The sequence below is a fragment of the Nelumbo nucifera genome, chromosome 3 (assembly GCF_055504915.1).
Source record: "Nelumbo nucifera cultivar China Antique chromosome 3, China Antique-T2T, whole genome shotgun sequence".
NCBI classification, from domain to species: domain Eukaryota; kingdom Viridiplantae; phylum Streptophyta; class Magnoliopsida; order Proteales; family Nelumbonaceae; genus Nelumbo; species Nelumbo nucifera.
In genome coordinates, this window is record NC_142651.1 from 22117380 (window position 1) to 22189468 (window position 72089).

General features: G+C 36.9%; 4 protein-coding genes and 2 long non-coding RNA genes across 15 annotated transcripts in view; 2 read left to right on the forward strand and 4 right to left on the reverse strand.

Moving 5' to 3' along the window:
* Positions 1 to 726: 726 nt before the first annotated feature.
* On the reverse strand, positions 727 to 6180 carry LOC104601539 (14-3-3-like protein). Of its 2 annotated transcripts, none has more exons than XM_010264910.3 (5): positions 6022 to 6180; positions 4910 to 5423; positions 4703 to 4825; positions 1766 to 1882; positions 727 to 1154 (listed from the first exon to the last, which is right to left on the reverse strand). In XM_010264910.3, the coding sequence occupies exons 2-5, from the start codon at positions 5393 to 5395 to the stop codon at positions 1092 to 1094; spliced, it is 789 nt and encodes a 262-aa protein (XP_010263212.1). In that variant the 5' UTR covers positions 5396 to 5423; positions 6022 to 6180; the 3' UTR covers positions 727 to 1091. The 2 variants fall into 2 exon arrangements, with proteins under 2 accessions (XP_010263212.1, XP_010263205.1); XM_010264903.3 differs by having other exon boundaries at positions 5959 to 6141.
* A 5874-nt stretch (positions 6181 to 12054) lies between these two features.
* LOC104601550 (uncharacterized) lies at positions 12055 to 21651 on the reverse strand. 2 transcript variants are annotated; one of them, XR_016084545.1, is made up of 4 exons: positions 21432 to 21651; positions 13965 to 14069; positions 12447 to 12631; positions 12055 to 12375 (listed from the first exon to the last, which is right to left on the reverse strand). It is a non-coding gene; the product is annotated as an uncharacterized LOC104601550 (long non-coding RNA). The 2 variants fall into 2 exon arrangements; XR_735906.3 differs by having other exon boundaries at positions 12055 to 12631; positions 21432 to 21650.
* Positions 21652 to 21840: 189 nt separating this feature from the next.
* On the forward strand, positions 21841 to 26333 carry LOC104601556 (uncharacterized). Of its 2 annotated transcripts, none has more exons than XM_010264932.3 (3): positions 21841 to 22043; positions 24112 to 24259; positions 26101 to 26333. In XM_010264932.3, exons 1-3 carry the CDS (start codon positions 21989 to 21991, stop codon positions 26189 to 26191), a joined length of 294 nt encoding a protein of 97 aa, XP_010263234.1. In that variant the 5' UTR covers positions 21841 to 21988; the 3' UTR covers positions 26192 to 26333. The 2 variants fall into 2 exon arrangements, with proteins under 2 accessions (XP_010263234.1, XP_088758153.1); XM_088902027.1 differs by having other exon boundaries at positions 21948 to 22125.
* A 911-nt stretch (positions 26334 to 27244) lies between these two features.
* On the reverse strand, positions 27245 to 45419 carry LOC104601564 (T-complex protein 1 subunit zeta 1-like). Its single transcript, XM_010264945.3, has 15 exons — positions 45163 to 45419; positions 44991 to 45054; positions 44415 to 44550; positions 42567 to 42718; positions 42424 to 42471; positions 42190 to 42282; positions 37800 to 37906; positions 37439 to 37553; positions 37249 to 37335; positions 35262 to 35466; positions 31954 to 32048; positions 28356 to 28424; positions 28145 to 28252; positions 27929 to 28047; positions 27245 to 27796 (listed from the first exon to the last, which is right to left on the reverse strand). Exons 1-15 carry the CDS (start codon positions 45294 to 45296, stop codon positions 27721 to 27723), a joined length of 1608 nt encoding a protein of 535 aa, XP_010263247.1. The 5' UTR covers positions 45297 to 45419; the 3' UTR covers positions 27245 to 27720.
* Positions 45420 to 55695: 10276 nt separating this feature from the next.
* Positions 55696 to 57900, reverse strand: LOC148801020 (uncharacterized). 2 transcript variants are annotated; one of them, XR_016084409.1, is made up of 3 exons: positions 57573 to 57900; positions 56140 to 57456; positions 55696 to 55967 (listed from the first exon to the last, which is right to left on the reverse strand). It is a non-coding gene; the product is annotated as an uncharacterized LOC148801020 (long non-coding RNA). The 2 variants fall into 2 exon arrangements; XR_016084408.1 differs by having other exon boundaries at positions 55696 to 57456.
* Positions 57901 to 67640: 9740 nt separating this feature from the next.
* LOC104601573 (transcription factor HBP-1b(c38)-like) overlaps positions 67641 to 72089 on the forward strand; it is a 9280-nt gene continuing 4831 nt past the window's right edge. The window contains exons 1-7 of one of the 6 annotated variants that reach the window (XM_010264964.3): positions 67643 to 67866; positions 68023 to 68124; positions 68371 to 68471; positions 68613 to 68683; positions 68792 to 68983; positions 70449 to 70526; positions 70611 to 70670. In XM_010264964.3, the coding sequence (XP_010263266.1) occupies positions 68063 to 68124; positions 68371 to 68471; positions 68613 to 68683; positions 68792 to 68983; positions 70449 to 70526; positions 70611 to 70670 (564 nt within the window). In that variant the 5' untranslated portion in view covers positions 67643 to 67866; positions 68023 to 68062. Of the gene's footprint in view, positions 68125 to 68215; positions 68246 to 68370; positions 68472 to 68612; positions 68684 to 68791; positions 68984 to 70448; positions 70527 to 70610; positions 70671 to 72089 lie in introns of those variants that run through there. The other 5 variants (XM_010264972.3, XM_088899680.1, XM_010264982.3 and 2 more) reach the window with 5 other exon arrangements.

The window sequence follows — 72089 nt, forward strand, 5'->3', positions numbered from 1 at the left end:
CAGAATACAATAAAAAAAACACTTAGGACGAAGGACAAACAAACAACCAGGAAATTAAAAAAGAAAATCCACCTTCAAACTCTAATTAAAACACATTACTCTATCAAGTCTAGTGGCTCTCTCTCTCTCTCTCTCTGATCAAAGCTTAGATAGGATAGTTAATGGAGATAGACTCCTCAGAAATAAGAAAATATGAAAGACAATACAAAGAGGAGCATCAGATTTGGAAGTCTATATGTATTGTTGACCATTTAATGCACATTAGTCTATTAATTAGTCTCACACAACGAGCCAACAAGTGCAAATTGCAAAATCTCTCATTGACTCGTTGTTCCATCATTGAGATCGGCACCAATTAGGAAGATCATTTACTACAAAAATGATTGATTGATTACCCTAGTTATCTTTTCTATTCTTTTTCCATATCGGAGGTCCATTAAGTTTTGCACAAAAATAACAAAATGCAAACACCAAATAGGCCGTTCTTTATTCACAAGGAAATATGTGAGAAAGGGAAGTTTGTATTAAATTTCATAACTCGTAAGATGCCTCATTTCCTGCATAGTTGAAATGTTTCCATCTCTACATGCGGCTCATCTCAATTCGTCCTACTTGTTATTCATGAGTTTAAGCGGGGTTTTCACCATCGAAAACTCACTCGCAGAAGACACAGCCTAGGTTCTGCAAGTGCAAACGCATAATGCACATCCATCGCCTTAAAACAGATTGGCTTACCTAATGCAACCAAGGTTATTCATACCACCATAATAGTCAATAGAACATGATTACATGAATGAAACTACCTCTTCAAATTTAGCACCAACATTATGTCACTTGACAGAACAAACATTGAAAGCCGAATCCAAATTCTTTAGTTCAATAACTAAAGCAGAACCTATAAATATAATCATTTAGATGTCCCAAAAGCCCAAATACCACTGGGTTCTAAGATTCTTTTACGTTCGTGAAGAACTTTTTTTGCTACAACAATCTGAACCACATCTGTAACAAAGACAAGCTGCAAATTCAACGCCCCATCCACATAGCAAACCCAGTTTGTCCACCATTTGCCTTTGGTCAAGATTAATTCATCACTGTTGCCCCTCGCCTGATTCCCGTTTAGGGGCTTCTTTGATCTCATCCCCACCCTCCTCCTGCAAGCAATCCAAACAAAACAAAATAAGCAAATCGAGACACAGGAATTGCATTAGGATTCTACCTTGTGCCTCTCATATTTGAGCTATACGGAGAGAGGATTATGTCAAACAGATCATAAATCTGATTAAGGACCTAAGGACCTTTTCCTAAACCTGCAGCTAGGTCAGTTCCACTCCAATTATCTCAAAGTGGTGTTGGTTATTTAAAATTTTTCCAAGCTACAGCACAAAAGAAAGGCTTGTTTGGCCATGGCTTGCCGGTTGCTAGCAAACCAACCCCCTGCCCCTAGGCCCCTACTCCAGCAAAAGAAATCTGGAAGGAAATGCTAAAAAGTAAAAAAGAATCTACAAGTGTGCAGGGCAAGGTTCAAAATATCGAAACACCCTGATAGGGGGGATGGGTGTATTGGTACTTTGAACCTAACACTAACCTTTTTTTTAGTTTTTTTTTTCAAAATTCGGGAGAGGGGTGGGAATATTAATGTTTAACATTCAAAACATATGTTTCATAAAAAATCCTTAAAAGCAATGTATTGGCCGATACTTGCAAAATTTTGATCCTTGTGCAGGGTGTGTGTGTGTGTGTGTGGAGAGAGAGAGAGAGAGACCGTAATATCAGAGGTCCACAGTGTCAGGTTGTCTCGGAGGAGTTGCATGATCAATGTGCTATCCTTGTACGATTCCTCACCCAAAGTGTCAAGCTCAGAAATGGCCTCATCAAAAGCCTGCCAGGCAGAAATAACACTTGTAAGAACAAAATAGATATGCAAGAATCTACCCTTTAAACCAATAGGATATGTTCATCGTTTTGGGTTGAAACATTAATATGATCATAAGCACAATATTGGTAACTAGAGTGAAAGTAGTGGCACAGAAGTAACAAGTGATGGAAGCCTAGTAAAATCCAAATATCCAACTAGTTGCTTCACAATCTCGTGGGTTCAAGTTGTACCAAAAAATATGTACAAAATAACAGATTAAATGATTGAAGGAATATCTAACAATGGACACCGGGAAGAAAATAAAGCAACCATTCTCCAATTGCATGTACATATTAAAACTGAGGACAAAGCAGAGCATTATCTTTAAATTAATATGGATTTGAAGGATTTTACTTGTCTAGGTCCACATGAAGGCACATCTAAATTGAGAACAGGATGGAATAGACTCCAACCTTTAGATCTTGAAGCATATACAATCGAGTATAGAAAAGAAACACATTGTCCAGGCATTGCCTTTGTGCATCATCCCTGTGCTCTTTTTTCATGGCATACACCTTATCTAAAGTTTATCTATTGTTTTATCAATTATTTCACAAAAGGAGCAATACTTCTATAAAGAGTGGCAAACTGCTCCCAGAATGTAGAGTTTGCTTCTCAGTAAATTATATCAACCAGCAGACCAATGCAAGGGACTCTTTAATACATGATTCACAAATAAGTTTTTCTTTTTTTCTGTAAAACTAGGATACTACTGGAGCTGATAGGATTTGGAACAAGGTTGGCTGAGGGTCTCTCAGGTCTGAATCCCTGCCACATCTGTAAAGCTTACTGTAACTGGCAAGTCAGAGTTAAACAAGATAACTCAGCCATGTTACGGCACTTCCCTGACAAACTAAGCTCCAGTATGTTGTGCACTTAGTACAAGAATTTGTTGTACTACTATCAAAACCACATCAATTCCCAAAACTGTAGAGTCTCCAGGCATCTTTTTGTTAAATTGATCTCAAAAGCATATCATGCATGGAGCTCAATCAAAAGTTTTCAACTCCCAATTCATCTCCTTCAGTGGTTTCAAAGTTTCCAATTCATCCCATTCAGTGGTTTCAAAGTTCCAAACCCCATTGCTCTAAGAGAAAAAAAAAGAACGAACCTCTGAAGGAGAACTACAGGTGGACACTTCTACAGAAGAACTACAGGTGGACACTTCTCATGTACAGATGGCCCCATTTCAAACCAATGAAACCATCAAGATTCAATTGTATAGACCCTGAAAGGAAGCTGGGGAACACTGAGAGTGGTCAGTTTCAAAAGAGACGGGGCTGATCTCAGCAATAAAATTATCTCCCACAGTACTATCTGCTAAACAACCTTTGAATAAGTTCACGACAATCACTCAAGGAGCCACCTAATATGATCGATCCAATGATCTAGGCAGAATGAGCCTGTCATCTGTAAAGTACAACCATTAGCAATTATTATTTCATTAATAATTGCTATAAGGGCTTCTTGGCAAGGGAAGGTCATTCGATCCTTTTCATTTTCTTGTTTCTTTATGATTAGAGAGAAAGCAATATTATACTAATGAGTATAAGATGGGCCAAATTAAAGCCCTCCAAAAGTATAATTATGCACAAGCTATACATCAGACGCCACTGGATCAACAATTATACCACACCAATCATTAGAAAAAATAAAAACTCCAAGAAAATAGGCAATCAAAAGAATACTTTATTCTCATAAGTGATGACCAAAAAGATACTAGCCCCTAAATTTTCTCAAAAACCTTGAAGACCTAACTGAATACACCATAAAGAATAAGCTAATATGCTGTTACAATGTTGCCAAATACTCCAACAGCAAATGCTGCAAGGTTCCACAAAGTTTATCCCCCTCCTATAGTTTTTTTATTGGTATCCCCTCCTATTGAGTTTAACCAAACAAGTCTGAGAAATTAAGCCAAGTTGCTTAGAATGATCCACTGGATTCTGAAAAGATTAAAAAAATGCCACCAAATTTGCAGGAAGCACTAATAGTTTATCATGAGGTGGGAGGCATGACCTGTTATTTGGAATGGAAACACAAGTATAGAATGCCTCTCTGAGTCTATGTCTACCCATAAGATGATCAATGGTGAGGCTTTTATTGACTACATTCATCACATAAAGAATAAGACCTTGGATAGGATATGTAGTCACCATACCCAATTCAAATATATCAACTTCCCAACCACTCAAAGAAAATATCAAGACTTCATGAAACAGACATGTTTTATTGATCTTCACTACAGCCATTAGCATCCACATCCCAAATTCTTCTATCATCTTTCCCCACAGAGGTCTTATTTTTCTTGGACAATTAATCAACCAGCAAGTCCACTTACAGCAGTCATTCACATGGTGTCAAAGAAAATGACTCAACATCACCTCTTTAACCACCAAGTCAGAGCATTTGATACCAATGCTCTCCGTGCTGTATAAGGGTATAACCGTATAAGACTGAAAGTTAGAGGCTTATCCCCATACCAAGTGTCTTCCTAAAAGGGCTTCAAGTTAAACTAAGATGCTTAATAAGGAGAAAGATGCACAATGAGAGAGCATAGAAGTCATGCTGTATTAATTATTAGACAATGTTAAACGACCAAGAACTAGGAAGCAAGTAATGGCACAGAGAACCTAAAAATGGCACAAAGGTCCTCATATGCTGTAAAACAAGAAAATCAAATGAATTTCTTCTCAACCATGTGTGAGAAAATAAAAACAGGAAAAGAACACTTTGAATGTATTGAGTTTAAGGGTAAAAGGAAAGGCATCTAAAACAACAAACCTGCTTTGCAAGACTGCAAGCACGATCTGGTGAGTTCAGGATTTCATAATAGAACACCGAAAAGTTGAGTGCAAGCCCAAGCCTTATTGGGTGAGTGGGAGCCAATTCGGCGAGAGCAATGTCCTACATGAAAAGAAATTAGAGAAGAATTTAAGAACTAGGAAAATAGACGGACAAACAAATGTAAAAGGTAGGGGTGACACCCACCTGAGCAGACTTGTAAGCCAACAATGTGCTCTCAGCAGCTTCCTTCCTCTCAGCGCCAGTCTTAAATTCAGCCAAGTACCTGTGGTAATCACCTTTCATCTTAAGGTAGAACACCTTCGATTCTGCTGCTGATGATGAAGGGATGAGGTGTGACTCAAGAAGATGTAGGATGCCATCGCAGATCTTGCTGAGCTCAGATTCAATCTTCCCCCTGTATTCTTTGATAGCTGCCACATGATCTTCATTTCCCCTACTCTCTTCCTTCTGCTCAATGGAGGAGATAATCCGCCAAGAAGCCCTCCTGGCTCCAATGACATTCTTGTAAGCCACAGAGAGAAGGTTCCGTTCCTCAACAGTCAACTCTTCAACATCCACTGTCTTGGCAACATTCTCCATGAACTCCACCATTTCCTCATATCGTTCTGCCTGCTCGGCCAATTTGGCCATGTAGACATTTTCCTCCCGAGATGATTCTGCTGGAGACATCTCTGTTATGTTAAATTAATTCCTGGTTCTGCAAATCAAATACCAATAGCCCCAATATCAAAACAAGATCAGACATTATCACACAGATTAAAAAATGCCCGGAGTTTCCAAAACAGCATTTATCACTCCTCGAGATAACTAGAAAGTTATTCCTTCATTCCAATATTAGCTAAGATCCATAAAAAATGTTAGTTAAGCGTACGACAAAATAATCACAAGTTTTCTCTTTTGAGATGAATCAATGTGATTTAAGGATAATCTCATGGGATTGTAGCAGAAAGCGAGAATGTCTTACATTACATGCACTATAAAAATCAGATTCAGGAGTACGAAATAAGAAAGTAAAATAATCAAAGCAAGGCCATAGCATTTGACATCAGCAACTGTATTAGTCTCATCAGATCTCAAAAGGCACTTAATAGAAATCCTAGGATCATCGCCGACACGGGAATAGAAATCAAAGAAAAACGACTGATAAGATTCATTCATCCATTCATTCACTCGAAAGCAGATAAAAAGAGAAAAATCAATAGAAAAACTGAAGCAAAAATGAGAGATCTAACCCTAATTAGATCGGAAATTGACGAACAAAAGGAGATTAACAGGCTTGAGAGAGCGCGAGCTACCTGAAACCTCTTGAGAATTTGAAGAAGAAAAGAAATAAAATGAACAGGCTTTCTATTCCCCGCTCTTTCTCCTCTCTCTCTCCTCTGTAAAAGAAGACAAACAGAAGAAAAACAACGCAAAGGGGAGGGGCGATGAGGTGCCACGCCCTTAAAATGCTCGCCCACATCCAGTCAATGGCCCAGTTGCAGTCACACACGTGGTCGACCACAGTAGCTTCGGTCGAATCTTCGACTCGAAAACTGCCACGTCCGCACGGCGTCGACGACCATCATACTTAGCTGTCGATCTCCGGTGAGGGCTATTAATTTTCAATGCAATGACTATTATATCCTGGAGTTTGTCTTTTATTAACGAGTAAAAGATAAGGATCGCCACCTGCACGCTGCACGGCACGGGCCTCCGCCTTCCACTAATTTAGGTTATTTTGGTAATTGAAGCCTATTTAATTGCCTACCAAAAGGGTAGCAACCCTGTACTTAGCGTAGTGATACTTAGCCCCCGCCCCCCCCCCCCCCCCCCCCCAACCAAAAAAAAACTTTGTTTTGCCACCCTGTCGTCAGAATTCCGTCAGTTAACTGCACAAACATTTTTGAAATCCCAAAATACCCTTTATGTTATTTTGTGGGACTATTTTGCCCTTTTAACTTAATTACTCATGTTTTATGATTACCCTTTATGACCCCGCGTTCACATCAGCACTTGCTGCACCCCACAGCACATCCCAATCATGTATTAGTAACATCTTTTGATGATAAATATGGAAAATGTTATCAATAAGGTTTAAAATTGGATCAAACATGGAATTGTTTTGGGTCTGATTATTAGGTCAAACAGTTTGACCGTTTAATTGCTCCAATAAAAATTAAAAAATAAAAAACAAAAAACCATTGTTCAAGTTAATGTTTTGACCACTGGGGGTAAATAATTTATTGATCAAATCAATAATTTTTAATAAAAAGCGGTTTTAGAGTGAAACGGAAATCAATTATTAATTTTTCCACTCTAACTATTCAATCCAGTCCGATTTTAAAAATACTGGTTCTCAATGCGCGCTGAAATGTACATGTTAGCGCGCTGATGTGATCTCTATGATTCTTTCAATGGGTTATAGGTGTTGCAAAAGAAACTTTGAGGGACTAAATGTCATACACCTCTATGTATACGGTGGTTGGCTGTAATTTAACCAAAAAGAAAGCCTGCTTAATTTTTTTACCATAATACCCTTGGTTTCAGAAGGAATTTGCCTTGACGCATGGTCCCATCTTTTTGGTTTCAGCATTTAATGGACTTCTATAATTTCTGTGGAATTTGAAATCCTGCGTGTCAAACTCAATTCTCAACCCAAAAACTACTTGGGAAGAAATGAAAGCAGATCCCGAAGATGGCGCCAGCATTATCTTCCAAGACTTTTTCTGTTTCTTTACCTCTCTCCAGGCATAATATTTTTTTTTAGTATTTAATGCAGGCTAATGTAAGGGGTCGTTTGATAATTTGTGGAGAGTTCTTTTCTTCTATAAAATGGAAAAGATGGGAAAAAAAGGGCTCCTATGTTAAGTGTAACATTCACATTAGTTAAAAATAGCTTCAGATTGGCCAAAAAGGAACTTTTCTTTTTCTGATAGAAGTGCTTTTGTACTTTTTCTTTTGTTTTTGTGAGGTCTTTGTGCTGTTCAACCCCAAAAAAAGGGCTTATCTGGAGACCCTTTGTCCACTAATATCGTTTTGAAAAGAAATAATAATAAAAAACTATAACTGGACCATTTAAATTCTGTTTGTCTCCCAAACAAACAAAAAACCGTTTTTTCTTCAATTCATATTTCCTATTGAGACTAGTTGGAGAGCACATGGCATGCATGTTGCTAATAAAACAAAAACATATTTCATTTACTATCAAGTACCAACCTATTCCTATTTAAAAAATATATTAGTGCAAAACGAAGTTCTTTCTTTGCCCAATATGTTTAAGGGATAACTGTACTTATCCCTATGTTTAATTCCAAATTAAAAAAAAACCTTCAAAATTTGGCAATCAACCTACCTTAAAATTATTTATTTTGAACATCCAAATACAGACATTATGCTTTAAAAAATCTCATCATATAATTTTCTTTTTCCCTGTTGTTGAGTAATAATGCTGGAGATCATAAATGTTCTTTAATTTCCTATATTTAGATTTGCTAAAGCCCAATAAGAAATAAAGTTGTGTTTGGATAGTCTGAATAGATTTCCATTTGAATCTTATTCCCACCTCAACTCCTTAGAATTGAAATGATTACCCCTTGGAGTGGCAATGGAGCATGTTATGGGCAGGGATCACTTTTCCCATCTCCGATCCCGACTTTGAAATAAATCCTCGTCTATGACCTTGGTTTCTGTTGGGGATAAAACTTATCCTTCATTTCCGAATCCCGAAAAAATGAATTCGCCATAGAGACCCGGATCTCCAATTTTTTTTTAATTAACAGTATTTTTTAAAAAACAAATGCATTTAAAATATAAATAATACTTTAAATATATTTTGATATATATATATATATAATATAAATAATATCATATATTTAATATGAATAATATATATATATATATTTATTTATTTATAGTCATAATTGGATCAGGGCAGGGACTTCACTCCCATCCCCAACCCGATGGTTGAAGGGAAAATTACCATCCCTAATTGCCCCACCAAATCTCTTGTATTAACTTATAGGTTGGGGTAAGGCTAAGGGAGAACATTGAGGAAACATGAAAAAGGAGGTTCTTATTGTATTAAAATAAAGAGGGAAAAGAGGAATAAATAAAAGATAAATCCAGCAAGGAAGTTGTTCGTACCAGAAGCTGATACTTATTTGGGTGGAGCCACGGTAGCTAGTCATGTTCCTCATGGTTTAGGTGGCCCTTCTATTCAATTGCAAACAAGATAAGCTTTTGCATATTAAAAGGGATGGATAGTAAAATATGACTAATATTGTAAACGAAAGTCTAAAATAAAAAGTTAGCCTTCTCTTGCATTGAAAAAAAAACCATTACCCAATATTGGTCCCAACTATCTGGGGTCTTGAAAGGGTAGAATGGATGGGATCCTAATTTGGCATTTTTTTGTATTAAGACTGAGTTTGGAAGGAATATAAATGCAAATATGTAGAGTGCAAAACCTTATATTTTGTATGTATTTATGCTGTACATATTTGCATTTATACTGCTTCTAAACTGAACCAAAGTGATCACTCTAAGACTCAAACTTGCGTTCTCACACTTGACAGCCCGATGTTGTACCAATACACCAAGTAACGGCCCCTTCTTACACGAAAGTGAAAGCAAACGGGACTTAAAATAAAAGAAAAAGTGATGGAACAATGCATTTAGATATGACATGTGTATGTGGATTGTGGAGGATCAAAACTTTGGATAGGTTGGACTAACTCCAACCCGTGTCTTACTCAAGGAATTAAATAGTAGGTTCATGAATCATGACTTCAATCAACAAGATAGCAACATAGATACTTCAGCACAATTTGGATTGGGTAGTCATTTTTTAACCTCTAGGAGAAGTTATTTTTCTTTCTTTCTCTTATTTTGTGGGGGCATTGTCTATAGTCATTGTCAAGGCAACTAACCTTTCAATATCGTATTGTTAAGGCAGTGATTGGAGCGTTCATTAGTTTCTTATGTGAGGAACTGAGGATCACTCTCTACTCTCTAGTACTCTCTTCACTTGGTCACTACCCTATTATTTGATGACCCTTTAATTAAGATGATAACTCAGCATCACTCCCAAAACAAAGCTGAATCTGCAGGCACTCTATGGACACCGCGTTGTCCCCATCCTTAACTTCCTACCAACATTGACCAACCCACTAACTTCAGGAAGAACCTGAAAGAAAAAAAGTAAGTCGTAGCCTTTTGGCAATTACAGAGCAGTTTGGCAGAGCCGTGACTTTAGGGATTGTTTGGAAAGTATACAAGGATTATTTGTTGTAGGCTTAATGGCTGAAAAGTCCAACTTCGACCACATGATGGTGCCCAAAGAGATTACTGAGTGGGTATTTCTTTTCTTGGTCCTTGCTTGACATTATTGATGATTGCAACCTTAAACATAAACAGATATCGGTTTAAACACAAAAACGTGGGGTGAGTACGGGGAGTTGGTCTGGTAATAAGCTAACAGAGATGTCTGCAATGAAGTTCTCTTTAAATTTTATTCATGACTCCCCATTTTCAATGAATCCATGGCGCTCTAACTTGTGTGGCAGTGGTTCCCACCGGCATTCCATTATCTTGGTTGCAGGTTACAAGGCATTTATACCTTGAGTTTTTTATTGAGTTCTTTTTATTATTTTAATCCATAGCTTTGGCTTTATCAATTTTAGGTACTCGAGAGGAGTAAAAATAAGAAGATAAAAGGACCGACAGGAGGGCATCAAAAGGCCTTTTAACTATAACATATTGATATTTTAAGGGCAAAGCTATTTTCTTCTGTCTGAAGCCTGCACCAAAGGTTGGTTCCACAGATCCAGGCAGCCCATGCTACCTAGGAGTCTTAGGTCCTCTTTGGGTCAGCCATGGTTAATGCATTGATCAGAAAATGTACACCGGCTCCATCTTGTGAACGAGAGACTATGTTTCTTGAATTTTCTGTTAACTCCTTCCAGCGTAGGGTAGGTCTATTGGGTTCAACTGGCCACGTGGACAGAGAATGAGCCCGGGAACATGTGAACCCAACAAGCATCCATATAAGCTCCCAGTACATGTAAAATGTGGTAAAAACTTCTAAACCACAAAACCAACCTCTTACTAGAACCAGTGACGAGATTCTTGAATCTGGAGACTCATTCCTTTAGAGTATGTTTGGAATCGTGGCCATTTTTTAAAAAACGGTGCCACGTCGGATTCACATAGGCATTTCAACAAACACCCATGTATCTCATTGTTTGATTCAGCCAATTATTAAAAAATCGGACATGCCTTGAAAATTTGGCATTTTATACATCAGTGAACCATTTCCCCCAACGGTTGACTGATGTGTATCCTATGTGATGCTTACTTGTCAGCATATATATGAAAAACTGTGCTGAAAATCACCTTATCAAACAGCATAGTATTGTTCACTGCCTACATGGCAGAAGCGTTTTTTTTTTTTGTGAAAAACCAGTCTTGAAAGCATGAACATTTCAGCGGTGGCACGCGTGATGCTCATAAGAATACTATGATTAGATAGGTATATGAATTATGAGCGATGAATGACTTCTTTTTTTCTTAGAAAGGATTAGAAACAATAGAGACAAGGAAAAGTATATGAGCAATGAGCATCTCCCCTCTAGCCCTCCTTTCTCTAGAAGCAAGAGTTCTTCTTTAACTGAGAATTTTCACATTAGACTCACCAATTGGTCAAGGGTTATTGTTAGAAAGAAAGTCAAGTCAAGATAATTTAAGCATCTAATCTAACTACCAAAAAGTATAAAATGAAATGCAAACTAATCATACAGTAGTGAATGAGTTTTACCTCCAAGGTATTATTATTAATCAATAAGAATTCAACCGACATATTAGCTAGCAATAGACACCAGACAGTCCTTGGTACAAACTTAAATGGGCCAGCTGCATATATATTCCAGATTAGCTGTTGCCTGTTCATATTGGACCCACCTGTAAAATGGTAATTAAGGCAACACATGCAATCCTCCCCATATCACAGAAATGAACCCACTGGAATCCAAATGTTTCTGGGCCTTTTTATTTTTTTTTACCCAAAAGTGAAAGGCAGTAGGTCCCAGCCAACCCAGGTCTGGGCTCTGGAGAGATGTTGACGGGTTGCAACTTGCAAGACCTAACCACCGGCATTTTGACACCCAATGGACGCTCTTAGAGTCTAACCCACATTTTCACACTTGTCGGCCCAAGATTGTAAAATCATCGTACCAAGCCAATGCCACCCCCCCACCCAATTCTCTTTTCATGATTTGGGTGTTTTACAGCCGGGTTTGGCATGCAGTTATAGCATTCAAAAGCTCTACTATTTTGTTTGAACTGTGCAAGAGTGTAAATAGAGTCGCATAAATAAACAAAAGCATCATTAAATTGTCACAAACTCAAAATATTAGAAAACACATGTTTATATAGAACAAATGAGAAGGTTGATCAAGACAGACAAACAGTTTTGGTTAACCTCAACCATTTGGAGATGGGTACGTTGTTAATCCAGATTGTTCCCCCTGTCTGTTCTGGCCTAATTTCCAAAACAATGCTTGGACCATTCAGATTAAGACACAAATTTCAGATATATTTGACATAGGAGATATAACTCCCACTACCAGGTCCTTTGTATTTGCCATTTTACGATTCCTGTTTCTTCCAGCCTACAGATAGAAAGTGTTATGTAATGAACTCAGTGGTAGAACAATACATTTTACTTCAGAAGTGAACTTGCCTTGAATGCGCATGGAATATAAGCTCCAATACAACATTTCAGTATCAACTTCATGAATTTGACTCCATCAACAATTGCAGGTGATAAAGGGACAGTGTTCAAAGCTTGTCAGTGAACATCAAAGTGCATGTGAGAGGTTAAGATCGGCATCCAAAGTAGCAGATTTTTCATGGCCATTTGTTGAGCTGCACAAGTCAACAGAGGAAAATAAATAAACTAGACGTGTAAATGCCATGTAATGGAAACTCGTAAAAATAGGAAAACCAAAAAGACCATCACAAATAAGTTGATAACTTTTGAATGTCAAGGTTTTTAGACAAATAACATTGTTGGTAACTGAGAATAGTGCACTCGAGGATAGGATATGGCCTGGATGTGCACTGCAGAGTAGCCTCATAATAGCATTCCAACAGAATGGGCTCATAGAAAGAGCATTGCAGGATCAGTCAAGAAACAGTAAATTATGTGATACAAAATATATTAACATAGAAAAAAGATGAATGGGAGTAGGAATGGAGTAAATGAACCTAACGACAAATCAAGTGGACAAACCATGCTACTGGAAACATGGGAAACCAGAGCCATGGTTAGAGGGGATAAATCAAGCAGGTTATGTCTTTCTTTAGGGAAATCAGCCACAATAGGAGGGGATTCTCTTGAACCTCAAGTGTGGTGTTTCAGAAGCCACCCAAGGTGGTTTTTAATTAGCATATTGGATCCCATTAATTAGAGAGACTAGACCTTTGGTATGACAGTAAGCATCTCATTCAGATGAATCCCAACAGGGGGGGATCTCCCAAGCTACATCTTTTGAGCCTTTTTTTTATTATGTTTGCCCTTCTTATTGTATTGCATGGCTATTTACCTTATCATGGCCTAAGATTTTCAGTTCCAATGCACACCCTAGATCATGAATTTTATTCAAGTTGATCAGAACTTATCTGAAATTGCATATCTAGATTTGACAATTCAATTTTTGTGGGTTAGATTTGACAACTGGATGCTCTTAAGCATTATCCATAGCTCTCCGATTTATCTGCTTACAACAGCAGAAACAAAAGGCATTAGATAACAGGTAAGGATAAAGAAGCTAAAAATCCAGTAGAAGGCATTCTAATGTACCAAAGAAGCCAGTTGAGGGAAAGATCTGGATAAGGATCTGGAGCCTCATAGAGGTTCTGTAGATATTAAGAAAAGCATTTTCTCCAAACTTTGCTCTCTTTAAGATTGTTCACTTTGTCTTGATAACCCTTAAGTAAAGAATCAAACAAACTTTTCATCTGCAGAAGTTTTCTTAAAACCTTCCAATATCAAGATAATAAATTTTACAGGTTAGACTTCCAAATTCACCACGATAAAATGCTAGTAGATGCCAAGAATGCAAAGCTTCCAAGAATAATATCAATTTCTTGGTGGCTGATGTAAATTCCAACACACATACCAACACTTTACCAAGGCAATGAAGGTAAACTTACATTGTTCAATGCTAAAATTTAAATCCAAATGCTAAAAGCATACCTCGAGTACTCTCTGCAAGTTTCTGCTTGTTTCTCAGGCTGTTTTCCTGATTTTCGGCTACCATAAGTCCTTTCTCATCCAACAAACTTCTTTCGTCAAAAATCTCTAGATACCAAACAAGGACAGTTAAGCACTTCAAGTAGATATTCCTTTTCAATGGGGATAAAATCATGGAACACTGTCATTTTTAGAATACAGTTTTGCATTATGATGCCTATATCAGATCACCTATTGCAATATAGTAAAGAATACAGTGACAAGTTCACAAAAATATGATAAAACATCAAAAACTTTGCCTTATAACAAGTACAAGCACAAACTATGCATGAGATTGACTTTAAATGAGGTCGCTTTTGCTATCACTCCAAGCACATATATGACCATCCCCACCATCTGATAAATGTTGCCAAAACACACTACTTCTGATGTTAAATGGAACATAGAGCTAATATAGAGCCCTCCAATTATCTGTTCAAATCATCTCCACTGAAGTGGATGGAAAGAAAAACATAGACTTTTCAGGTCTCAAAATTATTTGCACTCACTCAGCTGTCATAAGACCAAACTACCTGGTAGTGCTGATGAGAGTACGAATAAGATCAAGCAAAGTATGGAAATTAAATAGTACAAAAAAATGACATTTTCAAGAGTGGGCTTCAGGGAAGATATATTGTTGAAGGCCTTAAAAATTGAATGTGCTCATTAAAAAGGGCATCCAATTGCAGTAGATAATACTTCACTGAAAGTTTAGGTAGGAGCAAAGATGCCAAAATAATTATGTTCACATGGTAGGGAAAATGGGATTCCATCAATAAAAAACAAGGAAACTTCGTAGAACTTCCCAACAATTGCTCTAGTAAATTGTGTTTAAACCTATAAACTTACCACCATCACATCCTTCTCCAACATCATTACTTCCAACTAAAATAAAATGATCAGATAGTTATGTTCGAGTGATTGCCGAGCAGGCCCAAGGTGCCACATGGTGGATTCTATGGTCGTCTTCTTCGGGCCATGTCAGCATCAACCACGTAATGGAAAAGCACGACCAGGAAGGAGTGTCCCACACAGATAAGGAAGCGGACTCCGTCGGGGAAGAGGGAACCCCCCGAAGACCTCAGTGGACAACCTCATCCCGACAACCCCGGAAGCCCAATCCGACTAGAACACGGTTATTCAACTATAAATAGGTATTCCCCGCTCGAGGTAAGGGACTTTTTAGAACCCTCAACTGACTTAGCACCTTTTCACATCATCTCCCCAGCTCGGAACTAGCATTCTTCCAATCTGCTCGTCCCATCCGACCTCATCATCTTGCACTAACTTGAGCATCGGAGTGCTTACCCAGGGAACAACTCCTCGGGCCTCTGACTCTTCCTGTGATTGCAGATCTCGGTGTACGACTTCGTCCTTCCACCTCGGCCTCGCCTACTTGGCAGGATTATGTGATTGCAGCATCAATTCAAAACACCTCAGATTAGATAGCATCATATTGGCGTCATCTGTGGAAAACGTACAAAAAGCCATTTCCCAAACCTCTCTCACCGTACACCAAAAGCGACCATGCCTAAGAACACATCTGACCGCTCTGGAGCCCGTTCCTCGTCTCGAGGATCCCATTCACTCTACAACTCTCCGCCTCGAGAGCCCCAACATCAGACAGTGGTCAACCCTGTGCAATTCCATGCCATTCAGCAGAAGGTCAATCATATCCTCGCCATGATGGAGACGTTGGGGCAATCTGCGCAGGCCCCCAGCCCGACCTTGTGCACACGACGCTCGTAGTAGATCCCATCACTTCGACGTCAAAGTTCTGGCGAGAGAACGGCTCAGCCAACGTTTACAGCAGCCGCCGATCTCAATAGCCGGATCCAGCTCAATCCGAGACCGACACGCAGTCTCGAAAGGAAAGAAGTTTATGAACACAACACCAGCCGACCATGATGCCGAGATCCAAGATCTACGAGAAAGGTTGGCCGAACAGAAATGCAACCAATCATATTGCAGTGTAGCTCCTCCAATGGCTCGACCAGCAGAACCACACCATGATCCACACCTTGCGAAGGAGCCTGTCTTCATGCAGGAGGTCGTGGACGAGCTCCCCCCAACCGAATGGAGGCCACCTCAATTCGAGAAGTACGATGGGACCTCGGACCCCAACGATCACTTCGAGAGGTTCAAGTTAATAATGATGTTGCATGACTCGTCTGAAGGTCTCATGTACAAGGCCTTCATTGCAACCCTACATGGAGTCGTCAAAACCTGGTACACTTCGCTCCCGCCACGATCCATAGCCTCCTAGGAGCAACTGGAGACATAGTTCCTAGCATAGTTCACTACCAGTCAGAGGCACTAGAAGACCTCAGCCAACCTCATGGAAGTACGCCAGAAGAGTGAAGAGACCCTACGGGAGTATTTGGCGAGATTCAGCGTTGAAGTCCTCCAGGTTCGTGCCCTAGACCAGTTGGTGGTCGTTGCCGCCATTATGCACGGCTTGCGCTCGTCAATGTTTAGCTTCTCATTGTAGAAGAATCCTCTGCCCAACTTGACCACGCTCATGAAGCATGCACAAAAATACATGAACGTTGAGGAGGCCTAGGAGTTGCACAAGAGCGAAGAGGACCAGCATGACCGCAAGGGGAAAGACCACGACAAACGAGCAGATCGGGACAACAAAAGAAAAGACCACCGCCCCGACTACAAACCAAGGACTCAGCCCCCGATGTACCATAATTTCACTCCACTAAACGTGTCGCAGACCAAGATACTGATGCATATCCACGACCGCAACTTTGTCAGGTGGCCCGAGAAGATGAAGTTCCAGAGCAACAAGAGGAACAAAGACAAGCACTGCGACTTCCACCGAGATCACAACCACAAGACCGAGAGTTGCCGCGACCTGTGCCATCACCTAGAGGACCTAGTCCAGCGTGGGTACCTTGGCGGGTTTGTCGACATCAAGGAGCACAAGCAAAAAGAAGAACCACGCCACGCCGACGCACCTCTAGCCCAAGCTCCACCCGCCGGGGTCATTGCCGTCATCTCAGGCGGGATGGCCTCCGAAGGGAAAACCAACTTGGCCTACAAGGCCTATGCCGGGTTGCATCAGGTCGAGAACAAGGAACCAAAGTGACCGATGCAGGACACCCCCATCACCTTCACCGGCGACGACCGGTGATGGACTTCATCATCGTCCATGTCCTATCACCCTACAACGCCATCATCGGTCGACCGATGTTGAACGCATTGCGAGCCTTCTCCAATTATAATCAAATCCAAATATATCCGGACGACTAGGAGAAGACTGCCTTCATCACAGACCGAGGACTATCTATAAGGTGATGCCCTTCAATCTGAAGAACGTCAACGCCACTTACTAGAGGCTGGTGAACCACATATTCAAGGAACATCTCGGCCGAAATGTGGAAGCCTACATGGAAGACATGCTGGTGAAGAGCAAGAAAGCGGAGCAACACCTAGCCGACCTAAAGGAGGTCTTCGACATCCTTAGGAAATACCAGATGAAGTTAAACCGGATGAAGTGTGCCTTCAGCGGTTGCTCCAGCAAGTTTCTAGGTTTCATGGTCACGTAGAGGGGAATTGAAGCAAACCCGGAGAACATTCAGGCCATCCTGGACGTGCAGTCCACGCAGACGTACAAAGAAGTGCAACGCTACACTGGACGGATTGTCGCATTGAGCATATTCATGTCGAAGTCCATGGACCATTGTCTGCCCTTCTTCAAGGCCCTGAAAAAGGTGAAAGACTTCCAATGGACCGAGGGGTGGGAACGGTCCTTCCAGGAGTTGAAGCGCTACCTGAGCTCGTCACCTCTACTCACGAAGCCGAACCCAGGAGACCAGTTCCTGCTCTACCTATCTGCCAGCGACGAAGTGGTTAGTTCGGTTTTAGTAAAGGAGCAAGGCCAAACCCAAAGGCCGATCTACTACACCAGCAAGGTCCTCACAAGCGCCGAGACGCGGTATGCAAACCTCGAAAAGGTCACCCTGGCCCTCGTCACTTCGACGAGGAAGCTCAGGCCGTATCTCAAGGCACATAGCATCTGAGTGCCCACTGACCAGCCACTTAAATAGGTGTTGCACAGGCCAGAGACACCAAGCGCTTGATCAAGTGGACCGTGGAGATAAGCGAATTTGACATCGACTACGCACCTCAGCCCGCCATCAAAGCTCAGGCCCAAGCCAACTTCTTGGCCGAGTGCACATTCTCAGCTTAGAACCCGGCCAAGGTCCCACTATTCTAGACCTTCCATGTGGACGAATCATCCAATCGACAATGAAGCAACGCCAACTTCATCCTCCTCAGCCAGACGACACCATCCTCGAGCATGCCCTGAGGTTCGAGTTCAAGGCATCGAAACAACGAAATGGAATACTAGGCCCTAATAACTAGGCTTTAGCTCGCACTAGACGTCAGAGTAAGGCACGCTGAGGCCTTTAGCAACTCCTAACTAGTGGTCAACCAAGTCACTGGTCAGTTTGAGGCATGAGAGCCCACCATGGAAACTTATTTGCAGAAAGTGCAAGAGCTCACCGGACAGCTGGAGCACTTCGCCATACAGCAAATCCCTGGAGTCGAGAACGCTCAAGTCGGTGCCTTGTCAAAGCTTGCCAACTTGTCGCGTACCAACCTCAACACCATGGTCATGATGGACACCTTGGTGCAACCCAACATCTTGGAAGCAACTCTAGCGGTCCTCCCCGCCCCAGCAAGAATCGTCGTGGATGGACCCGATCATACAATACATCTAGAACAACACCCTTCCTGAGGACCAAATCGAAGCGAAAAGGCTCACGCATAAGTCGGCCCAGTACTGCCTCATCTAGGGCCAACTCTACCGTTGGTCACATACTCTCCCATACCTGAGGTGTCTCCTCCCAACCGAAGCCGACTGCATCCTCAAGGAGATACACGAGGGTATCTGAGGAGACAACCCGACGCACGAAAATTGGCATACAAGGCACTCTGGCAGGGCTACTTCTGGCCCACCATGAAATAAGATCCAACTCAGCTTGTTCGAAGGTGCAACCACTATCAAAGGCACTCGAACTTGCACCATCAGCTAGCAACACTCCTCACGCCTATCTTGAGTTCGTGGCCCTTCGCCTAGTGGGGGATGGATATCCTCAGAGCATTCCCCACCGCATTCAGACAAATGAAGTACCTCATCGTCGTAGTAAGCTATTTCACAAGGTGGGTTGAGGCCGAACCCCTGGCGAACTCTAACGGTCGAGGACCTTAGAACACAACACCACACACACAAACCCCACTAGACCCAAATGGCAGGGCACATTGGGACCACACAACGAACAACAACTGGCCCTACTCGGCAGTTGGTCAAGCCGTACTACTCGCGGGGTTCACCACCTCGGGGGTCACAACGCTGTCATTCAGGGCAGGCTGCTCAATTGGCAGCGCCTCGGCATCAAAAGGACCGTATTGCTCCACGGCCGTGGCTATCTCAGGATGCTCACACATGTCCCTCCTCTGGCATCAAGCAAAACCGGTCTACCAGGAGTCCGTAGCATAATTGTCAAGGGCAACCTAGAACTCCTCGAACTCCATATACTTGGTGGTCGCCTCCTCCTCAGCACATAGAAGCTTCGCCTCCACCTTCTCAAACGCCTTTTGTGCCTTGTCACGACCCTCCTTGAGCTCACGCACGCCGCTCTTCGACCACCGTAGCTCATTGTCCTTGGCTTCCATTGCCTGTTTCAGCTCGGCCATCTCCAATTGACGAAGGCGCACATCCTGTCGACCAACATCATCACCATGAAGACAGCCTACAAAATGTGAAGTCAATAAGCACGACAAAGCAAACTAGAGAATAGAAAGGGCAGTGCAGTTGCCTTACCGCAATAGACTCTCGAATGGCCGTGCTCTCCAGCACCCCGCTCGTTCTGTCACAGTTTCCCTACGGATCCTGGGCAACAAAGTGCCCCTAGCCAATTGCTCGGGCACGCCTTTAGTTTCTAGGGTGTCCTCTGGCCAGACACTCCAGCTCAGCTTGTACACTTTGGCCCCCTCTTCCGCAAAACCTAAAGAGGGCAGGACCTCAAGACCTCCTTGGGCCATGGGCCACAGTCGAACATGCTGCGGCGAAGACCCGTTAGAGCCAACATCAACCATGTCACCCTCCACAGGTCTCAACCTCTTATGTGGTTGAGGAATCATAACTTCGGAGCGGCACTGCTGTTGAGCCACCCCTGTTTGGGTCGCCGCCCTCCTCTGAGCAGCAGCCTGCATGCGCCTCATCTTCCTTGTCAACGACCACCATATTTGCCAAAGAAAGAACGACAATCAATCAAAGCCGAAGAAAGGAAGCATAAAAAACACACAAAGCAAGGACAAACCAACCGGGGGCTTCATCAGCCCAGCATGGATCAACATCGCAGATGAGGTGTATTCTTGTACATCTACCCTCACTATCCACCTAATGGCCGCCAGCTCCTCCCTAGACAACTTGGCCTCGATCACTAAGGAGGGGGCTCCCACAAGCACCTTATTGTTCTACCAAGGCGAGAAATAATAGTAGCCCTGCTAATGCTTCTTCAGGTGTAGAAAGTACGTGGCCGCCCTCTTCGGGCTATGTTAGCATTAACCGTGTAATAGAAGAGCATGACCAGGAAGGAGTGTCCCACATGAACAAGGAAGCAGACTCCACTGGGGAAGAGGGAACCCCCCGAAGACCTCGACAGACAACCCCGGAGGCCCTATCCGACTAGAACATGGATATTCAACTATAAATAGGTATTTCCCGCTCGAGGTAAGGGACTTTTTAAAACCCTCAACTGACTTAACACCTTTTCACATCATATCCCCGGCTCGGAACTAGCATTCTTCCAATCCGCTCATCCCGGCCAACCTCATCATCTTGCACTAAATTGAATGTCGGAGTGCTTACTCGGGAGCAACTCCTCAGCTTCTGACTCTTCCAGTGATTGCAAATCTCGATGTACAGCTTCATACTTCCACCTCAGCCTCGTCCAGTTGACAAGATTATCCGATTGAGGCCTCGATTCGAAACACAGATCAGACAGCACCAAGTATTCAAGATACTCCATGGCTTATCTCTAATGGTAAATAGGTTTTAATTCACCGGCTTCCGTCCAAACAGCCCTAAAAAGTAAATAGTTTTTTCCTTCACTAGATTCCGTCCATCATTGCTTCCAACTTATGGAGCTCCACTGAACATACTATCTCAGTGAAATCATTCTACACAAGGATCAATGAAAGCATCCTAATAGTACTAACCATGTTTAACTGTATTTAGTTGTATCCAAATTCGATCAACTTATGCTTTTTCCTTCCAAGGTAGACAACAAATCTGCAGTTTTTCTGAATCTTAAACAATCAAAGATTTGCTAGAAATTAAAGAGCGACGGAACCAGGCATGAAAGAATATAAGAAACAATAAATTATAAAGAAAATGCGGAATGGCGTTACCTCTCTAAAAATTCGAGACGACTGTGATAGGAGAAGGGGGGGGGAGCTCCCTTTCTTCCTGTTGGATCCTCCATGGATGAACATTTATTAGCAATGATTCTCCTCCGTCTGTTCTCGAGCTATTCAACCGCAATATATTGGTTTATAGAGTTTCACTTAACACTTCACAGTTCAAAGCTGTTCGTTTTGGCCGGAACGTTGTCCACGGTTGGTGGACAGTGGACAGTGGACACAAGAGAAGGTGTGGGACCCACACTAATTGCCTTTTAATTTTACACGAACGGTGGATTTGAGATAGAAAACTTGGTCCCACAACCTGAGCACCGTTCGCACAGATTAAGAGGAATCATTTGGTTGCGGGTGTTATATTGTTTCGCTTCGATTTAAACCGGGATAGTCGTGAGCCGATGAGAAAAGATTGGCAAGTTCGATTTTCTTTTCTTTTTTGGTGCCAGCTTCCTCGTGGATCCAAACAGCCCCGACTGTAAACCATGGCGTTTATATATTAATACTTGATAGCGAGAAAGGTGAAGTGGGTTTTGGGTTGTCACTTGTCGATGGGATACGTCCAGGAAGCCAGAGAAAATCATGTCAAGAAGAAGGTAGAAGAAGGCAAGCTCCATTTTTCTCTTTGTTTTCTTTGGTATCTTCCCTCGAAATCACCTTCTTTTAATCCTGTACATGCGTTTCAGAGGTAAACGCTAAGACTAGTTCCTTCCATAGCACAATTGATACCACACGGTAGGAGCAGAGCAAGAGTCGATGGTCATTACTTCATTTTTGTTTCTTATTTATGAGCATTTGGTTGTAATGTATTCTTTTTAGCACAAAATTTTATGATTATCTGATGTTCTAATAAACAGAGTGCTAAAGATTGCACCTTGATACAAAGTATAAGGATATGCCTTTGCCACTGCATTCAGCTGAAGATTAGAAAAAATAATTAAGACTAGAGAGGATGAGAAAAGTGAGAAAAGAAAATAGTACTGGTAGTCATTGGCTCATTGCTCTGCTGAATTATATGCTTCAATGTGATTTCCCCTGTGTGATGTGATGTCTAGCACAGATTATTTACAAGGAGGTTTGGACGAGTCTAATATAAATGATTTAATAGAACTGCTCTATGTTAGTGGTTCAGAACATCAAATGGTATCCATTTTTAGTGAGCTATGACTCCAAAATCATGACAATTGCTTAATCTTGATATCCAATTGATGAACTTACTTTGAAGTATATTGGTATTAATTTGGTGGTGACTTGAAATCAAGAAATTTATTCTGAATTCACAATCTTTTTAGTCACTCTGATCTTTAGCTATAGCTGTCCAAGAGTGGCCTACCAACAAAACGGATCAACGAAACCAAACCTCATTATCTGTAAAAACGCCTATTTGAGTGGTTATCTAGTCAAACATGCAGTAACTTATACTATTCTGGATTTCTAAGATATAAACTTTTGACTACTTTAAAACGTTTATCAAAGTTAAAAATGTCTTAGACATGGTTTGCAACATGCAACCTTTTTTGGATCAGTAACAACAATGAAAAAGAGTTTATTGATGATGAGTAAAAGAGAAAATCTCCATCATCCAATTAAACAAAATAAAACGAGAGGCACAAACGAGAGGCACCCCAAAACAACTCCGCCCTCCCAACCTCTCTCCAGCCAAGACGTCCACAAGAACAACGATTCAAGTATTTTAGTGGTTTGACAACATGCAACATTGTACGTTTTCTCAAAATAGCACATAATTTTTAGATACATTTTCATTAGACATGTGGATATTTCACCTTTATTTCATAAAATAACTGAATACTTAGAAGCTTTTTGGGGAAATGGATGACATTTGTAAAAACGAGTATTATCTTTAGTTTCAGGATATGTTAACTACACAATGATTCTAGATTCAAGATGTACAACAAACAAGAGAATATCAAAAGAGATCAGCTTCCATCAGGGCAAACCTGTGCCCACACTATTCTAACAGCCTTTTCCAACCTTGCATTGGGAATATCTGTCCATAAAATAAAGCACATAAGTACGGAGATAATCTCAATATAAGGCAGTAAAGGCTGCTTGAATGGGCTTTGTCCTGACTGAAGCCGAACTCATATCAAAATACTAAATTAAGCACCATCATGCTGGATACAAATCAGTACCATTTATATTTCATTATATTCAATCACAGAATGTTTGTATACAGATTTTTTTTATGAGTAATATTTGTATACAGATATGGTAACCTACAATAATACAACCAACAAGTCCAAACAGAAATTTTGCTTCACTTCGTCATATGGAAAATTTGCACTTCCTATTTCACTTTTAACCATCAGTGTAAACAGTATATGTGAGTTCTCAAAACCAAAATTGGAAAAGAAAATAGCTAAACAAATAGATGATTGTGATTCTGGGCCAAAGACATTTTAACAGGAGCAACATATCTCCTAAGTAGAGCAGTAGGGGTTGTGGATTAGTAAACGGTGTCTCATTTTTAGATTTCTAATGATGCGTTAATGGTGTCTCATTTTTTCATCAGGGTTCCTTTACTTGTAAAAAAATTCTGGGTACAAGTGTTAATTTGTTACTTGGCATTTACTCTTTTTGTCAATGATTCATTTCTTTTGATATCTTTTATCCATGCATTATTTGATGAGTTCTTATTAATTGAACTTTCCAGCTTTACGTAGCAAAATGAAGCAGAAGGCACTTAAAGAATGTGATTATTACACTTCAAAGTATGCTGAATGTGCATCAGGAAGAACGATATCAATAATATGGCAGTGTCGGAAACAGGCAAAAGAGTTAAATGAGTGTCTCCATCAGTAGTAAGCTCAGTTACTAACATGCCACAAGTTGCTTCCATTTGATGGACTTGAATTCCCTTTTCAATGTAATATTGTAATCATTATTTGTTCTGGCATATGTTGGTATTGATTGTGAACCAAGTATTAATCCTTTTTCAACTAGAGGCCATTGAAACCACTATTTTAAAAAGCATGTGAAGTGTGTGACTGGAGGTGCACCTCCAAGCGAGGCACTCAAAAAAAAAAAAACACCTTGAGGCGTATGCTGGAGGTGTGTATGCATCAAACACCTTTTGCATGAAGTGTACACCTTTTGTATGCCTCATCCACAACTCAAGAAAGAAAAAAAAAGGAGAAAAACAACAACAAGAAAGAAAACTACTCCTCTACTCCTCTGAAGGAGGCCTATGCCTCCTTGTGCTCAGGAGGCTTACACCTCTTGCATTTGGAACCATGCCTCACACCTCCAGGTAGTGGCATACCTTGTATCACACCACTGCATTTTAAAGCATTGACTGAAACTATCAATTTTTCCAGTATATGAAGTGTCCATTGGTTCAAGGGATTCAGCAACAACCAAACTTCTCTCATTTTCACACTTAAAACAGCATTATAAAACTTGAAACTGTTATCATCCAATTGTACCATCTTCATCATGATTTTTCTAATGATCACAAGTGTAACTTATTATTTACTCTTCACTCTGCTATGATTGTCCGTTATTAGGATGATCAACCCTATAAGTGTGCCCTTTTACTTGGGACACCGACATTCAATAGGATTTGGGACATTTCACATACTTATTTCGTTAGGAGGCCATGAATAAGTCACTTATTCCTATTTATGATTTTGGACTAGTAAAATTTCTGCATTCACACACTACAGAGTCACAGACACAACATTTTGAAATGGTTCTGATCAACACTAGTTACTGTGAAAACAAGAACAGTAATGTTGATTAGGTCTTTCAAAAAGTCCAAAGAAGCTTTGATGATATGAGTTTTCTTTTTTCTTTTATTTTTGGCATTTCAAGGAGAGGGAGCTACACGATTCTGGGAGTAATAGCTCATCCCCAAAAATCATTAAATACTATTTTTCTTAATATTTACCAATCTGATCATCAAGTCAATGTCTTCTTGTGTCTAAAAGGTCCACTCATTCATGTCCTTCACTATGAATTATGAGATGGCTATTTTAATTCCATTCTCCCTAGCAATAATCTGTGTGTCAATAGTTAATGCCCTAATGCACTAAGGAATTTGGTGAAGTCTTATATGCTATTGTCTCCTTCAAGAAAAAAAAAAAAAAAAATCTATCCATCTTTTCATGTCACTTTCTGGTCGTTTAACTATCAAAGACTGCCCCCCTGAAGTGACTCTGGGATCACTTACAAGATCAAAAGAAATTGTATTTCTGAAAAATAAAGAGGAGGATAAATTAATAAATAAAAGTGGAAGAGGGAACATGGATCCATGATTGAGATTGACTACATGGACCTTTGCCTGTTCCATGTATGTTCTATCATGTGTTTTCTTGATAGTTTTCTTTTGATTTGTATTTGTTTTGTATGATATTCATAATTTGTTCTGTTGCTGTGGATATTGCCCATTATCTTTCTGCGCACTTTATTTCAATCAATGATCTCAGGGGCTTTTGTTGCTGTGGATATTGTCCATTAACTGTAGACTGTAGTTTTTTATGTTTGTCTGCCAACAAAGCATTTTAATAGAAAAAGATGTCATTTGAGAAAACCAAAATGCAGGAGTAGCCCTAAACCCATTATAAAAATACTTGGGAATAAATCTAAATGATACAAGAATATGGGTGATTTTGATCATGCATTTTCTCATTTTTCTTGGCAGCACCAATGACTCTGTACTGGAACAAATGAAGAAAGAGTACATGCTTCAACAGGAAGGCAAGGGATCTTCTGAAGTTGAGCACATTTTCTAGCATCAAAGGAACTAAATAAGAGTTTTTCTAAAAAGTGCAAATGTTGAGGACATTTTTATGTACAGTTGAATGAAGACAGAATGTCTACAATCACATTTTGGTTTTTTGGCCCCCTTAATGCTTCTATTCATATTCCTCTGCTCACATGCTTTTTAACAGGTATTATATTCTTTTTCTGTGTTGATGTCAAAACCATGGGACAAAGAGTAAACATATCTCTTATTTGGATTTTGAAGAAAAATTTGAACCTCCCGTTTGCTCCTGATGGGGAAATGTTCCTTTTCAGTGTGGATATCAAAACCAGCCACCATCCATATTATTATGAAAAGGTTTAAGATTCTATGAAACATGGACCCATGGCCGAGTTATCCACGGTGAAAACAGAGAAGCATTCCCTCTTTTTTAAGAGGAACTAAAGTTGTTTCAGAAAATTTTGCACAGAAAATTGAGTTCATATCTGCTGCGACATTGCAGCACTGCCTTGAAACCCCAAATGAAACACGCAGGCGATGGAAATCAATTCAAGACATCATGAACTGTATTTTTATCTCCATCACTGGTGTATCCTTGTTTCGTTGGGAGTTAGCAAGGGAGTGTGGCGGCAGATGTACCCCTCAAACTGAGATACTAGAACGACTTTCGGCGGATTCACCAATCACCATCAGCAGGTGGTCATGGTAAATAGAGAAGTGCGTGCCTGGCTTCAGGCTATCATGAAAGGGTTTTTTTTGTCAATATATCCAAGGTTCAAAGTATGGATCCGTATCAGCCAATATATATTATTCTGAGACCCCTCCAATATGCTCCTATAGTGAGTGTATTGGGGTTCTAACCGGTTCAGAGGGTGGAGGAGACCTAAAGCAGCCCCCTGAACCAGTTTCGAAAAAAATAAAAAAATAAAAAAAGGTATCGATTCGCTAACACGCCAGGGGTACTTCTGTCAATGAAAAGGGTTCAGCAGCTTACTTTTAGCTGTTGTCTCGTTTCCCGGTATTTCACGAAGCATCAGGAGCACCATGAAAGTACACTAACACAAGTCAATAAATAAACTCCTGGACGAAAAAAGACAGTAGCAGAGCTTTCTGTCTATAATCAAATACGATTAACATATAAACAAACAACACCATTGACCACAATATTACAGTGCAACCTAATGATGCCACACAGTTTTGTGACAGAGAACCTTCGACTGTTTCTATAAAGCCTCCATCCCACAGATGATTCTTGGAAGTCATAAGTTGTGCAAGACCACAAGATTACAATTTACTACCAACTTGCCAAGGATCTCCCACAAAAAGTTCCGAAGTATGAAACAAACAGGTTAATTAACGAGCAGATAGCACCAGGCCCATATTCACTTTACATCATCTTCAAGAGGAAGGCCTAAGACAATCCTGTACTACCAGCCGACCATTAAACCCAGCAAAATTTTATAACCACGACACCCCTGTCCTGAAGTAGCCCAGAAATAATTAAAGAAGAAATTTATCTGCCAAGCCAAAACTGTTTGCGACGAACTCATATAAGAGCTAATTTGGTTTTCGCATGTTTCGACCAGCACGAATTACTTCATCCACCAGTAGCAATTGGGAAGCAATAACAGGTCTGTACAACAAAGAATCACAAACAGAAAGGCCATTACCCAATGCTGGCAGAAGTGTATAAGAAAAAACAATTATTGCTGAAAATACGTGGAAATGGAATGGAGTTTCAAATTCAAGTTCTAGCTTTACATACGCTGAGTTAATGATTTGGCGCTTGACAGAGTAATTGTCAAATATACCCTCCATTTGGGGGTCAATAGGCTCTCCTGTGTGATGGTTCAATCCCACAATGTTCCCTTTGTCATGCTCTCCCTAAAGACAAAAAAAAAATACGTGTTAATTCAGGTCATAGCTCCGATGACTCTAATCTTCACTCCTCTCCTAAGAAAGCAATTTAGGACAAAAGTACCGTAAGTGCAATGATAACATCTTGAGTATCAAGGCCAGAATTCTCAGCTAATGTCTTGGGAACCACAAGAAGGGCATCAGCAAATGCCTCAACACCAAGTTGTGCACGCTGTTCAAATTTGACAAATTCCAGTAATGTTAAGTAAGAGTACAAGACTAGAAACATTTCTTTTTTCTGGTAATGGGATTTGAATGAGAAAGGTTAATGTTACCCCTTGAACAGTTCTTTTAACTTCATTGATTAGATACTGTCTGGTTGCCACCTCAAAGGCTCCTGCACCCTAAACCACAAACCAAGTAAAAACAAAATCCACAAAAGAATACAATTCAACTCAATTAAGCCTTCATCCCAACTATTTTGGGTTGGCTATAAGAATCATGTTCCACCAATGGCTCTATCAAGAACCATGTCACAAAAGAATATAACTTAAGTATATTAGAAACAACTAATAAGGAAACGTGAGACATATCCTTGTTAGAAAAGTTCAAAATATTGATACACTCCATACGCAAAAATTGTGTATTGGGCATTCCAAATGAACAATGTACTTAGATCAAAAATTAATTAGGGTTCAAGAATTGAATCAGAACATCTCCAGGAGGGGTATTAACCTCAAAGTGGACAGATGTCCTAATTCCCTGTATTTAGCATTTCGGTAAGCCAAAGATATGATACAATGCACTCGATACAGGCCTAAGGTATCAATGATACTTTGCACCTTGCTTGTTAGTTGCCATGCATGAAAAGACCACTTCAAAAAAAAAAATTTGCAAAGCTGTAATTAAACACATGATACATGGATATGCATAAAAGCATAAATAATGAGCAATGAAGGAACCGGTTGTATTTAAAAAAAAAAACTTCTCACATTCAAGGTTTCAAGCCCTAACCCTTTCTTCTCATGTCACAGCTCTGTGTGACAGACTGACAGAAAGGCCCGGGTACATGGTGCATTGAGAAGTGAGAACATGAACCATAGAGAGAAAACATTAAGCTCTTCTCAAAACAATAAAATCTCGAGTCTTCTTATCAAATCTCCTATCTACTTTTCTTTTGAAGCTCCAACGTTTTTGTTGATGGATAATAAAGAATATATCAAGTGCTAGTGCAGTCCTCTCCATCCATCATCACTATTTATATTAAAATCTGTCAAAACTCCAACTTTATTAACAATGAAAATAGTAACGAGCTCAAATCTCCAAAACCTAGCATCAAATCACAAGTCATCTTATTGGTATTTTTCCCCTAAAAGAATAAAAGTAAAAGGATTTGTTTTGAGACCTCAAGGCTTGTAATTTCTGTTCCACATTGAAGAAACAGTAAGATCACCATTCTTCTCTTTTCTATCCAATTACATTGATTTTGTTGCAACTTCTATGGTAGCCATGATTGTTTAATTAGAAATGCAAACCTTGCTTTTTTCTTATTGCATGAAACCAAACCAATAGGACACGTTTCTGTACTTTTTTTTTATTTCTTAGGTGCTTTTACTTTCATTATTCCATGTTTTGACTTATTTTATTTTTGGTTTGATCTGTAAACTGCTTACTGTGATTGTAGGCATGTAGGGTTGGTTTAGTGATAATCTATAGTGTTTTCATGATTATCAAGGCACTATCTTTTGAAACAGTAGTAAAACCTGCAGCCCTTGCTACTGTTTCAAAAGATAGTCCCTTGCTACAGGATGACTGGAGCAAGGTTCAAAGTATCAATACGTATCAGCCAATACATATCGTATCAGTGGGTCACCAATACACAAAATAAGGGGAGTTTCGGGGTAAGACCTGTTTCAAGGGGTAGTCAGGCCTTTAACCGAGCCCCCTGAATAAGTTTGGATGTAGATCTTTCTTCTTTCTTTCTTTTTTTTTTTTTGATAAATGTTGTATATCTTTTTTCAGTTAATACAAGTTATACTTTACTCTTTTCAGAAAAAAAAATAACAGCATGTTTATACAAAATCCGATACACCCAATTTGGCGTATTGGGCCATATCGATGCTTTGAACATTGGACTAGAGTTAATATATGGTGAGAAATGAGATCATACATTGGAGGAGAGCTAAAGAGAGCCAAAGCTAAGAAGTAAAAAAGGAGTGGTAGGGTCTATGGAGTAAAGGCATAGTATATCTGCAAGAGCAACATCATCGACATCATTATCATCAGTTGGTCAAAAGGTGAAATTGAATTTTGGTGGAAGTTCAACAGGTAACCCTGGTCCTTCTGGAATTGAGGGAGCTTTTAGAGACGGTGAAGGTAGACTGATTGCTTAATACTCAGGACCTCTAGGGGTGGGGGACACCTTAAAAGCCGAAGTGATGGCCCTACTTCAAGGAGATTCTAAGCTGGCCACAGACTGGATGCAGAACAATTGCTTGGAGGTCTGGACACTAAGACGATCTGTAAAGGAAATCAATTATTTAGCAAGGGAGATTGGAGTTTCTTTTAGATGGGGTCACAACACCTATTTCTGGGTGATTGACAGCAATGTCTTAAAACGCAGAGGTGTGACACGAGGCGTTCCACTACCTAGAGGCGTGAGGCGTAGTTCAGAACATAAGAGGCGTAAGCCTCCTTAAGAGGAGGGGGGTCAGGAGGAAGAAGAAGAGTAAGGGGGATCTCATTTTTTTCTTTATTTTTAATAAAAAAATTATATTAAGAAGAATAAAGATGCATAGCACTAGTTGAAGGGGGGGAGGGGTCTTGTCAAAGTGGAGGCAAGCAAGCGAGTTGGAGCGGAGCCCCCCCCCCCAGCCGAAAGGGCTGGGGGTAGACCACTTTCTTTCCCCTTATCTATTCTTCCCTTCCCTTTCTTTTTCTCTTTTCTTCTTTCTTTTTTTCCCTTCCCTTTCATTTCCTTGCCTTTGCTTTCCTTTTTTTCTTTTTTTTTTCAGTCTTTTTATATGAGGTGCATGAAGCACATGAGGCGTACACCTCTAGCACACCTCATGAAAAAAGCACATGAGGTGTACACCTCTTGCACCTGAGGCATACGCCTCAGAGGTGTTAGCACCTCTGGCAATAGGCCTCGGGGCGTTTTGGGAGCGCCTCACCTGGAGGCGCGCCTCCAGGCGTATGCCTCCCATGCCTTCTAAAATACTGATTGACAGTTGTATATCTTGAGTTCAGTAATGAAAGTTACCGCTTCCAATCAAAAAAAAAAAAAAAAAGAAACCATCATCATCATCATCCATGCCTTATCCCAACTATATGGGGTTGGCTACATGAATCTTGTTTCGCCAGTCTGTTTTTTTTTATAATTGTTTCACCAATCCATTTTATCAAGTCATTGTTATTTTTGTTTTATTTTTTGTACTTACTGTGGTTATTGCCCTTTCATAAACTGTGTTTTATCTTTGAAAAATAAATAAATTGTGTATTATTATATGCAATTAAGTGTTTTGACTTGGTTTGTATATTTGACTGGTTGGAACAATATGTAGCAAATATCATTTTTAAACATTCTCAAGGCCTTAGGTGGGAAAATATCATAGGTAATGTTAAATTGCATGAAAATGGGCAAAAGGATAAATGTCAGAGTTGACAGCATTTGGATTTACCAAATAGATACATTTCAGAGGGATGATATTGTAAGATAGTTTTTGGATGATTCAAAATTCTGGTAACTAGATAGATCCATTGCATTCAAATCTTCTGAAAAGCAGAAAAGCAAATTCTCACTGTTCAGATGTTGAGCACTAAAAAATTCAGAGCTTTTCTGTTTTCATCAGATCTGAGTTCGGATATATCAAATGTGCTCCAAGTCAAATTGCAAATGAAAGCTTTACAGAAGGCTGACAAATGAGAGCTCACCAATATAACTGCTTCATCCTCAATTGTATTCTTAACTGCTCTCAGACCATCACGAACAGCATCCTTAATTTGAGCAATTGTATGGTCATTAGGTCCTGGAAACATTAAATAAGGGATAAGAATGACAACATTACTTATCTTTCACAAAAAAAAATGAGAACATTACTTAATTTAATATCAAGAACAAATTCTATATACCATAAAATGCTAAACAAAATTTTGAAATTTTTTTACCAGTGGAAAATCAGAAATTTTATTAATTACAAAGTAAGTATAGGGAAGGCAGTGTGAAGACGGTCTGAGTCTGGACACAGCAAGTAGGATGCAAAGGTCAAACAGAATCGAGGATCCTCTGAAAAGTCCCTTTATGTGTCAGGAGTCCGACTATTTATAGGCAAAAGTGGGGCTGCTTTTGAGCATGCGCACAAATCAAGAATTCTAGAATATTCTTCGGGCAGTTTTGGGTTTGAATCCTAGGGTCGTTGAGATGGTGACATGTGTCGGGCTGCGATGCATGGAATTCACTCTGATTCCTATGTTCGCATGCGCCTACTATGTGTTGTTTTAGGGGGGAGGGGTGGATTCAAGCCGAGCCGAGCCGAATACTTGGCTATTCAAGCTCGGCTCGCCAGAAAGCCATAAGGCTCGAGCTTGGTTCAAGCTAGAGAGTTGAGCTCGAGTTCTGCTCGACTCAAAAGCTCGTAAGCTTGAGTTCGATTGTGAGCCAAGCTTCCTATAAAATTAAAAATTATAAATATAAAATATTATTTTTTTATTTTACACAAAATTAAGAATTATAAAAACTAGTTATTATTATACATATAAAAACTAAAATATTATATATATACATATTATTTTTGTTTTTATATATAAATATATTTATGTATATATCATTTTTTATATGTATAATATTTTTATTTTATATATATAGGCTCGCTAGTCTTGCGAGCCGAGCTATAAATAGCTCGTGATAGGCTCGACTCGTTTCCACCCCTAGGGGGGAGATATACTCTGATTATACTTAATTACTTTTTCAGTTGCTGATTCCCTAGTTTCACCTTTGACTTTGGGTCTTCGCGGATGACGTTACATTAGATTACATCCGTGGCGGCCTTTCTAGGTAGGCTTTGCTGTTTCAGGGTCTGCAGAGCTTATGGTTCTTGCTGCTATTGCCAGTCCGTGGCATTACTTTGTTGTTATATTAGTCTATCCCCTTACAGAAAAAATGATTTGCAAATTTTACATTGTGCCAAGACCCCCCCCCCCAATAGGCTGGCCCCAGCTTCCTACCCCTCATAGCATCTTTTACAATCAAATCTTCTTGTTGAACAATCTCCTGATACAACTGACTTCTAATAACCCCTTGTCTTGCTAATGCATCAATTAACCCATTGGCTAGCTTTTGAGAATTCTCTTTTTTTTTATAATTAGCTTTTGAGAATTCTCTTATTGACATATATTTCAATAGCTACAGTTTTTCCCTTTAAAATTAAAAAGTTCAGAGTAATAAGTATTACCACATTGTCAGACCAATCCTATGGCCAGATGTCAAGATATAAGCCTCCAACCAGACCCTAATATCTGAAATCATACTTGAATAAGAAACCACTCTATCCACATTTTTTTTAACTTTTCTTATTGGATTTAGGATGAACTTTCTGAGCAACTTCATTGAACTTTCGCCTACCACCTCCAAATATACTGACCTTGCCTCAACAGTTCAAAATGCACTTGACCAAGAAACTAATCAAGCCACCCCTTCTTTTCTTTGATTTGGGATGAACTTTCTGAAACACAATTGCATCACCCCTCTTTTCTACAATCTGGAGGTATTTCTTGAAAATTATGAATTTCTGTTGGTGCTTTCCTCAAACAGTGAAAGAAACAACAAAGGAATGGAACATTAAAGGGCTCAAGAGGAGGGGGATAGTCGGGAAAAGTACACCTATTGCGACAATATGAGTGATATGGAAGGAGGCAAACAATAGTACCTTTGAAAACAAAAGCTCCCAAGTAGAAGTTACAAGGAGGGTAGAGGCATGCCTGATTTCATGGATGTCAATCAAAAAAGAGTTCAGGAATGTTCCTTACTCATCTATTGTAAAGAGGGATACATGTATTAACTTAGAGCGAGATAGTGTAAATGAATCCAAAGTTTAGAAGCAATCTATAGATTCTGTACAGCCACTATCAACACTTTTTGCAAAGTTTCTAATAACAGTACAATCATTACCTTGCCTTTTCTCAAAAAATATTGGCATCACCTTCCCTGTCATGTTCACCTAAAACCTCCATGTGTTCTGGCCCTGCCTGAACTTGGCCAATCAACTTTTCATTAACTGCCACCTGCCCCCTACTTTGAGCCCAACAATATCTTGACATGCATAGCACAATATTATAGTTATTTTTTTGTCCTGTTAAATGATATCACCCCACCCTACTCTTATACTAAATACCATTAGATTCTAATGTTCACGACAACCTCTTAACCATAAAGAGCCTTTCCCCTTGGGCATTTGGATGCACAGAGAAAGAGAAAGTCATATTCGATCTCTTATTGCCAATTCTTAAGCCATGGAATTCTTCAAACAATTGAAGAGTGTTATCTAACTGTATTGCAGCATTCCTGGTCTCCCATGAAATAGCTTAAAGGAAAAGTTTGTTTTCACTTGGGGTGCAAGACAGGTACCCAATTTAAAGAACTTTAACCATATTGGGCCCAGGCTTCCAGAACAGGCCCATTTTCATTTTAACAAAATCCCAACCCAAGTCCACCCAAGTTGTATCCCTAGTTTCACTAGTAGTTTTTGCTTGAGGCCTTATCCTCTCTGTCTTCCTATCCTGCCAGAGAATATACATTCTCTTAAGCTTATTCTCTAAGCTATTCTTTTGATTATCATGAAATAATCAACAGTTTCATCACCAAGGTCTAGAATTTTAATGAACTATACTTTCTTGATACTTCATGTATAGTTTCTGATACCATGGTGTTTATTTACTTATCAAAATCCATTGTAGTAGTTCCAGTTTTTTAATTTATGTAAAAAATTATCTGACAATATAAAATTCAAATGTGAGAAGAAAATTAGTAATATTCCCACGTCTCTATTAGGAGTCTAAAAGCCAATAGAAAGATCAACTGTACAATTAATCATATAACACATTCACATATCATGTTCTCATGCATAAAAGTTTTACATGCAATATGCATGTAAACTAATTAGGGTACGCAAAAGAAAAAAAATGTGAAGACATAAAATATAACTACTCTATCAAGTCATGTGCAAGAAAGAAAGTTGCTCAAATACCTTTAATTAGGATTGTACAAGAGTATGGGTTCTTTACATTCTCTACAAATGTATATTTCTCTTCCCCAAGGATGTGCTCATAAACTAATCCAGCCCAGCCAAGACAATCAGGAGTTAAATCATCAACAGAGTTTACAGCCTCCCCACCACAAGCCAGGACTAGTCGCTCCATATTTCTCCTCTTTGCTCTGCGCAGGGCAACTATCTATAGAAAACCAAAGTCAGGAAGTTGCAAATATATGTAAAGGAATAGGAGGCTCCTTTTTCTATTGCAATAAAATGAGAAAATATAGTAAATAAAACAGAAAGTAAATCTAAGCAGTGTATGGCAAGTGAGAAGGGACAAAGAAACCTAGCAAGACAAGAAAGGGATTTCTAGATAAAATTAATTTTGAGAATTCAATTTTACATTTATTATACCCTTCACTAACTGCTTCTGAGTTCTGATTTATTAATTAAAAAGACAAATATTTTATAAGACTGGATAAGATAGAAGAAGGTGCAATAATTAAGATTAAAAAACAAAGCCAAGCACTAATAAGATGTCAAAAGGGGCAAACCATATACATGCATAAAACCCCAAGACCAGGACAATCAAAAAAGTATTCATAAAAGCCTTCCAACAAACTTGAAATGTTACCAAGAAGACCTATTCTTATAATCCTGTTCATTTTATTGTGGGTGTAGGTCTCCCATGGGTTTATTGTGTTTGGTAGTGAGTTGTATAGGCCTATGGGGTGGTTGGTCTTGTGATTTTTCTGAAAGATTCTTTTCTCAGCAGTCATTATTCCTACTATATGGGGTCAGCTACATGAATCCTGTTCCACATTCTGCTCTGTCCAGTGCCATATCCATTGTTAAATCATGGGCCCTTAAGTCATTTTTCACTACTTCAACCCATGTCCTCACTAATGCGGTAGATGGTCTTCTCTGCCCATGACCAAACCATCTTAGTCAACTTCTCTCATTTTATCACCTATGGAAGCCACTCCTAAGTTGTTTCAAAAAAGCTCATTTCAGATCCTGTCATTTCTGGTTTTCCGACCAACAAGATTATGACTATTCATAAAATTTTCCTTTTAGCCCAACTGACAAAACATCTCTTGGTTGCCAACCCCCAAGTGTATCCGGGTTTCGACTCCTGCTATTATTAAATATACATTGCATATATTAGTTTTAAGGCATGTTTCCATAAATCTAATTTTGTATTTAATCCCTCTCTAGTTTCATCAATTAATACTATTCCATCAAAATACAATATACACCACAGGACCTCTTGTGAACATGAATCCTGAGTTACAAATCATAAAAATTGTTAATATATACAAAGAGCATCTCCAATCAGAATAGCGAATCTTACTACACAACCTCACCTACCCTTAACCCAAATGTCCAGTGCATGTATGAGACTCTGGAATGGTTACATTTAAACCGTTTATTCCAAGTCCACATTAGCCTTATTCCTCATTTTGTACTGGAGTTTTACTTGGATAATAGTGGCTCTCTAGATTTTCATCTAAGCTAGATTTTGCAGGTTTAAGAAAGATTTTCTTAGATTAAAATGGCAAAATTTTGCAGGTTTAAGTCTACCCCACAAATATTGGAAAGGGGCATGGGGACACATTTTGGCCCCTAAGTAAGTTTCAATGTGGAAGATCTACGTGTGTTTCAGATTCCTTCACTATGTGATCTAAGGGCAAACTCATCCCTTAATTACACTACCATTAAAAGAACAACCCATGCAATCATATTCTGTTCTCAATGAATATGGACATGTAAACATGATTTCCTTTAACAATCATATTCTGCTCTGGATACAAGATTCCTTTACTACTGAAGTGCCTAGACATGCAATGCCTCTTGAGGGCCCCAGGTTGATTTAGTCACTTTTTTTTGATAAATATTTAGTTGCAAAATTAACTCCAACCTAAGTTTAAGTCATGATCAATATTTCCACATAATAGTAAGCAAAGATTGTGCAACTAACCCCAGCTCTAGCAAGAAGGTCCAGTGATGGAGGATCAATTCCCTTTTGGTTGATGACAATAAAGTTGCTATCATTGCCCGAGCAAACCTGTATGAAAGAAATCCCAAGTAATGTTTGCCATGCCATATGTAAAACTGAGTTTTCATTGAGAAAACCTTCAAAAAAAAACCACTGATCAAAATTGATATACTTTATTTTTTAGTTCAATGATCTTTTTAACTCTCTCATCAACTTGTTGCCTTTCAGCAGCAACCATTGCCTCTCTCTGCTCTGCATTCGAGTAGAAAAATCCTGCATTTATTTCACTGAGAGGTAAACTATTAGTTAAATAACAAATCAACTTGAGGCACTCACTTTTTTTCTCTTTTTTGGGAAAGGTAAAGTATAGCTCATTCAAAATATAACAATCTGTACAGAGTGTCTTTACACAAGAAAAGTGAGATAATACAAAAACCATGTATACCCCACTCAAGGCATTCACATTTGTGAATGAAGTTTTTCTGAATGTGAAAAATTAAGTCTGAAATTGTTAAGAACATATTTCATATTACCTCTTCTCATACTCCAATGATACATTGCAAGTCAAAATGTAACAGTTCTCTGCACGTCGCTTCATATCGGGGTGTCTAGAGCCATGATCTAGGACAAGACCCTCAACCTATAAGGAAGAGGCAAAAGGAGCTTTACAAACATAATATTTTCTAAAAAAAGTTGAACAAGGATTTATAAAGTTATAGCAAACTTAAGAAATTTCATAATGGAATAGCACGGAACATTTGTAGATTTACATCAAAAGACCCATCAAGAAAGTGGTGGCAGCATGGTCATACAATATTTTGCTAACAAGCCACAAAACCCATGCCTTATCCCAACTATATGGAGTTGGCTACATAAATCCTGTTTCACCAATCCATTCTATTTAAAGCCATATCCACTGTTAAATTATTAGTGCTTAAATCATTTCTTATTACTTCTACTCATGTCCTTTTTGCTCTACCCAGAGCTCTTCTAGCCCCTTCAATGTATAACAAATCACTTCTTCTAACTGGCATAGTCAGTGGTCTTCTATGCACATGCCCAAACCATCTTAGTCTACTCTCTCTCACTTTATCACCTATTGGAGCTACTCCTAGGTTCCTATGGATAACTTCATTCTTAATCTTATCCTTTCTAGTTTTTCCACTCATCCATCTTAGCATCCAACAAGTCAAAACTCAAATTAACAAATCTTTACCCTATCTATTTAGGGCAGGCCTTGCTAGTAAGGTCAAAAATAGGAAGAGATGAATATGAAACATGGAAACACTGTTATAATGTCACCTATTTTACTTGACCATAGTTATCCCTTAGATTTTGTATGGTTCTAACTTCCAACTACATTATGCCACCCTTCTTCACTCTCTTTGAAAATCCAACTATAACACTATAAGAAGGAATTCAACCAATGAAAATCTCTCATATTAACAGGAAATCAGCATATAGCCTCCCAACATTTACATTCCTTGAGGGAAAAATCCAACTATAGTAATAGGGCTTTCATTGTAGTCAGCTTGCTTGTTTTATGTTTCTGGTTTCCTTGCCCCTCCCAAGAGGGTAAGCATTTTCTTTTATTCCTTTAATTTTCAATTACAAATTCTCTTGCCATCCATTAAAATTTGCATCAACTATGCCAACATTGTGATATTTAATCCCACCCCCTCTTATCCACCATAACTCTCAACACTACAGTGCCTAGGCAACCAATCAATCATCATCAACATCTGCAATATCAGCCTTAAGAAGAACAGGCGGCTAAAAACCTACTTTTCCATTCCACTCTAAGAACATGCCCTCCATCAAAGAACTAGCTAAAAGAATCGCCCCTCATACCTGAACCGCATCCTCACCCCTCCTTGTGTTTTCACCTTCAACTTGGATCATACCACTCTTTCACCAGTAGGGGAGCAACTAGGATGCCAGGACGGGATCAGGTTTAGCATTTTCTAGATTTTGAATGGACCTGGCACAAGGGCCTAAGCCCAACGCTGTATAAATTCTCCAAACCAGGTACTTGACTTGCATCCCTACTCACCTGTGCATTTTTTTTTTCACGTTTATTTTGCTTGTCCTAGTCATTTTATAGATTTCTTCATTACCAATCTTATTTTTACAGTCACCTTAAGAAACCTCCACTCACTTCTAATGGCATGCAGAATCTGATAACACTACTGAAGAACATCTCCACTTTAACAACCTAGCTCTTATCATACAATGACATCCTTTCAAAGTGCATAATTGAGCAAGGAGATCAAAAAAGCATTGCTTTGAGAAATCTTTCAGCCATCAATATTAAAGAATTTCTTATTTCATTCTTTTTTTTCTGAAAAGGTAAAGTAATTTTATTGAAGAATGAAGAAAAGTTACAGAAGAAGTCAGTCCACTATGGTAATGACTAGAAATAACAAAAGTTACAGCCACCAAAGGGATTGAGTCCTGAGCTACTGGACTACATTTACATGATTGAATGCTGGATTAACAGCAACCCAAGACACCAGCTTGCTAACTGCACACTGCACAATCTCATCAAGATTTTTTTTTGTTGCAGAAAATTCTACTATTTCTTTCATTCCAAATAGTCCAAAGCACAGCTGCGGGGATAGCCTTCCACGCCAGTTTTCCTTTTTTCTTCAAACCCCTGATCTTCCAGCAGCATAAGAAGATCTTTGACAGAATTCGGCATAACCCAACAAACACCCACAGCACTAAGAAAGTAAAGCCACACCTGGGCAGTTACTGGGCAGTGTAAATATAGATGCTCTGTAGTTTCAGGCTGCTGACCACACAGACCACAATAAATGTCTGTCAACTGAACTCCTCTTCTTACAAGATTGACTTTAGAAAGACATTTGTTGAGTGCCATAACCCAAATTAGGAAGTTGACTTTAGAAGGGCTAATAGGATTCCAAACCTGTTTATTTGGAAAATTCACAGCACCTGAACTGTTAAGCTTGAGAGCCATAGACTTAACCGAAAAGCACCCATCTTTGCTCCACTTCCAGTTACATTCATCCTCCAAACTGGTGTCAATACACTGATCCTGTAATGTAGCCAGCAGACCCAACACCTCTTCCAATTCCCAGTCATACAAATTCCTTCTAAACTGAGGAGCCCAAGTTACACCGTTCTCCGAGAAGGAGTATGAATCAGCAACCCAGGCATCCTGATTTGTAGCACAATGAAACAGAAGAGGAAAGGAATCAGACAGTGGATTCTCCTGGCACCAAGAGTCCTTCCAGAATCTGGTTCCGTCTCCTTTACCAATTTTGAAGCTTAGACCTTCACCAAAAGAGGGGAAGCATTTCATAATGCCCTTCCAAATGGAACAGCCCCAGTTTGGGAGGGAATCTAAAGATCTCCAATTTCCTCTGGCCACCCCAAATTTAGCTGCAATCAGATTTCTCCACCAGGCATTTCTTTCTTGCGCAAATCTCCAAATCCACTTACTGAGGAGAGCCAGGTTAAAGTTCTTAATTTTCCTTAATCCTAGCCCCCCTTCCTCCTTGGGAAGACATATCTGTTCCCAATTGACCAGATGGATTTTCCATAACATTCCATATTTACTTAAGTCGGCTTATTTTGAGAACCACTGAACTCTAGAGCCATATATTGTTAAATCAGTTGATTTTAAGATTTGTGGACCCTGAAGCATCTATCCATACTGTATCCATTTTTTTTATCAGCAACTCAAGAAATTTTATTAAGATTAAATCCATACTATATCCATGCTCCAAAACTTTTTTTAAGTCAATGTTCATGTTTCAAACCTTGAGTTTGTATCATATATTTAGTCCATTAAAAAGAAACTATGTTGTTTGCAAACAACATAACCATAGGAACAACTCCCGAATGCCTAGGCCCTAACCAAAACAAAATGGGGGAAAAGGAAAAGGAGAAACAATAATAACAATCTCATCAACTTCTTCTCAACTCCATAATCTTGGAGTACCAACTCTAATAATAAAAAGCAACTACAATGGTATCTCCATATTCCTAGGAGAAAAATATGTACCTCTAGAACAATTATAAGTCCCACGATGTCCCAGCAGGTAAAAGCGAAAAATGAGGTATAGATGAAACGGCAGCCAGTCCTGAAAGGCCTCTCACAGGACTGTTTTATTTTACTTGACTTTACAGCTTAACTTAGGCACTAGGGCATGCAGATGTTGAGCACCATGCTATCAGATCATCAGAGGGAGAACTTAGGCTGCATTTAAACCTTAGGTCACAGGAGTGAAATTGGACTGAGTTCCATATATGCCTTGATTCCTCAAATGAAATTACTAGCCCTCCCATGTCACTTCAAATTCTGATAAAATATGGATTTGAGGGCAAATATCCAATGTTTCCACCTCCAATTCCAAATCCACCCTAATCCAAAGACAGCCTTGAGTAGTTCAACCCCCCAGGCCTGGGTGACCAAAACTAGTTTTGGCACAACTCCCAAAAATAATTTAGTCCCAAGCTGAACTATCTCCAGAGTGGACCAATATTCAATAAGTGAAAAAGGAAGACTTTTTTTATGCAACAACTGCTTTTAGCAGCTTTCTTCTAATTATTAATAACCAATGAATGAGAAGGAGAAAGAGAAATAGGAAGAATTACTATGCAAATAAAAAGAGAGGATAATGCACGGAGGGTGGATTTGTCAAGCAAAGGGATTGACATTATTTGTCATGACTCAAATTATATTCTCTTTGGATTGCAAGAAAGAAAGCAAATTCTCCCACCAAAGGCACTCCCTTTTCCCAAATAGTGTACACACATAGAATAGATCTTGGCTTAGGCTAACCATAATGAATGCATCATCATGTCAGAACCCTTAAATTTAAATTCTTGAAACTGGTTTACCAAATAAATAGTATGTATAAGTAGAATGAATTCAAGAAAATAAGATAAACATACCAAACGTGTGTCAACATCAAACTTATGGCGCATGTGCATAATTTCCACCATGAATAGATCAATAGGCTCCTCAGGCTTGCGAATGCAGAGCACCTGTTCATATCAAAGATATCCAAAAGAAATATAAATGGTGTATCATCATATATGGATAAATAAAAGGATTCAGTACTGAAGAGTGAAGACAGATCTTAATAAGAAGAATGGGATCAAAATAAATAATTCATAAGTACTCACTGCATTAACAACTATCTCAGTCAACTGGTCTGCCAATGCCTCATACAACTGTAAAGTAAACAAAGAAGAGAGTGTAAAATATGGGAGCAATTCCTATAATATAAGCAGGAAAATAAATAAAAAATAAGCTAAATCAATTTTACCTTTGTCCGAAGTGTTGTTCTTGCTACCATTTTAAGAATCTCTTTATCAGGTTCATCCCCCATCACAACAGGAGTCTTAAATTTCTCAATAAATTGGAGAGTTGCTCTTTTTGCAATTTCAAAACCATCAACCAATACGCGTGGATGCATCCCTGGAACATGTATTATTTTCATGTAAAAAAACTTATTTAAGGAACAGAAAAAAAAAGAATTATATAATCTCATAACCTAAGCATATTGGCAAGAATACCCTAAGGCAAGAAAATCCAGAATTAGCATGTGTATATGCCAAAATACCATAAATAAAAATTTATAATGTATGAGTATAACTGTAAAAGGATCTACATTTGGTTTTGTATTTTACATTATTGCTTGGAATTGAATCATCTCTACATAATTGATAAACTGTGTTTATAAACAGGCACATAAGCACATGCATACCATGATTTTGACACCTTCAAATGCAATGAACACTCTGGATAGGAGCAAACTGTGATACTATGCCTCCAGTTCAATAGGGATTACCCAACATTTTAATGTACTTAAAAGAGGAATATTGATCAACCATAACTTTCATATTTAATAACCATGAAAATTAATTTATAGAAACAATATTTGAAGAGTACAATTACTCACACTGTAGATCACTACCAGTACAAATATAGTCATATGCATAAAAATAGCAAGTTACCAATTATACGCACATTTTAAATGCATCCATCAATCTATTTGCATAATTAGACATGTGCCACCCTATGCATATACCTTAGTGTGTGCTTGTGAGGATAATGTACTTAGAATTATATGTGAAAAATGATATAGAACTACCAGTACAAATATAGTCATATGCATAAAAATAGCAAGTTACCAATTATACGCACATTTTAAATGCATCCATCAATCTATTTGCATAATTAGACATGTGCCACCCTATGCATATACCTTAGTGTGTGCTTGTGAGGATAATGTACTTAGAATTATATGTGAAAAATGATATAGAAGCAAACATGTAATGCAAATGGCTAATTAATATCTCACAATTTCAACTCCATTAACTCAAACTCCAAAATCTCCAGGATTCATGTGACACTAGGGGAAAAAACGTAGCTTCTAGATTCTGTCCTTGGCACCTTGCAATAACAGAAGTAGGAAAGGAGGATGAAAAAGAGACAATCAAAGTTACTTAGGAATTTGATATTATGTCTATGTGATCCTGTTGACAATTGAAGATTTTATTCATGTACAATATAACAGATGAAACCCAGTATAGAACAACTTATTTGCAATTTGACATTTCCAGAATTGACCACATCTTGAGAAATGAGATTGATAAATGCAATTTTTCCCTGGACAACAGAAGGCAAGAACAGGATGCCTACTCAAATGCTACATAATAAATACATAAAAAAAGAATAACTGAAAACCACTTGAACTAATCTGTGCTGATTGCATCTTCATTCCAATTTGAAATGCAAAAGCCTGACCATTTGCAGTATGCAGAAATGCATAGTGCAAACTAGCATAAACAAAGAAACCCCAATTTGAACATGGGCATGTATTGATAGAACAAGCAAGAAAATCAAGCACATAGTATCCATAAATGACTTCATTAACATGTTGGTGTACAATTCTGCTTCAGCTCAAGAATTGGTAGGTCAACGAGTTTCCAGCGTCCTAATGTAATTCATGTAGGAGACCATGCTATGGGCCTGTTTTAGGATGATTATTAGTTCTAAGGCTTTAAGTTACGATTTTATTAATTTACTATTTCTTGTTCTTTGTTCCAGTGCTATCTAAGCATTAGAATCCATTAGTAGAAAATCTTTCTAAGTTCCAAGTGCTACTAACCTTCATCAATGTAACGCTCGGACTGTTTCATAAGCTCGCCAATGAAAATCACAGTAGAAGTTGTTCCATCCCCACTTGCATCGTCTTGGGCAACGGCAGTTCTTGCTATCATGATTGCGGTAGGGTTTTGAATTTGCTGGAATCCATATATGAAACATCATTATACCGACTACGCGACACCATGGAATGAAATAGGAACGCTATAAGATATAAGAAGAGAACTGCATAATAGTACAAATGGGAAAGCTGAAACTCAAAATGTCTGATCTTCCTAAACTCAAAAGCTATGTTATGGTGTTTGTTGCACGTAAAATGACAGCGAAAAACGAGCTCCTTCCAAAGAGCGAGTAATAATTTTAGGGAAATGGCATTGCCATTCAGGTCTGTAATACAATTTAAGCGAAACGGAGGGAACAAACTGGAAAACAATTCATTTTCATAGTGAATATCATTTCCCATAGAAAGTTCGTTATCCCAATTTTACGTGCAAACATGCGCGGTCTAAACGAAAATTTTTGGAAAAAAAAAACAATTGTGAGAGGGAACGAAATAAAAATGGGGTTTTGCAGAGCCAACCATTTCCTTCAAGAGAGTGTTGCCGTCTTTAGTGAGTTTAATGTCTCCCGCACCCCCAACAAGCCTGTAAACTAGCAAATTCATTAGAAACCGAGAGAGATATAGAGATCAAGTACAATGTCAAAGGTGGTGGAAAGAACGAAATGGAAGCGGGAGAAGAACTCTTTCTTACATCTTGATGGTGCCCTTGGGTCCGAGGTTGGTCCTGAGAACATCTTGCAAGCCCTTGGCAGCATTGATGTTCATGTGCAGAGCTGCAGACTTGTTGAGGACTTCTGCGTTCGGATTCAGAACTCTAAGAGACATCTTCTATGTTTCACTGAAGAAAAGTGGGAGGAGCAATAAGAAACCAGGAATCAAAAACAAGTTCAAAGCTTCCTTGCTTCTATTCGAGGCGGGGGCGAAGCTACACTTGAAATGGGCTTTAGGGCTTTCTAGAATAAACTCTTGATCTACAGTTGAGTCCGGATCTCCTGCGCAGGAGAACTCTGCCCACGGTTATCGCAGACACACATGGAGAACATCTCATGCAGTCATCCTATACTCTGCAGGGAGAGATGTTCCCAATTCACGATAGGTAGCTACTGTGAGTAGGTGTGGGCAGAATTCTTGTGGGCAGAAGATACGGAGTCTCTAGACCCTTTAACGGTATTCAAGAGATCGGAATCGTTTTTCCTTTTATGAGGAAAAATCAAAAAATAATATCATTTTTTTCCCTGGATATTATTTGAATTTCGTAGCTAAATGTTTCAAGTTTTTAAAATGTTTTAGCAACAAAGTTTTCACCGAAGCTTTAACAAAAATTAACTGAATAATTTCCAGAAAAATCTAAAACTTTAAGAAAAAATAATATGAATTAATAGGGTTCTACTATGATACCACACAGATGTGATATTGGAAAAATGTGTCACCGATCAATCGGTATCATAAATGTGTTATTAGATGGTATTTTTTATCGGTATCGGCATCATAGATTTTCCCAATTTAATATGTTGCTATCTCGACCAAGAATTTAAAATGCCAACGAATATAAATACAATTTATCTCCATTAGATAAAAGGGAATATAAATGTAACATGGGTTCACAATACAATTTTTTCGAGTATCAATATTAATATCAATATATCCATACTATCTATCTATCTAGATAGATAAATAGAGAGAGAATTTAAAGAAAGGTTTTCAAACGATCATTTAGATATGTAGTTTTTTCAAATTTAGACATATGGCATTTTCTGAGAATTTGTTGTTAAAGCCCGCAACCTATTATCACAAGTGGCTTTTCATCTTCTAGAAAACTAGACATGTGGCAATTTCTGAGAAATTTCTACTAAAGCCTACAACCCACTACCAGCTATAACCCCCTAGACACGTGGCCTTCTCATTTTTTTGGGAAAGTTAGACACATATCATTTCCTGAAAAGTTGTTGCTAAAGCCCACAACCACTACCACCATTTTCAATCAATTCCTAAAAATGCAGAAAATGTAAAAGTGGTTATCCACAACCACTTTTGCCTACATTCTATCAATCTCAGTTAATCATTAATCCTCTACATATCATAACAAAAGAAAATTATTCATATTCTAATAATTATTAAAAAACTATTTTTTAAATAAAATATTTCTTAAATTTATAATAATTATTTAAAATATTAATAAATATAAATTTAGCATTATTGATTCCATAATGTATATTTAACATTACTGATTCCCCGTACTAAGTCATTCATCATTTGGAATCTATCATTAAATATCAATGTTTTTTCCACATATTACCCCCAAAAAGCTTTATTATTCCATTTATGAAAAAAGGCGACTTGTATCTAAGAATAGGATGTTACTGAGATCACATCTCCTCCCCACAAGGGGCCGCCCTATAGCGCATCCCTGCCATGTATTGGGAATATCTCTTGATAATAGTATTATAACCAATGATGTCATCATCAGGAGATGCTCCCAATACACGACAGAGATGTGTTGTGGGGCGTTGTGGGGAGGAGATGTAAACTCGATGTTGTCGTGTGTTGAAAACATGGCCCACTGCTCGAGAACAATTGGCAGGCGTTCATTTGTGCGGTGCTCAAGGTGATTTTATGCTTATTGTCTTTCTCTCCCCTGTAGAAGATAAGGGTGTCAACGGTATTCGAAAATCTGATTTCGAATTCAATATTTGACATAATCAAATCGAATTCGGATAATTCGAATATATAATCGGTCGAATTCGGATATGACTTGAATCGATTCGATAAATATCTGAATTTGACCAATTATTTAATTCTTATATACAATATATAAAATACTTTTATAATTTATATATTTATATGCTTTATATCAACAAAATATTTATTAATTATCTAAAATAATTAATTAATCGAATTCAAATCAAATCAAATATTTAATCGGATTCGAATTTAGATATTAATTTTCAATATCAGACGGATATCAAACCGAATTCGGATATCGGATTTTCTAATCGGGATTGAGATTTGGATATTGCCTGATCCGATTCGAATTCAATCCATTTACACCCCTAATAGAAGCTGGGTGGAAACTTACCCTACAAAACCGGGTCTTCGATCCGACCTGTTCGGACAGGAGGATTTTCCCAAATCATAAATGGGAACGAATCGGGTTCGGGGATTTTTATTTTGCCCGGGACCGGGGACATGGCGGGGATGGGCTTTGCATATAAATCCCCAAACCCGTCTTGAACCTAGCTGTAAATTACAATAATACCCTTTTTATATATAGATGTGATCATGTAAGTTAGGTTTTGGCGTTTTGCACTTTTGGTTTCTCTTCTCACTTCCAGTTCGTCAGCTCTTCTTGGCCTCTTCTTTAGCCTTCTTAGATCACAGTTTGCCCGCCAACCACTGGGGATGGTTTTGCACTTTGTGCTTTTGGCTCTGTTCTCCCTCTCTCAGTTCGCCCATCAACCATCGGGCATCATAGTAATAGTGAGACAGTGGCTCCATTATCTGTTTTTCCCTCTCTCTATCTCTCATTTATCTGTAACTATGTTTCTCCATGTACTCCATAATCGTTCTTTGTGGTGGTATGTATTTAAGGCTTTAAGCTTTACAAATTTTGAGATCTACTGATTTGAATCATTTACAAGTTTTGAAATCTATTTGGTGCCACAGATGTAAATAAAAGATTTAACAATAACAGAGAATCAAATATATAGTAAGTTGGTTCCACTTCCACAATACAAAACCACATAAAAACACAAATAAGAGTGTCTTGAACGGCTCCCAGAGCAAATCTTTGTTTTCATTTTGAGTTTGATCTTCGGTTAGTCAGTAGTCAATCGTTATCCTCAGCTTTATTCTTTCAACAAACTATGAACTTGCCGTATTGTGAATTTATGGTTTTTCTTGTATAATTTCTGTTGTTGTCTTGTTGATGTGTATACTGTATTAAACATGCCTGAAACTGGAAGCACTATGTTTGGTGAAGATAAAATGCCTGGAAGGCTGGAACTGGTGCGTATTCTGTATAATTCCTACTTGTGCCTTTTTCATCTAAAGACAAAATGACTCAACCTTATTTTCTTTTTTGTTCTTTGCATTGCTTCTTTTCATCACTAGGACCTCCATTAATACCAACAGATTGGGTTTCTGATTCCTAACTTTAGTTGAACGATTATAACTTCTGGAATTGATTTTATTAGCATACTTTCCACCAGTACTGTTACCACCCATCGAACAAAGATCTTTTGATGAAAATGAGTTACTAACCTTATTATAAGACTGAACCTTATTCTGTGTTGATATTACTATTTCTTATAGATGAAACAAATATCCTCCTTTTCTGTTGTATGACATCTTCCTAATGCTGTAGAAACTAGAAAAGGTTGTCTATAATCAGACTCTTGGGAGCATAATTTCCTGTACAAAGATTTCACGGAAATAGCCAGATCTATCCTAGCCCCATAGTCTCTTTATCTTGATGGTCAACACAAGGTAGCACATGTTGGATTTCCCTTACAATTCATTAAAAGAGTTAACCTCCTAGTCATTTAGGTCTCTCCTGAGCTTGGGGCACTAGATTATGGAATTGTTTTGGGTTTCATAACATTCAACCACCAATACTTCCGTATTTGAGTTGCTGGGCAGAGAGGGCAAGGAAGAAATAATGCTAATCATATCAAACTTATTATTAACTAGTAAAAGTGTACTCATGTTGCAGGTGGCAATATCAAATGATGATGATGATGATAGTGAGCAACCAAATGATGTTACTGGTTGAACCATTAATCTGTTTAACCAAGAAAATGGACTATGATTAAGACATTAATTCATTTTTTTTGTTCTTTTTTTGTATTTTAGCCATTTCTATCTTTACTAACAATAATTCTTATTTTTCAAACATATTTTTGTTTAATATGAAGAATATATAATATTAATGTATGCTCAAAATTTTCTATAAAATTTATAAAAAATTATATATTTTTTATTTTTTATTATTTAATTTATGAGATAATAAAAATTACTTATTTACCAAGGGGAAATGCAATTCCAATATATTGACCCATTTAATATTCGTTACTTAGTTATTATCTCATCTAAGTAATTTCAATATAAGTATTTGTTTCAACTATTTTAATGTATGTATGTATGTATGTTTTTATATAAATTTAATATTCGTTACTTAGTTATGACATTATAGATTGACCCATTTGACCCGAAATGTTAGATCATTGACCTACCTACCATCTAGATATGGAAATTGTTTCATTTTCAAACTGGTTTTAAATTTTGCATTTCATTTATATCATTGATAAAATAATTATTATTTATCATATTTATTTTTGTTTATATTATTAGTATATAATATTATAGATGTGCCCAAAATCGTTTCATATTTTTTGTACTATTCTATTTTAAAACATTTATTTTTAACTATAAATCATGGGTTAACCTATTTGACTTGAAAGGTTGAACCACCAACCCACCCCGTAGATAGGAAGATGGTTTCATTCTATTAATAACTATTGTGTATGAATTTATTAGTGGAATTTAATGATGATAAACAAAAGTATTTTTATATTTCTAAATTTGTATTATTTATTTATTATGACATCATGAAATTATCCATTTGACCCAAAGGGTTGAACTAATTACCTACCACCTAGATGCATGAAAAATATGATTTCATTTCTATGTTTACTTTAAAATATAAAATTTTATTTTATTAATAGTTATTGTGTATGGATTTATTAGTGGAATTTAATGATGATAAACAAAAGTATAAATGTTGGACTTAATGAGAGAGAATGTGATTTATTTAATGATTTAAATGTGAGACTTAATGAAAGGTAATTGAATGTACTTAATGGTATTATTTTAATTAAATTTTTTTCCCTTTTAATGGAGATTAATTAAATTCAAAAGGAGGGGTATTTCAGTAAAGAAAAATTCTAGAAGCCAATACCTCTTCATTCACACTTTTATAAGTAGTATAGATAAGGGAAAATTCCCGATTAGTACCCTGTACTTTGGGCCTAGTGCCACTTTGGTCCCCGAACTTTAAAATGCGACAATTTAGTACCTGAACTTTCAAAACATGACAATCCAGTACCTACTGTTAAATAGTTGTCAACTAGCCGTTAAGTGACATTTGAAAAAGACATAAATGCCCTTTGAGTGTCATCTAATTTTCTTTATCAACCATCAAAGCATTGACAAAAAATTAACAGTCTTAAATCATTTGCAAATAAAACTCGTTCTCTAACAACCAAGACTTCTACAACTTCAAGAAGATTTGGGTCTTTATTAATAATTCTTGCCATATAAAACTCTCCTGAGTAGTTATTGATTATACTATCAATGCCACAACCATTAGGGTTTTACGCCAAGCTTACGAGTCTATTTGATTTGCAGGAATAGGGATTTGGAATTGGAGTTGGAATGTGCCATTTTAATTCCAATTGTTTGGTTGAGCAATTCCAACTATTTGGTTGGACAAAATCATAATCTGGTTCCCATTCTTAGTGGAATAGCATTTTCCCATTTGAGGGAATGGTCATTTCCTCCCTCTCCCTTGGGAATGAAATCTCATTTCTAGCCGATTTCAATTCCAAATTCGATTCCTGCTTGAACCAAACAAACTATGGGAATTGACCATTTCAATTTCCAAAAGATTTTGATTCCAATTCCGACTACGAACCAGATGGACCCAAGTGTTAAATAAAACAGATGCATCATATATGACCCTAAATATCTGGTATTTACAATTAGGGGTGCAACTTGGGTAGGCCTAGCCTGAGCCCAAACCGATCCAACTCGAAATTTTATACAAGCTGGGTTTGGATTTTCGGTCTTCAAGTTGAGCTTGGGCCCGAGAAGTCAGGCTTTTTTATTTTTTGAGTCGAGCTCGGGTCTAGCCCTTAGGTACTCGAGCCCGATTATAGTTAGGGTTGTCAACAGTATTTGAAAATATGATTTCGAATTCAGCTATCCTATTCATTCTGAACAACTAATCGGATTCGAATTCAGATTTGACTTATTCGATTCGATAAATATCCAAATTTGATCGGTTATTTAATTCTTATATATAACATATAAAATATTTAAATGTTTTATATAATATATATATGTAATAATTAAATTATATAAATAATTTATATAGTTATATACCTTATATAAATAAAATATTTATTAATTACCAAAATAATTAATTGGTTAAATTCAAATTGAATTGAATATTCAAATATTTAATCGAAATCAAATTTGAATATTAATATTCAATATTTGTCAGATATTGAATCAAATCTTCTAATTGGATTCAAATTTGGATATTGCCTAATTCTAGTTGAATTCAATCCATTTACACCGCTAATTTGGTTTGGTTTCGATTCGGTGTTTTTAGAAAACCGAAGGTACCGGTTCGGTTTCAGTTAACCAATATAAAAAAAGCGGTTAATCGAACTAACCGATATACATATATTTCTATGTATTATATATATATATATATTTATGTATATTATATTATATTATATTATATATTTTAAATTAATAAATATGCATTATATATAAATATATATTAATAATATATTATTTATTATTTGAGATATAATATTATATATATATTAATAAATTTTTATTATATATTTATATATTTATAATATATATTGTAAAAACTAAAAAATTGACGAACCGAACCGGTCTATCAGTTAACCAACTGGTTTCAGTTCGGTTCTGGTGACTGATTTTCCAAAAACCAATACTACAGGTTGGGTTCAAGAAAATGTCCCACGGTTCAATTGAGCTCAGATGGAGAATATTGGGCTTGACCTCGAGCTATGGCCTTAAGCCCAAATTTTAGGGTCGGGCTTGGGTTGACTATAAACTCGGCCCAACCCACCCTACTTGCACCTCTATTTTACAATAAGGACTATTCAATAAGCCCAAATCAACCCGCCCCACGGTTCAATAAGGACTATTCAATCACATTCGATATCGATTTGAACAAGTTCATGTTTCCCAATGAATAATAGATGGTGTCAAAGAGCTTGAGGGATGAGAAATGTGTGATTTTAGAGTCTCACAAAAAAATTTATGGGGTGGATTGTGATGGAGATGGGCATAGACATCATGGGGACCCCATCAAATCGTTAGTTGTAGACTTGTAGTTAATGGTTTCAGATTTTCATAGCTCTCATTTATTAAAAGGATATAAGGCAAAATAAGATTTTAAAAATTTTAAATGAATTCACATGTGATGTTTTATTTGCAAATATTATGTTTAAGTCTATTTTAAAGTCTTAGGAGTTGGGATATGTTAAAGTCAATTCTTGAAAACTCAGGGCATGTTTAAGTTTATTACACTTTTTTACTGGATTTCATCATCACAAAATTTTTCCTCAAAACACTTCAAGCCATGCATTGAGGGCATCTTCCCATTAATGAAAACGCACAAGTACGTGAGGACAGTGTGAGAACAAATTTTGTGAGGACAAAATCCATTTTCTTTTTTTAATGTAGTGTTCTTGATTTTGTTTTTCAAAAAACAAATTTAGTAGCTCTCCTGAATTGCTTTTTAAAGTTGAAACTTTAAACCAAAGTGTTGAAACCTCCCTTGAAGTTTGGTAGTTGCAATCACCTCCCTTGAATTTTCTAACAGTTGCAAGTATATTTCCTCTCTTAGAATCATTAACAAGAGGCACAAAAATGTCAAAAATATTCATGTAGTTAGTTTTGACCAAAATGTTTATTTTCCAAAATTTTTCTTCACATCAATCACTACCCCAATCCTCTCCAACCTCTTTTCCAAAATTGATTTACTTTCCAAATTTGCCCTTCATATCAATCACTCAAAGGTAAAGTTACAACTTTAAAGTTTAAACTCTTTTTTGTTGTTTATAAAGTTTGTTTTGTTTTTTGTTTTTTGTTTTTAAATCTGCCTCAGTAGTAAGTGTATGGGTATTTTGGATATTTTCAATCATCTTATTAGAAGATTTTAACAGATGGGTCTACTTGTAAATATGTCAAAAAGTTCGGGAGATGATCACAATTACCAAATTTTAGTAGATGTTTAAGCAATGGTCAAAAATTTTATAGGAAGTTTCAGCAATTTATCCTTTATAGTATAAACCATTTACTTTGAGTTTAGATTTGCACCTCACAAGGGGGAGCCCCACAGCACATCCCCACCGTGTATTGAAAACATCTCTCGATGATGACATCATCATTTCTGGTACTATCATCAAGGGATGTTCCCAATACATGACGAGAATGTGCTGTGGGACGTTGCGGGGCGCAGATGTGAACACATTTGCTTTAGAGTGGAAATTATGAAGGTGAATCTATTTATGGCTGCTATGAGAACAAATTTGTGTAGAAATGTGATTTTAAAAGTTTACAGTTTGGAAAGAAGAGTACGCTTGTTTTGTCATAATTTTTTATGGATAATCAGCACAAACAATCATTAGAATAGTTGGGACTTCTAAGTTGGAGATGGAGGAACTAAAAGCCCATGATCAATAAGATAATACAAAATCTTTAATTTTTGTGATATTATCTAAAACTCACCATGACTTTTCAAAACTTCCATAAAACCCCTGTCAACTAGTTGTGTTGTTTAAAACTCACATTTTGTTAGATTTTCATTAGGTTACTGTTAGTGAACATTAAAAGAAGTTGTCCATATAAGCATTTAAGTATTTCACATGACCAAACTACCCTTAACATGGCAAGTCAACCTTATTAAAAAATTATATGACAAAATTACCCTTGATTGCTCATATATAATAATTATACACACACACACTAGTAAGAGTGCACGTGCATTGCACGTGGGAGGTTATAATGATAATGATTAAATTATGAAAAATTAAAAGGAAGTAGCTCTCGAGGTTTAACCGTTGAAGTAAGAGACAAATCTTTAATAATAATGTTTTGTGGCAAACAATGACATTTTCAAATTAACAAAAATAAAGGTTAACTAATATATACATAATTGAATAAATGAATGTTTTTTTTTCAAGATAAAATAATGGGCTCGTGATGGATGGACCTAGAATAAACAGGTGTAAATGGGACCCAGAAAAGTGATAATTAGACCCAAGTCAACAACATTTTGAAAACATTGGGATGGAATAGTGTGCTGCAAATGGAAATTATATCTAATTGTCCGAAATTCAACTCAACTAATTCTATTTGGTTAAGGAGGATTAAATTGCTGAAACCTCTCCTCCCTTGAAGTTTGGTAATTGCAATTTGGTCAATTATCTTGGGCCTTGTCCCTAGCCAGAAACTAAAATCACAAGAGGTGAAAACATAAATATAGATCATAGATTTTACACTATGAGGCTATTTGGCTAATGTCCTAGGGTTTCAAAATGGAAGTTGAGATATAGACACATGTTTGAAGGGACAAGCACTAACTAATATTCCTTTGAAATGTAGATATCTACATTTAAAGAAAAAGAAAACAAAATGAGTAAAAATAATTAAAATTGAAACAAATGACAATCAGATGCGACCTACAAAAATACATAATTACATGCCAATCTTGAAAGGAAACAAAAAAATAGGGAGATTGAATCAGAAGATGGTTTCGATGGTAAGCTTCCTCTTAAAGGGAGCCTTTTCTATAATTTGCTTATGTAGATCCATGAACGCAGACCCATTGTGTGCGAATAATCTTCGAAGATTGATCAGTGAAAGCTTGCTAAAGCTAGCAACTGCAAGGTCAGCTTGGACCAGCTCATACATGCATATTCAAGTCAGAGCCAACAGGACATGTAAGAGTCGTATTGCTAGTTTCAATTAACATGGAAGTAGTACAGAAATCAAATAAATAACCACTCAATTGACATCATAAAATTGGTAATAAATCAGATGGTATTCACCAAAATTCACGAGGGGTTTTGATGGTAGTAAGAATAGGGCTCTAATATTGTTAAAACCATCAACAGGTCTAGGGAAATAGATCAGGAGAGTATTAAATACATAAACATTGATAGCTATTAAATATTGTTCGATTTATAGATAATTGTTGATATCTCATTAATCTTGGGAATGTTGTTAAGTTTTGGTATCGTTTTAATAATACCTAGGCTAGTGGATAACATATGCCATGCAGTTTACTTATGGAAGATATCCACTTATTACCATTTCCCTTTTGATCAATTTTCTTTCAATCATTAATGTGTCCATAGGAAAACTTAAAAATACTTCTCCAGCTTCAACAATCATATAGTCATCTTTGATTGGTTTTATTTTAACCAATCAAAGAAAAATTAATCCACATAGACATGTACAACTTATATACACTAAAAATCTAGAAAATTGTGGGGAAACCATATGGTTATATAATTAGTTTGATCTTTGAATAGAGAATTTATTAGCAAGATACATACGCAGGATGGGCACCAATTAATGCCACAGCCATTACCGTACAATTGTGACAGCCGTTATGCCTCTTGGATCATCCTCGAAAACTACACATTCGGATGGTTTCCGGTCCAACTGCAAATAAATAGTCACTAAACAATTAACCAATATCCCAACGTAAACGCTTACACTCGATATTTTCACTACACCTTTAAGGATCAAATTGGCATAAAGTATGTTACACACGCACACACACTTCAAAAAGACTGGCATGAAGCATGAGGCAAGGTTATGAAGTCGAACATACCTTTAATGCAGCAGAAAGGAATCTGAATTTTAGATTCAATCCCATCTTGGTTTGTCACAATTACACCTATTCATGGGTCGGGCTAGGCTGGGTTTTTATTCATCATTAATGAAAATACGCTAGGCTTGAGCCTGAGCTCAGCCCTGATAAAAAGCCCGAGCCCGAAGCCCGACCTAGTAAAAAAATTTACAATTTTCCCTATTCAAATTAGAATTAAAAATTCAGATGGTTTTTTTTTTCCTATTTAAATGAACAATGGGCCTGCAAGATGGTTTTTTTCCCTTTCTTTTACGTTTTAAAACATAGTTTTACATTCTTAAATAAAAAAATTTATTCAAATGGACATAATCACATAACCCATTTTAAGTCTAATTTTAGGTCGGGCTTAGGCCGGGCTATTTTGACAAAACCCGAGCCCGGCTTAAATTTATTGCAGGCCGGGCTTTTTGACCCGAATTTAAACCCGCGGGCCTATAAACATGCTCAAGCCCGTCTGGAGCCGGGCCGGCCCGTCGGATCACCCAGCCCATGAACAGGTCTAGTCACAATTATCTGCAACTCAAAAAAAGATAGAAGTTAGTTCATTCTAAAATCCAAACAAGACAACCATATGATGTAACAACTATAGGAAAAACCACAGTGCATCTAGGACATAGGATGTGGATCCACCATTTACTATCTTCAGTGGCACCTATTCCATGCCCATAAGATTTAATCAAACCATATGATACACAAAGTAGCCAAGGCTAAGAACATAGATGTATGATACAATGCAAAAACAGGGAATTGGACACACCATATTCCTTAAACATTTATACCGGTGTTTATGTTTAATGCAAGAAAGCATGAAACAGTAGTTTAAGGGGGATTGCAGTGGAAATGGATTTCTTGGCAATAATTGTCAAAGAAAAAAAAAAGAGGAATTTGAAACATCCCTCCACCCCTTACAAAGGGGAAAAATAGCATAGATATCATACGAGTAAAAACCATCCTAGGGAAGCAGAATTTCTAGGGTTTCAGCGATGGCCCTCACCGTCTCTTCCGAGACGTCGTCCAGCTTTACATCACCCAAACAAACCAAGATGGCTTCTCATCCGAGAGAAATAGCATATTAATGCCAAACTAACCACTAAAGTTTTTAGTTAGGGTCAATGGAGCAGACAAGACAACATAGTTAACTAAGCAAAAAAAACTCAAATTTGTCCACAAAATGGTAACAATTTCACTTAAAAGGATACTGCCATCTTCGCTCTCACTCACGGATTTCTTAAGAAAGTTATCCCTAGGAAGATTTCTATCACTGAAGTAGAACTCAACCTATAAGGAGAAGATACAAACGATTTTGCAACCGATTCAAATTCATTACCACCGGGTGCAAAAATAAATAAATAAATAAATACAATTAGGAGGCGAAAAGATCATATGATTTTAACCTGTCGAAGGACTTTCTTTGATGTTTGGTCTCCATTGTAGTCCCGTCTATCGAGTTTGAACAGGTGCAGCAAGACGAAACTCGTAGGTTTGTAGGGTTTTGGCAAATTCTTTTTGAGTTCGGGGAGCATTTTAAATTCCACTTTCTTTTCCCTCTCCCTCTCTCTTGCGAACCCAAGGTCTTCTTTCTCGGTTCTGAGAGAGAAACCGATTGGGTGAGGGTTTAGTGGGAGACAAGGTCATCTTTCTCGGTTCTGAGAGAGAAATCGATTGGGTGAGGGTCTCAGGGAGAAAGAGCTACAGCTATATTCAGAAAATTACAAACTTGTCCTTCACTTGCTAACTACGTGGTTAGACAAATAGGGTTAGTACAAGTTAGTATACATATATATAATTGAAATATTATGCCTAAGCCCGATTCTAAAATTTGCACTCCTAGTGTGGGCTCAGACTCTTATGAGTAATTTTGTTATAAAAAATATTAATAAGCTTGATTGGTCATTCAGGTGTAGTTTGGTCATGCAAAACATTTAAATGTTTATATGAACAATTTCTATTAATGGTTGTTAACAGTCATCTATCTGAAGGTGGATTTTGGATAATAAAGCTTAGTGAGATGGGGCTCTCTATTGGTTGAAAGATATGATGAGTTTTAAGAAAAATGTGTAAAAAAGTCATACCTAGTTGTAAATAATATCTCTTATGTATAATGAGAGGCAAAGGTAGGAGTGGATTCGAGCCGAGCCAAATCGAATATATAACTATTTGAGTTTGACTTGCCGAGGAGAGGTTTGCTAACAGTCATCTATCTATCTGAAGGTGGATTTTGGATAATAACTCAGTGAGATGGGGCTCTCTATTGGTTGAAAGATTTGATGAGTTTTAAGAAAAACGTGTAAAAAAGTCATACCTAGTTGTAAATAATATCTCTTATGTATAATGAGAGGCGAAGGTAGGAGTGGATTGAACCGAGCCAAGTCAAATATATAACTATTTGAGTTTGGCTTGCCAAGGCAGAGGCTTAAGCTAGAACCTTGAGCTCGAGTCAAAAAACCGTAAGCTCGAGCTCAACTTAACTCAAACTCAACTTGACAAAAATGTTTTATAAAAATAAAAAATTATATATACTTTTTTTTATTTGATATTTAAAAAATTAAGAATTATAACAATTAGTTACTATTATATATTAAAATAAAAATATTATATATAATATTTTCTGATGGATTGAAGTCCACTTATCCCAAAAGGGAGACGGTACATTCAGCATAAGGATCACGGAGTGAAGCCCTTTTTTTTGTTGGTAGGAACGGAGTGAAACCCAGGCAACGGGATTTTGATCCCGACACCCGAGTCACCGCCACAACCAGCCAGATGGCCCGGTGCCAAATTGCCAATTGCCAATTGCCAAATGCGTTCGGTGTTTCTCAGCTCAGGAATGAAAAATCATAGATTCCGACTTCGGAGGAAAAAAATTGCCAAACGAAGCCTAAAAGTTTAAATATGATAATACATCAATTCCAAAATTATAAGGTTCTTTATTTTCTTAATCTTGGAAACGACTTAAGTGGCTAAATGGCCAGAGCATAGTCCTCAGCGACCTACTGTCAGATTTCTGAGGTGGAGGGCATTCTACTTATCCCTACAATCCAAGAATGAACAAGACTACTGTAGCGACAACGCAAATGTCGGCATAAGATGAGACGTCAGACGTCCAACTATCAAATAGGGATCCACAGGCCACAGTTTAGAATGATGAGTGAATGTTCACTTGGGTGAGACAAAAGCTGACCACAGGTTTGGGTACAGCGTCCCCAACTGTGCCAATTGTTGGCTCAAAACTCAAAAGCAGTGGCCTGAATTCTGAATGACAACGTCAGTCTGTAGATGACGTGGCGTGTCCTAATTGGCCCTTCTTTTGTTTTTAGTACTCCTCAGTGTTCACGCCAATAAACGACAACAAGGCAAATTCTCCAAACGGTTAAAGCCGCAAAAACAGGTAGGCCCTTTTGAGATACCCATGGATTAGTGCTCGCCTGCTCGGGCCCATTTTGAACTCTTCCGTCGGGTTTTTGACACTGTTGGCTTCACAAAACACAATACTCACCTCTCAAAGTTAACATCGGCGCCCCACGTCTCCAATTCTCATGTGCTATTAATATCTTGGGTTTTCAAATATATAAGTCCTAACAAAAACACCATTGCATTGGAATCTTTAATTCTTTACAAGTTACAATAATCCATATGGAGTATGATATGCTTGGATCTGCTCTTTACAATCTACAGTCCGGATATGTTCTTTATCTTATATTTATTATTTATGAAAAAATGTTTTCAATACATGATGAATGTAGCTGTAAGGTCGGTGTGAGGAACAGGTGTATGTAGGGTGATTTGGCCCAACCTAATAATAGAGGTGCATGTGGATACGACCTCGTTGATAGAACGACAGCTCATCCCAACGTATCCAAGTCTGCAATGGATCAAGCTAGGATAATCGAACCACCTTGGGACAGGCCCATCTCGGAAGCGAATCCACCTCGGGACAAGTTCACTTCGGGGCACGATTGCATTAAGATCACTTCGGTTATCAGGCACTTCGAAATCCGTAGCAGGTCGGACCCAAGTGGCATTAGTTCAGGTAATATTGACCGACCTCCACATGATAACCCCGAAGATCTCGTCACCGGATTCCACGTTTTACGAGATCATACCTCGTAACGGCTGGCCTCATCTCCTCCGACCGATTCGAACGGCAGTGATATGCCTTATCGGCTGGCGACGTTATCTCCTATTAATTCGGTAACGGGCCTCATCACGGCAAGAATCCCAAAACCACTCCGAAAAAACCCACGAGGACTCCAGTATATAAAGACCCCAACCCTTTGGGGGCAAAGGTACACGTAATCACTGCTCACTAACTCTCTAGCTTTCTAAATTACCTCCAGCTTGCAAGTTACTAACTTAAGCATCGGAGAGACCTTGCCGGGTAAGCACCCTTGGGTTCTCTGATTCTCTCTGTACAGATCCGTCTAGTCCATCATCTACTGGAAGCCGAATCATCTCCAGGTAGGAACAACCAAATTGAACAGCATCACCTGTCAAATATGAAATAACAAACACTTATGGCATTCAAGTATTACACATGGGCAGAATGTAGGAGGTATTTGGGATGATTGATGATTCTTGTGAAGTTTACCCAAAGAAAAGAGAAGATTGTTGTGATGAGTTCTCATAAGTTGTTGATTTTTTAGATGATCCGAGATTGTTTATTTGGTATCATTGATATCATGTCATCCGATTTTCAAAAGTTGCATATGAATTTGTTTGGCAATGATTAGTAGCAGTGATTTTTAACAGGAATTATTTTTCGTATCCACATGATCACGTCAAATGCCACATCATCCACAAAAAACCAGAATTGGCTTGAAAAGAGGAATCATCGAAGATGGAGATTCATCTTTTCAGCTCAGTTTTGGGTATGTTTGGAACCAATGTGAACTTCTCAAAAATTGGCGCCACATTGGATCTACACCAACGACTCTTTTGTTTGGTGGCCGATTTTCCTGATTTTTGAGAAATCATTGAAAAATAATAATTGGAATCAGGCCCAAAGGAGGGATCACCATTTTCAATGATTCCATCCTTTTTTCTCTGGGATGACATGGCATTGTATGTGTAAAGTGGAGATAGTGATTTTGTTTCAACACATGTTGAGTTTTTCTATGATATTTTATGCATTTTTACAACTTTTTCTGAGAAATTTTTGTAATCTCTACAATTGAATGTGATATTTTAGACCATTTGATAAGGATTAGGTGGTGTCTAAAACATGTGGGTGGAATACAATGAATAAAATAACTCCAATGAATAAAAAATCACGGAGAATCATTATCAAACACATTCATAACTGGCTTCAAAAAAGAAACGAAAGACACATTCATAACTGATTTTTTTAGAACTGTAATAATTACTTTTAAGCCCTGTTCGCATTTTGGTAAGTTATTTATCTGGATAAATGCATTTACCCAGGTAATTATTTTGTAGGAAATATTTACACGTGTAATTGGATTTATCCATATTCTTTTATTTCCATGTAAATAAGGCAATTGTCATTTTATTCATAAAAATTCATTATTACAAGAGGCACTTTTGTCCCTTTCAAATGTTGGCAAGTTTTGCCCCAAGGTGGGAAAGTCATTTACCCACCTAGGAGATGGGTATCACTTACCTGGAAAATAAACTTTCCCTTGGTAAATGATAACTAGGAAAATAAACATTCCTTTCGTCCCCACATAAATCTGAAAAAAGAACATGTGGTTTTTTGTCAATGGGAATCAAAATCCCATTGACCAACTTTCCCCCCTTTCAAAATCTAGAAAAAGAACGCCCCCTTAGAGGTGTATTGGAGTTTGTGAACTTTTCTTGGCTCTGAAGTCTGAATGTAGAGAATGTTGTTTTGAAATTTGAATGTTGAGTTCTGAAAAAATGACAATTAACCATTTTAACCTTGGATAACAGAAAGCTTGTTTAATTATTTAACAAACTAATTAACAATTAATAAAATGAATATAAAAATATAAATAATAGAATTGATAAAATAATAAATAATTAAATATTTTAAAAATTAAGTAATTATTAATTAATTAATTAATATTTAAAATAAATAACTACACAAATATTAATTAATAAATTTTTATTATAACTATTAATAAATATTTTTAGAATTAATTACCTAATTATTTTAATATCTTAAGAATTAATTAAATAAAAAATAAAAAAATTATTATTTTAATTAATTATGAAATACATAATTGATATTTGTTATTTAATTCATTAATCATATAAATTAATTAAATAGCAATTAACGATAATTAATTCATTGATTTTAAATTAAAATAATTATTTATTAATGAATTTATAATTAATTAATTAATGTATAACAACTAATTTTTTAATTAATTCATTCATTAATTTTTAATAATTTATTAAATAGATAATTATATAATAAATTATTAAAATGATAAATTATTACTATATAATAAAAAATAATATATTTATTATTAGTTAAATACTTTTTAACAAGTAATAATTAACTTTCATTTATTAATTAAATGATTTTGAATAGTTAATTATTGATTATTAATTAATATGTAGTAATTAATTAATTTTAATTTATTAAAATAATAAAATGTTAAATTATTTAGTGGATAAGAAAATAAAATTATGAGATAATAAAATAATTAAATAATATATAGATAATTAATAATAAATATTGTTAATTATTATTATTATTATTATTATTATTATTATTATTATTATTATCATTATCACTATTATTATTATATAGGTTTTTCAAAGTGTAGTATATGTGAAAGGAAGAAGCTTTGGGGGATAGTTTTGGAAAGCAAAAAGTAAAATTAGTGGAAAACAAAGACTGATATGATTAAAATTAGAGAGGGACTTTGGGTTATATATATATATATATATATATATATATATATATATATATATATATAATATAATATAATATAATATAAATTAGACGGTCCATGTCAGCATGCCTCTCCTTTGAGAGAAGCTATTTATCTATCTTCTCTATTTTTGCATTTTTTCTTATTTTCTTTTGTTTAAAAAATATAAAACAATACTCATTGCTTATCTTGATTAGATTAATAAATTTGCACACTATTAGAGAAAGACATTTGGGTTTTCCAAGGCCTCTTATTTTAATGTATGTTATTATTACATTTAAAAGACATTTAAGAGAAATAGAGAGACGTGTGAGTTTTTAAAGACCTTTTATTTTAATGCATGTTATATTACATTGAAGAGAGAGAGAGAGAGAGTAGCAATAACATAAACCAAGGTTTTTAAAACCAAATTGGACAACTAACCGGTCAGAGATCTCGTTCCCAAGTTGAACAGTCCGACTATTCAAATCGAATGGATGACACGTAGTGACAAAAAAAAGGGCAAAACCGTTGGATGGTTGAAACGGTTTGACCGCCCAGGTCAGCGATTTGCTGAGCAAATCAATGGCTATTGGCAAAATAACGGTTATGGGGTAAAACAGAACTAGTCACTTGACCGGTTCCCAGTTTTTCGATTTGGTCCGGTTTTGAAAACCATGATATAAATAGGTTGAGGTTAAACAATAAAAAAATTGTCAATTTAAAAATCCACTATACTTTCACTAAAAATAAATATTAAGAAAACTTAGTAAATATTAAAAATGTGTTTTAATTCCACTTAAAAATTCAACTTAATAAACACTAATAAAAATAAGAAATTTAAATATAAAATTATTAATTGATAGTTTTAATAATATTATTAGATAACTTATGAGTTGAGACCTTAATAAACGCTAATAAAAAATATTAATTGAAAGTTTTAAAATACCAACAATTAATTAAAAATCCAAAAAATTCTGAAAAACCTAAAAATAATTAAAATACTAAAAATAATTAAAAAATATATGAAATTAATAATATTTTATATTAATAAGTATATTTATTGAAAATAATTAAAAAGTATAATTAATAGTATTTTATTATTAAAAAATACCAAAAATTATTAAAATTTACCCTATCTAGATATTATTGAAAAATATTGAAAATTAGTTGTATTTTTTATTAAATATGGTATTTATTTATTTATTTATTTATTTTAATTTTAATGAAAGCAGGTACAAATTAATTTTGTAGTGACTAATATGCAAAAATAAATGATGAAAATACTGAAAATTATTGAAAAATACTCATGTGCAAAAATTACTGAATTATAATGAAAAGAACACCAAAAATTAATTAAAAATCCAAAAATTCTGAAAAAATGTAAAGCTTAATTAAAATACTAAAAATAATTAAAATATTTAATTAATTGTATTTTATTGCAAAAACACTGAATAATAATGAAGAAATGATGTATTTTAATTATTAATAGTAATATAATTAACAACAATTATTTTTAAACTATAATTAACAATAATCATAATTTAAGTTATAAATAGTAGAAAATTACATTTAATTACCAAAAAGTTATATTTAATTATCATAAAATTTCATTTAATTAGTTTTAGCTAAAAAATTAGCAATAATTTTGAAAATATGATAATTTCCGAAAATTACTATATTTCAAATAAATATAGTAATTTAATAATTACAATATTTTAATAGATAACAAAATTTTAATAATTAATAATAAAAAGTAACAAATCGTTTATAATTTAACATAACCTGATTAGATCTATAAATTTGTAGGCTCAAGCAATTATCTTCTTTTGAGTTAGATCTAGTTGAGATATGCACCATGACCACACATTATTAGGGATAATTAAATCCAAAGTCTAATTGGGTATAACTTTTGGAGTCCAATGATGAATTTAGCTGATAGGGCCCAAGCTTAACAACCTCTAATAAGCTCAATTTAGAAGCTATATGCATATAGGGTAAATACTATTATATAATTTTTAAATAACAAATTTTATATTTTTTTCTCTGTATTTTTTTATATTAACATATATAGAAATGTTATATATTTTTTTTTATACTAGACTAGAATTAAATAAAAATTTTAATTTGTAAAAAACATAGTTTTATAATTAACATGTGCCACTTTATTAATAAAAAATGTGCAAGCATGAGCCCGACCATCAGGCCTACATCTTGAACCTGAGCCTAGCCCTTATATATAGCCCGAAGCTCGAGCTTGAGCCCGAAGCCCAATCTGTACACAAAATGTCTTATTTTCAATATACTTTTATAAACTAATATTATATTAATTTAGTAATAATTTAATAAATTAATCAACTAATTTATATTTCCTAACAGTAAATTGATATTTATTAATGATTTAAGAGGTATATATATATTATATAACATAAGTATTTTTTTATATATATAATTGTATCGGGCCGGGCTTATTTGAGAAAGCTCGAGCTCGAGCCAATGAGCCTAAAATTTTGTCAAGGCTTGAAAAATAATGGGTCAGGCCGACTGGGACATTGGGCTACCTGGCACATGAATAAGTCTAATTGTATATATAAGCAATTGTATACACCAAAAATCATATGAAATAAAAATTTAAACATCATTTTCAATTTTTAAAAAAATGGACCTTTGATATCTTGGCCCGGTCCGCGGCCTAGGCAAGCTATTTGGGTATTTGTTCATATTAAGTTAACTAAATTTATTAATATATTTATTCATATTAAATTAACAATAATTATTTTTTGTTAATCAACATTAAATGAAAAATACAACTATTAAAATTTTAGATAATGACAATAACTTTAAATACTTTTAGTTAATTAGCAACATTATTAATTTAATATTAATTAATTGTAAATAAAATTATTAAATCTTTAGATTTCCCTTGCATCTCACGGCTCCCCGTTGGTTGGCTATGAAAATGCACGAGTTCTTTTTAACATTCAACATTAAATTAAGAAGAGACATCTAACAGGCCCTAAAGGTGAATTTTGAAAAATAACTAATTACTTAAAGAAATCACCAATTTTTTAAAAATTGGTGAAGTCATCGATTCCAAACACCAGATTTCTGACCAATTTCGGGAATTTTTAAAATTCGTTAATTAATTAGCAAAATAAACAACTTAGGGTTTTTATAGTTTAGTCTACTCTTAGGGTGGAGTTAGAATTTTTAGGAATGGACTGAATCCTGTTCGTGTCGTGGATTAATGCCAAATTTATCGCAGTTCACAGTTTATAGGGGCTACTAATAGACTAGGAGGGAGATTTTTGAGGTGGATTCTTATCCCTATTTTTTTTGCTGATGTGACTCTGATGTGGCGCATGGGTCCCAAACACCAACTAGGCTGTAATTTAACAATTGACAATTGAAAGCTGAATGATTGTCACTGGGACCCGCTGTGGAAATGAATGTCACGTAAGACCCTAACATCTATCGTGGGTCCCATATAGACCAAACCGAAATTTGACACGTACTCGAACTCATGTGGGATGGGAATTTACATCCACGTGTTTGCTTCTCCCAGTTCACAGTAGAAATTAATGTTTGCCTCGCAAACTCAGGCAAGGTGCACTGCACACGTTACTGTACAGAGCATGGGAGTTAATAGCATTATCAAGACGCGCGCAAACCATTAACCCAGTGAGCTGCTGCTTTCTTCCCAGACGGATCACCTAAGAGCAAAAATTGAATCCTACATGTGTGGCGGACTTATTGGATGCGAAGCAAGATTTGCCACGTATGCTGCCAGCATGTTTCCCCGCGCCCTTCCCTTTTCGTCTACTTCGGGGACTCGGCGTCAAGGAGGAAACCTCCTGTACGGTCGACTAAGGGTAACACTGACACGTGGCAAATACAGGAGATCAGGACTGACTTGGCGAATTAGATAATCAGATTAGAGAAGTTGTCGTTCTGAAAAACGTCATGTTAGGTGGTATTAGAGTTGATCCAACCCGAAAAGGCAGGATCAGGGTATCATATTTAGCTATTCGAATGTGAAAATGATTCGACCCGAAAAATGGATTGGGTTAGTTTATGGGTCAACCCGCTGATCCGATTGTCAAGTTTAATTAAATTTATTTATGCGTTATTAGAATTTTCTATTCTTTAAATTTTTTTAATTTAGTCTTTACTTTTTATTGTTTACTCTTTAAATTGTTAAATGTTCAAATTTTTTATTTCATATTTGGAATTTTAAGTTTAATTCTTTTAATTTTGACAATTTTCATGTAATTTTTCTTTATTTTTTTAAATTTCAATTATTTTTTAGATAATCCGAATTGATCCATAAGTCAATCCTAACCCGAACATTTAAAATTAGAGTATAACATTTAACAACCCAATCCAAAATTCAACCCGACCCAAAATCAACCCAAAATACGTAGATCCAACCCTAACCCGAACCACCCAACTCAATTGCCAGGTGTAGGTGGTAGTGTGGTACAGTGGGAGTTCGGAGATGTACGAAGCAAGAACAATACATACGACGATATAGAAAGTGACACGCCATCATGAGTACGGTGGTGGCATAAGGATGCAGCAATTTTGGCGGGTGAGTTGCAGTCGCAGAGGAGATTTTCTCACTTTCAAGCAAAGCCAGCCCTTAGAGAGAGAGAGAAATTGAATTTCGAATAACCATGATCTCATCACCATCGAATTGGCCTTTTCGTATACTTCGATATCCAAACAAATTTTAAAGCTAGAAAGGAGAGAGAGAGAGAGAGGAAGACAGAGGAGAGAGAAGGAGCAGAGAGAGAGGAAGACAGAGGAGAGCGAAGGAGCGGAGAGGAGAGAGAAGGCATTGCAGGTATTGCAGTGCATTGGGAGACTAAAATCCCGAAGCTAGAGCTGAAATAATAAAAAAGGAGCCGTACTGATTCGCTCTCTGACTGAAAAGGATAGAAGAAAATTTCGTCATTTTCATGTTATTTGTTTCTGATTCTCTTTGTTTCCTTCTCCTCAGTCGTCTTCTTCAAACGTAGAGATGGTTTAAAGGAGTAGAAATGCAGAACTTCATAGAAGCCTTGACCAACTCCACAATGTATTGTTCATCCTCGTTTATTCGGTATTTCTTTTCCTTACTCTGTTTTTGATTTTCGCTTCGGGTTGATGTGAGTTGGTATTTATTTGACTGTGGTTTTCATGATTTAGAAAGCCTTTATGGTGTTTACTTGCCTTCTCTGTGTGTGAGAGCTTTATCTTGATCTGTGGCTTTGGTTTTCTTTCTGTAAATACATCTAATCTAGTTAGCTCTCCACATATACTTTATTTTTATTTTCTTTTATATTTTTAATGTTCCAAAATGATGCAGAGGTGATGAAGGTAGCCGTAACCAATCTCGGTTTTCGGGTCTTGGGGAGCTTGAACAGTCTACTGGATTCCATCATGAAGATGCCGTTAATTTAAGCCCAGGTATCCAATCATTAAAAGCTCTCTTCTCTTCTCTCTTTCGTCTTGTTCTCTTGTCTTCTTTCTTTTGCTTCAGAGTGCTAAAGGCTTGTTTCTCTTTATGCAACACTTTCACTTCTTCGAGCTGCCTTTTGTATTTCCTAGGCTCGTTTTTCGGTTTGAAGTCGAATAGCGTCTCTGTTGTTACTAATTTACAGTTTGGCGGCTTAAACACGGTACTCCTCTCTCATCTCTCTCTCTCACTCTCCTGTGATCTGAATTGAATGCGAAATTAGATTGATGGAATCTGATTATTGGTTAAATATGAAACTTTCTTTGTTCAGAGCGTTAGTTCGTCGGACATAACTTCTGCGACGGGAGTTGATACAGGGCAATACTCGTTCCAGAAGGAAACAATGCCCGTTGCTGCTTCGTTTGGGAATGTGCATTTTGAGAACTGGGGGGACTCTGGAATGGTTGACAACAGTCAGCAGGCGGATACGTCTACAGATGTCGACATAGATGATAAAAACCAGGTTTTTCTCTTTTCTTATCTGAGAGGTGATTGCAACATTGTAAAATAGGGTGGGGCTTTAACAATTGGTTTCATGGGTTGGGGAACTGGGAATCACGGCTTCACTGTGTAAAATAGGGTGGGTCTTTCTTCATACGAGAAGGGAAATAACATCTTTTGTTTTCGTGCTTCATGGGGCTAAAGTGCTGAAAAACGGGGGGTAGCCCGTCCCCCATACCCATAACCCCCCAACCGTGGTGGCAACGGGCCACCATCAGTTGGTGGAAAGAGCAATAATTACTGATAAAAAACTTGGCAAGGTTTATTATTTATTTAATTTTTGAGTTTGGAAATCAAGGAGCACAGACTTAAAGTTGTAATGATACCAATAATGGCGTGGACATGCTTGAATTTGCCACTGTATATAGACATTTCTCTATTTATAGGTTATAATGGTAACCTATATCAGAGAACAATTATGGATTTCAATATCCAAACTTTATCCATAAAAAAGGGAATTACACAATGCCTTCCCTAGCTACTGGGGTTTTGGGAGGGGTAGACTAGACGCAGTCCTAACATTTGGCCACTCTCATACTCGAATTCACACTTGCCAGCCCTATATCTAAATTTTATGCATACTCTTCCATAAATTGATTTGCTTAAATTACTGGATATTCCAATTTTCTTCGAAATGTAATTAAAAAAAGGAAACTGAAATTGAAATGCATACAAGCTTGTATGGATAATTAAAAAAAGGAAACTGATATCTAAATTTTATCGATACTCTTCGATAAATGATTTTCTTAAATTACTGGATATTCCAATTTTCTTCTAAATGCAATTAAAAGAAGGAAACTGAAATTGAAATCCATACAAGCTTGTATGGATAATTTTACTTTTATTTCCTTTTCTGTCACTCTTCTATTAGGATAGATTCTCAAAATCTGTGGAGACAAACCCAAGGTTTGGTATGAATACATAATTTGACTCGTTTGAACAATTTGACTCAACTCAGTTTAGCCTCAATCCCAACTATTGGGGTTGACTATCAGAATCCTTTTTTGGCCATTATGTCTATCAAGAGCAGTATTTTCTGTCAAGTTGCAAGTCATTATATCATTGTCTTACCACTTCAGGTCATGCTTTCTTTGGTCTTCCCCTTGCTTTCTTAGAGTCTTCTACTTGCACCAACTCGATCCAAAAGGTCCAATCATTGCTCATCTATGCTTATCCTCTCATCTTGCCACTAATTGGAGCTTGTCCTAAGTTCTCTCTAATGTGCTCCATTTCTGATGTTTGACTTGTCTCAAGAATAGAAAAAAAAAAGATGGATCTCTATTATTGCAGCAGTAAAACTTGACGAAGTTTTCAATTCCATGTGGATACCTTCCAATTATGCATTTAGGTCGCAACTTGCATGCAGTTTTCTTAAACACAGAGTTTTGATTGGCTGGAAAGCCTGATTTGGTTTTACCCTGTTTAAGTTTCAAGGTGTTCAGTCAGGAGCACTTATATCTGTGGATTCTGCAGACAGATCAAAGGCAAAAACTGGAGATCAGAAGGTTTGTGATTGCCATTGCATGATTTATATAATTTGGTTCTTTACTTCCACATATTTATTTATTTTTGGGTGGTCATACATATAGACACTTCGTAGGCTGGCTCAGAATCGTGAAGCTGCAAGGAAGAGTCGTTTAAGGAAGAAAGTAAGACATTTTTTTTTTTTACTTTGTACTTTTTTTTGATAGGAAACGGTAACTTTCATTAGATAATTAAAAAGATTACAGGCTTACCACCCACAAAAAGGATGGAAAAAGAAAATCAAAAACTTACAAACAGGCCCAAAACAAAGCCTCCCTAGTAACTCCTTGCTTAGCTAAAGTGTCAACCATTCCATTTGCTGACCTCCTTACCCAATTAAAGTGCACCCCAATCTCTCTTGTTAAGCTAATAATCTCTCTTAGCGGTTGTCTAAGAGACCACACTCCCAGGTTTCCAGTTTGCATCCACCCTATTACCAGCTTGGAGTCTCCTTCCACTTCTAATTGCTGCATGCCCCATTGTTTCGCCAATTTCAAACCTTGAAGTAAGGCCATTACTTCTGCCCTTAATGAATCTCCCACCTCAATTGGGCCCGAGTAAAGGGCCAAGACTTTTCGTTCCTCGTTTCTGTACACAACCACCACTCCCGATGGACTTGGATAACCCTAGGAGCTTCCATCAAAGTTTAGTTTCACCTTGAACTGAGGCGGTGGTACCCAACAATCTTGTACCACAGGGGAGGAAGGCAAGGATGTAGCTATAACACTCCAATTTATAATTAAGTCCACTGAGGAGAAATCCTTGAAGAGATGATGTACTTTCAGACCATGATTTTGGGAGTTTATGGATTCTGGAAGTTCCTCATATCAAATTTTTCTTTGGTTTTGGTTTTAGGACATATAGCTATCAGTATAAACATGCATAAACTGTTTGTGAGCCATGCTATGCATATGGGCTGGTCAAACCCTATTTACATTCAATAGCATTAAAAACATGGATATGGTCCATTGTATCAGGTCCAGTAGACCCACAAAATGCACTAGATCTACAGTGTTAAATATACCATATGCATATATGGTCTGGTCAACCTTTATGGTTAGCATTTCTTCAAGTTCTTTAACCTTAAAAATGCAGTATATTTTGTGGATCTTCATAATAGAATTTCCACTTAAGGTTTTGATTTCAAGGCATCATGTTTCCTTTTCCTGTTATTAGATAATTCTGTTCTGTAATGAATGGATATTTTCAACTTCCTCCTTGTATGATGTGACCATGGGCATGTTGTTGAAGAGACAAGATGCGTATTATCAGATCCTAGTTCCCAACTCATTGTCATATTAAGTGGCTTTTGAGAATAGGCTCAGTCACTGTGTGGTTCCAGTATACCTTTAAGATTTCTATATCAGGAGTCATCTTGGCAATGCTTACCCCTCTTTTTATGGTTTATTTTTCTATTTAGGCTGCATTTGTTTCCTCAGGAAGAGGAAGTAACTGAGAGAATCTAATGTAGGGAAGATCCTCAAGATATTTCCTAAAATTACTAAAGGATTTTTCCAGACCTTTTCATTTCTCATTTGTTTTAC

Bases quoted from the DNA above. Each gene is read 5' to 3' on its own strand.
- LOC104601539 (XM_010264910.3), bottom strand. From the start codon at position 5,395: ATGTCTCCAGCAGAATCATCTCGGGAGGAAAATGTCTACATGGCCAAA. The intron at 4,826-4,909 runs GTGGGTGTCACC...CTTTTCATGTAG, and splicing joins TGGCTTACAAGTCTGCTCAG to GACATTGCTCTCGCCGAATT. The intron at 1,883-4,702 runs GTTTGTTGTTTT...TCTGCCTGGCAG, and splicing joins CTTGCAGTCTTGCAAAGCAG to GCTTTTGATGAGGCCATTTC.
- LOC104601556 (XM_010264932.3), top strand. From the start codon at position 21,989: ATGGGATACGTCCAGGAAGCCAGAGAAAATCATGTCAAGAAGAAGGTA. The intron at 22,044-24,111 runs GCAAGCTCCATT...TGAACTTTCCAG, and splicing joins CAAGAAGAAGGTAGAAGAAG to CTTTACGTAGCAAAATGAAG. The intron at 24,260-26,100 runs GTAAGCTCAGTT...TTTTCTTGGCAG, and splicing joins AATGAGTGTCTCCATCAGTA to CACCAATGACTCTGTACTGG.
- LOC104601564 (XM_010264945.3), bottom strand. From the start codon at position 45,296: ATGTCTCTTAGAGTTCTGAATCCGAACGCAGAAGTCCTCAACAAGTCT. The intron at 35,467-37,248 runs GTTAGTTGCACA...GGTTTTCTATAG, and splicing joins ACCTTCTTGCTAGAGCTGGG to ATAGTTGCCCTGCGCAGAGC. The intron at 28,253-28,355 runs GTAACATTAACC...AAATTTGAACAG, and splicing joins TTAAAAGAACTGTTCAAGGG to CGTGCACAACTTGGTGTTGA.